General features: G+C 41.0%; 1 protein-coding gene across 1 annotated transcript; it reads left to right on the forward strand.

The window, feature by feature from the left end:
• Positions 1–28,311: 28,311 nt before the first annotated feature.
• LOC123450528 lies at positions 28,312–43,829 on the forward strand. The gene is made up of 3 exons (XM_045127725.1): positions 28,312–28,345; positions 42,646–42,896; positions 43,319–43,829. The coding sequence occupies exons 1-3, from the start codon at positions 28,312–28,314 to the stop codon at positions 43,514–43,516; spliced, it is 483 nt and encodes a 160-aa protein (XP_044983660.1). The 3' UTR covers positions 43,517–43,829.
• The last annotated feature ends 28,260 nt before the right edge of the window (positions 43,830–72,089 follow it).

Raw genomic sequence — 72,089 nt, forward strand, 5'->3', positions numbered from 1 at the left:
GAGCTTTGTCGTCCGCCTTGCGCGGGCAGACGGCAAAGAAGGTCCTATGTCGTTGTAGGCTGACGCATAAATTTTGCCGGCCGTGACAATCTTTGCCGTCTGTGGTATTGTCTTTCCCGTCAGGGATATTGTCTTTCCCGTCTGTGATGGCAGACGGCAAAGAAGGTGGTTCCTGTAGTGTCCTTCGATGATGCACGAGTATTTCATATCAGACTTGTGGGTCCGTAAGCAGTAGCTAGATGGATTCATCTCTCGTCTTGTTTCTCAATACAATGGTCTCTTGGAGATCCATATGATATAACTCTTTCTTTTGCGTTGGCTTTGTTGGGATCCGGTAAATTGTGAGTTTATAATCAGACCTATGAAAACATATTCATGCTTGATTATTGTAGCCTCAGATTTCTTCTCCGATATTAGGTTTTTGTCTCGCTAACTTGATCCTTTATCTTGCAATGGGAAGAGGTGCTTTGTGATGGGTTCAACCTTGCGGTGCTCAATCTCAGTGACAGAAAGAGACATGAGACGCATGTATCATTGCTATGAAGGATAAAACAATGGGGTCTATTCCTACATGAATAGATCTTGTCTACATCATGTCAGCATTCTTAAGGCATTATTCCGTTTCTCCATGAACTCAATACACTAGATGCATGCTGGATAGCGGTCGATGTGTGGAGTAATAGAAGTAGATCTAGGCAGAAGTCGGTCTACTTATCTTGGACGTGATACCTATATACATGATCATTGTCTTGAATATCGTCAAAAATATTTGCTCTTCTATCAATTTCCCAACAGTAATTTGTCTACCCATCGCTTGCTATTCTCTCAAGAGAAGCGACTAGTGAAACCTACTACACCCGGGTCTACTTCACATCATCTATTTGCAATTTGTACTTTACTATTTGTGTTTATACTTTATTTGCTCTTTTCTTTTCAGATATGTATTATCAAAAATCCCAAAAATACCTTGCTACGTTCTATTTTCTATAACTCTTATTTGCATCTATCAACCTATCCTTACTTCACCCATGATGGATTGACAACCCCTCTAAGCGTTGGGTTGCAAGGATTTGCTATTTGTGTGCACGTGCTACTTACATACTCTTGTGGATCTTCCTACTGGATTGATACCTTGGTTTCTTAACTCAGGGAATACTACTCGTCGCTGTTCTACATCACTCTATAAGCTTGCATGGAGAACCAACGCTCCTGCAAGGAGTCACAGGGCACCAGAAAAGGGGTCCAGATGGGCACTCATGACCAACAAGTATAGGGGATCAATCATAGTCCTTTTGATAAGTGAGATTGTCGAATCGAACAAGGATCAGAAGGAAATGACAAGCGGTTTTCAGCAAGGTAATTTCTACAAGCACTGAAATTGCGTAACAAGTTGTTTGATAGCAAGATAATTGTAACAAATAACGAGTAGCAATAGTAACAATAAGTGTAGTAGGTAGCTGATACATCTCCAATGTATCTATAAATTTTTGATTGTTCCATGCTATTATATTATCTGTTTTGGATGTTCTATATGCATTTATATGGTATTTTATATTATTTTGGGACTAATCTATTAATCTAGAGCCTAGTGCCAGTTTCTGTTTTTCCATGTTTTTGAGTATTGCAGATAAGGAACATTAAACGGAGTCCAAACGGAATAAAATCTTTGGAATGATTTTTCTCGGACAAGAAGCAACCTAGAAAACTTGGAGATGAAGGCAGGAGAGCCACCATATGGCGACAAGCCACAGGGGCACGCCCTAGGGGGAGGGGATGGCTTCTGGCCCCACGACAGCCCTCCTAACCCTATTCTTCGCCCTATAAATTCCTAAATATTCCCTGGATACCAAAGGGAGCCACGAAAATACTTTTCCGCCCCCGAAAGCCTCTGTTCCCGTGAGATCCAATCTTGGAGCCTTTTTTGGTAATCTGTCGGAGGGGGAATCAATCACGGAGGGCATCTACATCAACTTCATTGCCACTCTGATGATGCATGAGTAGTTAACCACAGAACTTTGGGTCCATAAATAGTAGCTAGATGGCTTCTTCTCTCTCTTTGTTCTTCATTACCATGTTCTTCATGATCTTCATGGAGATCTATCTGATGTAATACTCGTAGGGTGAGTTTGTCGAGATCTGATGAATTGTGGGTTTATGCTCAGGTTATCTATGAATATTATTTGAGACTTTTCTAAATTCTTATATGCATGATTTCATATATTTGCAAGTCTCTTCGAGTTATTGGTTTGGTTTGGCCAGCTAGATTGGTAATTCTTGCAATGGGAGAAGTGCTTAGTTTTGGGTTCAATCTTGCGGTGTCCTCATCCAGTGACAAAGTAGGGGTAGCGAGGCACGCATTTGTATTGTTGCCATCAAGGATAAAAATATGGGATTTTCCCCATATTGCTTGAGTTTATCCCTCCACATCATGTGATCTTACCTAATGCGTTACTCTGTTCTTCATGAACTTAATACTCTAGATGCAGGCAGGAGTCAGTCGATGTGTGGACTAATAGTAGTATATGCAGAATCGTTTCGGTCTACTTGACACGAACGTGACTCCTATATGCATAATCTTTGCCTTGGATGTCTTCATAATTATTCACTTTCTATCAATTGCTCCACAGTAATTTGTTCCCCACCTTATTATTTTCCTACGTGAGAGAAGCCTCTAGTGAAACCTATCGTCCCCGGGTCTATTTTACATATTATACTTTCAGATCTATAAAGCAAAAAAACCAAAAATATCGTGCTGCAATTTATTTACTTTTTGTTTCAGCAATATTTTGTATATATCTCTATGAGATCTCATCCTTGCAAGTAACCGTGAAGGGATTGACAACCCCTTTTTAGCGTTGGGTGCAAGTGTTTGGTTGTTTGTGTAGGTGCGAAGATGGGGGCCTTGCTTGTTCCTCCTACTAGATTCATACCTTGGTTATCAACAAACTGAGGGAAATACTTATCTAGTTTGCTCCATCACCCTTTCCTCTTCAACGGAAAACCAACGCAAGCTCAAGAACTAGCAAGAAGGATATCTTCATAATTATTCCCTTTTCTATCAACTGCTCGACAGGAATTTTTTCACCCACCGTATTATTCTCCTTTATGAGAGAAGCCTCTAGTGAAACCTATGCCCCCCGGGTCTATTTTCCATATTATATTTTCATATCTATAAACCAAAAATACCAAAAAATACTTTGCTCCAATTTAATTACTTTTGTTTCCGCAATCTTTTATATCTTTCTCTATCAGATCTCATCTTTGCAAATAACTCTGAAGGGATTGACAACCCCTTTATAGTCTTGGGTGCAAGTGTTTGATTATTTGTGTAGGTACTACTATTCGAGCCTTGCTTAACCCTCCTACTAGATTAATACCTTGGTTCTCAACAAACTCAGGGAAATACTTATCTACTTTGCTGCATCATCCTTTCCTCTTCAAGGGAAAACCAACGCAAGCTCAAGAGGTAGCAAGAAGGATTTCTGGCGTCGTTGCCGGGGAGGATACATAGCAAGATCAAGCCTACCAAGTACCCATCACAAACTCATTGCTATCATTTACATTATTTGCCTTTTTCCTCTCGTTTTCCTCTCCCTAGCTTCTAAAAAGATTTTCAGAATATACCAAAAATATTTGCCTTTTTATTTTCCCTTCTCCCGCTTGTCTTTTTTCGTTTGTTTTTCGTTTGTTTGTTTCCATGGCTCAACCCAAAATTTTTGATCTGTATCTTAGGAAGTTGGAAGATATTGAGAATAATGCTAAGGGATTCATGTCGCTCCAATTTGACCATAATAGTTTCTTTTGGAACGAGCTTAAAGAACAAAGGTTTATGCTAGAATACATGAATAAAGAACTTGGTGATATGACTAAGGAATTTTGTGGTTTGAAATCTCAGTTTGCTTACCTTGAAAATTTAGTAGGCCAAATTTCTGATAAACAAGCTACCTTAGTTAATAAAATGGCTGCGAAGCCTGAATCTTTAAATAATAATGAAGATCTTAAAGTGATTGTCGTGACTCCTATTGAATCTTTGTTTTCTAATATAAATCTTGAAAAAGATGGGACTAGAGATAAGTCAACTTTAGTTAAAAGGCGTCCCAATGATTCAGAGTTTATAGATCTTAATGCTAAGATTGATAAAAGTGGGATTGAAGAGGTCAAAACTTTAAATAGCAATGAACCCACTCTCTTGGATTTCAAGGACTTTAATTATGATAGTTGTTCTTTTATTTATTGTGTTTCCTTTATGCAATCTATGTTGAATTCTTCGCATGCTTATAATCAAAATAAATCTTTTACTAAACATATTGTGGATGCCATGATGAAATCTTTTGAAGAAAAACTTGAGTTGGAAGTTTCTATACCTAGAAAGCTTTATGATGAGTGGGAACCTACTATTAAGATTAAAATTAATGTTTATGAGTGCCATGCTTTGTGTGATTTGGGTGCTAGCGTTTCCACGATTCCAAAAACTTTATGTGATGTGCTAGTTTTCTGTGAATTTTATGATTGTTCTTTAAATTTGCATCTAGCGGATTCCACCATTAAGAAACCTATGGGAAGGATTAACTATGTTCTTATTGTTGCAAATAGGAATTATGTGCCCGTATATTTCATTGTTCTTGATATAGATTGCAATCCTACATGTCCTATTATTCTTGGTGGACCTTTCCGTAGAACGATTGGTGCAATTATTGATATGAAGGAAGGAAATATTAGATTCCAATTTACATTATGGAAAGGCATGGAGCACTTTACTAGAAATTAAATAAAATTACCTTATGAATCTATTATGAGAGCTACTTATGGATTGCATACCAAAGATGGCAATACCTAGATCTATTGCGTTATGCCTAGCTAGGGACGTTAAACTAGAGCTTGTTCGGAGGCAACCCAATTATACTTTTATGCTTTTGTTTTTTATTCTTTTTTCAGTGCAGCACACATTATTACCTCTGTAGTAATTGTGTTTTCTTGTTTTAATTAGTGTTTGAGCCAAGTAAGACCTTTGGGATAGTCTACGGTGTTTGTGAGTTGTTTTTTCTGAAAAACAGAAACTTTTGCTCTTAGTCCAGGAATTTTGTAAATTAACATGAAAGCTACTTTGATCTGAAATTTTTACAAAATATTTATATACAAATTTCCCTGATTGTCCTAATTGTTTAGAAGTTTTGGAGTTACTTAAGTATTCTAAGTCTATAGATTTCTACAGACCGTTCTGTTTTTGACATATTCTGTTTTTTCGTGGTGTTTGCTTATTTTGATGTATCTATGGATTGTATCGGGGGTATCAACCATGGAGAAGTTGGAATACAATAAATATTACACCAACATAAATAAATAATGAGTTCACAACAGTACCTAAAGTTGTGATTTATTTTTCTTATACTAACGGATCTCATGAGTTTTCTGTTGAGTTTTGTATTGTGAAGTTTTCAAGTTTTGGGTAAAGATTTGATGGGCTATGGAATGAGGAGTGGCAAGAGCCTAAGCTTGGGGATTCCCAAGGCACCCCAAGACATATTCAAGGATACCAAATAGCCTAAGCTTGGGGATGCCCCAGAAGGCATCCCCTCTTTCGTCTTCAATCCATCGGTAAATTTACTTGAGGCTATATTTTTATTTTCCACATGATATGTATTTTGCTTGGAGTGTCTTGTGTGATATGAGTCTTTGCTTTTTAGTTTTCCACAATTATCCTTGGTTCACATATCTTTTAAGAGAGACACGCTGAATCGTGAAATTATTACAATAGTCTATGTGCTTCACTTATATCTTTTGAGCTAGGCAATGTTGCTCTAGTACTTCACTTATATCTTTTTAGAGTACAGTGGTGTTTTATTTTGAACTCCCGTACCTCACTTATATTATTTTGAGAGTCTTTAAACAGCATGGTAATTGGTTTAGGTTATGAATTTAGTTCTAATATAATGGGCATCCAAGAGGGATATAATAAAAACTTTCATATAAAGTGCATTGAATACGATGAGAAGTTTGATTCCTTGCATATAGTTTTGAGATATGAAGATGGTAATAGAGAGTCATGCTAGTGAGAAATTGTGAATTGGAAGAAATACTTGTGTTAAAGTAATTGATTGTCGTAGCATGCACGTATGGTGAACCATTATGTAACGAAGTCGGAGCATGATTTGTTTAATGATTGTCAACATTTATGTGGAGGTCAAGATCGCGCAATGGTTAAATCCTACCAACCCTTCCTCTAGGAGCGTGCGTCTAATACTTTGCTTCGATAACTAATAGGATTTTGCAACAAGTATGTGAGTTCTTTATGACTAATGTTGAGTCCATGGATTATACGCACTCTCACCCTTCCACCTTCGCTAGCCTCTCTAGTACCGCTTTACTTTCGCCGGTGCGTTGAACCCACCTTCCTCAAAACAGCCACCATATAATTTCCTCAAAACAACCACCATATCTACCTATTATGGCATTTCCATATCCATTCTGAGATATATTGCCATACAACTTCCACCGTTCCTTTTTTATGAAACACACCATCACTTCCATATTGCATATAGAGTCATATTTTGTTCTAGGTATCGAGTTGTAATTTTTGAGTTGTAAGTAAATAAAAGTGTGATGATTTCCATTATTAGAGCATTGTCCCATGAGAGAAAAGAATGATGGAATCTATGACTCCCTCACAAGTTGGGATGAGTCTCCAGACTTTACAAAAAATAAAACAGGCCAGCGAAGCCTAAATAAACAAAGAGGCCAAAGATGCCCACCAAAATAAAAAAACTGAGAGAAAGATAGAAGGTACAATGCTACTATCTTTTTCCACACTTGTGCTTCAAAGTAGCACCATGATCTTCCTGATAGAGAGTCTCCTATTTTGATACTTTCATATAACTAGTGTAATTTTTCTTCTTATGCACAAACACTTAGTTTTATTTTTGAGTTTTCATACACTTATAACTCTAGTGCACTCGTTGCATGGCAATCCCTACTCACTCACATTAATGTCTATTGATGGGCATCTCCATAGCCCATTGATACGCCTAGTTTATGTGAGACTATCTTCTCCTTTTTCCTTGCAACCTCCACGATATTCTATTCCACCTATAGTGCTATATCCATGGCTCACGCTCATTTATTGCGTGAGAGTTGAAAAGGTTTGAGAACGTAAAAGGTGTGAACCAATTGCTTGACTTGTCATCGGGGTTGTGCATGATTTAGATACTTTGTGTGGAGCAGACGGAGCATAGCCAAACCATATGATTTTGTAGGGATAACTTTCTAAGGCCATGTTATTTTGAAAGGACGCAATTGCCTTGTTAGTATGCTTGAAGTATTACTGTTTCATGTCAATATTAAACTTTTGTTTTGAATCTTATGGATCCGTATATTCATGCCACAATAAAGAACATTACATGGATAATTAGGTTAGCTAGCATTCCACATCAAAAATTCTGTTTTTCTCATTTACCTACTCGAGGACGAGGAGGAATTAAGCTTGGGGATGCTTGATACGTCTCTAACGTGTCTATAAGTTTTGATTGTTCCATGCTATGATATTATTTGTTTTGAAAGTGTTACATGCATTAATATGCTATTTTATATTATTTTTGGGACTAACCTATTAATCTAGAGCCTAGTGCCAGTTTCTGTTTTCCCATGTTTTTTAGTATTGCAAATAAAGGAATATTAAAAGGAGTCCAAACGGAATAAAATCTTCGGAATGATTTTTCTTGGACCAGAAGCAACTCGGAAAACTTGGAGGTGAAGCGAGGAGAGCCTCCGTGCGGCGACAAGCCATAGGGGCGCGCCCTAGGGGGGCGCCCGCTCGCTTGTGGCCCCACGGCAGCCCTCCTAACCAAATTCATAGGCCTATAAATTCCCAAATATTCCCTAGATACCAAAGGGGGCCACGAAAATACTTTTCTGCCGCCGGAAGCCTCTGTTCCCATGAGATCCAATCTTGGAGCTTTTTCACGTAATCTGCCGGAGGGGGAACCAATCACGAAGGGCATCTACATCAACTCCATTGCCCCTCCGATGATGCGTGAGTAGTTCACTGATACGTCTTCAACGTATCTACAATTTTTTATTGTTCCATGCTATTATATTATCTGTTTTGGATGGTTTACATGCATTAATATGTTGTTTTATATTATATTTGGGACAAACCTATTAATCTAGAGCCTAGTGCCAGTGTGTGTGTTTTCCATGTTTTTCAGTATTGCTGATAAGGAATATTAAACGGAGTCCAAACGGAACAGAATCTCCGGAAAGATTTTTCTTGGACAAGAAGACACCTAGGAGACTTGGAGTAGGGGGCAGGGCACCTGCCGGGAGGCCAGAAGCCTGCAGGGCGCGCCCTAGGGGGTGGCCGCGCCCCTGGCTTGTGGGTCCCCCGCAGGCCTCTTAACCCTATTATTTGGCCTATAAATTCCCAAATATTCCCGTATCGCCAAAAAGAGCCACACAAATACATTTCCACCGCCGGGAGCCTCTGTTCCCGTGAGATCCAATCTGGGAGCTTTTTTCGGTCATCTGCCAGAGAGGGAATTGATCACGCACGGCATCCACATCAACTCCATTGCCCCTCCAATGAAACGTGAGTAGTTCACAACAGACCTACGGGTCCATAGCTAGTAGCTAAATGACTTCTTCTCTCTCTTTTATCTTCAATACCATGTTCTTCATGATATTCATGTTGATCAATCCGATGTAATACTCTTTTGCGGTGTGTGTTTTAGGCACCACAACTTCCAGAGCCATGAATTCCAATCTAGATCCCGTTCTGGAGAGGAACACAGTCATGGAGGGGTTCACCATCATCATTGGTGCTCCTTCGATGATGCATGAGTATTTCATATCAGACCTGCGGGTCCGTAAGCAGTAGCTAGATGGATCTATATCTCGTTTTGTTTCTCAATACAATGGTCTCTTGGAGATCCATATGATGTAACTCTTTCTTTTGCGTTGTGTTTGTTGGGATTCGATGTATTGTGATTACATATTCATGCTTCATTAATGTAGCCTCATATTTGTTCTCCGGTATTTGGTTTTTGTCTAGACAACTTGATCTTTTATGTTGCAACGGGAAGAGGTGCTTTGTGATGGGTTCAATCTTGCGGTGCTCAATATCAGTGACACAAGAGACATGACACGCTTGTATCATTGCTATCAAGGATAAAACGATGGGGTCTATTCCTACAAGAATAGATCTTGTCTACATCATGTCAGCATTCTTAAGGCATTACTTTGTTTCTCCATGAACTCAGTACACTAGATGCATGCTGGATAGCGGTCGATGTGTGGAGTAATAGAAGTAGAACTAGGAAGAAGTCGGTCTACTGATCTTGGACGTGATGCCTATATACATGATCATTGTCTTGAATATCATCATAATTATTTTCTCTTCTATCAATTTCCCAACAGTAATTTGTCTACCCATCGCTTGCTATTCTCTCAAAGAAGCCACTAGTGAAACCTACTGCACCCGGGTCTACTTCACATCATCTATTTGCAATTTGTACTTTACTATTTGTGTTTCTACTTTATTTGCTCTTTTCTTTTCAGATATGTATTATCAAAAATCCCAAAAATACCTTGCTATGTTCTATTTTCTATCACTCTTATTTGCATCTATCAACCTATCCTTACTTCACCCATGAGGGATTGACAACCCCTCTACGCGTTGGGTTGCGAGGATTTGCTATTTGTGTGCAGGTGTTGCTTGCATAGTCTTGTGGATCTTCCTATTGGATTGATACCTTGGTTTCTTAAATGAGGGAATACTTGTCATCGTTGTGCTACATCACTTTATAAGCTTGGAAGGAGAACCAATTCACCTGCAAGGAGTCACATGGCACCAGAAAAGGGATCCAGATGGGCACTCATGGCCCACAAGTATAGGGGATCAATCGTAGTTCTTTTGATAAGTGAGAGTGTCGAACCCAACGAGGAGCATAAGGAAATGACAAGCGGTTTTCAGTAAGGTAATTTCTGCAAGCACTAAAATTGCGGTAAAAAGTTGTTTGATAGCAAGATAATTGTAACAAGTAACGAGTAGCAATAGTAACAATTAGTGCAGAAAGTAGTTGATACGTCTCCAATGTATCTATAATTTTTGATTGTTCCATGCTATTATATTATCTTTTTTGGATGTTTTATATGCATTAATATGATATTTTACATTTTTTTTGGGACTAACCTATTAATCTAGAGCCTAGTGCCAGTTTTTGTTTTTTCCTTGTTTTTGAGTATTGCAGATAAGTAATATTAAACGGAGTCCAAACCAAATAAAATCTTCGGAATGATTTTTCTTGGACCAGAAGCAACCCGGAAAACTTGGAGATGAAGGAAGGAGAGCGACCATATGGCGACAAGCCACAGGGGCACGCCCTAGGGGGCGGGGGGCCGGCTACTGGCCCCACGACAACCCGCCTAACCCAATTCTTCCCCCTATAAATTCCCAAATATTCCCTGGATACCAAAGGGATCCACGAAAATACTTTTCCTCCACCAAAAGCCTCTGTTCCCGTGAGATCCAATCTTGGAGCCTTTTTCGGTAATCTGTCGGAGGGGGAATCTACCACGAAGGACATCTACATCAACTCCATTGCCCCTCCGACGATGCATGAGTAGTTCACCACAAACCTTCGGGTTCATAGCTAGTAGCTAGATGGCTTCTTCTCTCTCTTTGTTCTTCAATACCATGTTCTTCATGATCTTCATGGAGATTTATCCGATGTAATACTCTTGCAGTGTGTTTGTCGAGATCTGATGAATTGTGTGTTTATTCTCAAATTATCTATGAATATTATTTGAGACGTTTCTGAATTCTTATATGCATGATTTCATATCTTTGCAAGTCTGTTCGAGTTATTGGTTTGGTTTGGCCAGCTATATTGGTAATTCTGGCAATGGGAGAAGTGCTTAGTTTGGGTTCAATCTTGCGGTGTCCTCACCCGGTGACAAAGTAGGGGTAGCGAGGCACGTATTTGTATTGTTGCCATCAAGGATAAAAATATGGGGTTTTCATCATATTGCTTGAGTTTATCCCTCTACATCATGCCAACTTACCTAATGCGTTACTTTGTTCTTCATGAACTTAATACCATAGATGCAGGCAGGAGTCCGTCGATGTGTGGAGTAATAGTAGTAGATGCAGAATCGTTTCGGTCTACTTGACACGGACGTGATGCCAACATGAATAATCATTCCCTTAGATATCTTCATAATTATTCGCTTTTCTATCAGTTTTTGGACAGTAATTTGTTCACCCACCGTATTATTTTCCTTCATGAGAGAAGCCCCTAGTGAAACCTATAGCCCCAGGGTCTATTTTCCATATTATATTTTTAGATCTATAAACCAAAAATACCCAAAATACTTTGCTTCAATTTAATTACTTTTGTTTCCTCAATCTTTTATATCTATCTCTATCAGATCTCGTCTTTGCAAATAACTGTGAAGGGATTGACAACCCCTTTATAGCGTTGGGTGCAAGTGTTTGATTATCTGTGTAGGTACTACTATTGGAGCCTTTCTTGTTCCTCCTACTGGATTGATACCTTGGTTCTCAACAAACTGAGGGAAATACTTATCTACTTCATTGCATCACCCTTTCCTCTTCAAGAGAAAACCAACGCAAGCTCAAGAGGTAGCATTCACCACAGACCTTTGGGTCCATAGCTAGTAGCTAGATGGCTTCTTCTCTCTCTTTGTTCTTCAATACCATGTTCTTCATGGTCTTCATGAATATCTATCCGATGTAATACTCTTGGGGTGTGCTTATCGAGATCCAATGAATTGTGTGTTTATGCTCAAATTATCTATGAATATTTGATGAGTCTTTTCTGAATTCTTATATGCATGATTTCATATCTTTGCAAGTCTCTTTGAGTTATTGGTTTGGTTTGTCCAACTAGATTGGTAATTCTTGCAATGGGAGACGTGCTTAGTTTTGGGTTCAATCTTGTGGTGTCCTCACCCAGTGAAAAAATAGGGGTAGCGAGGGACGTATTTGTATTGTTGCCATCGAGGATAAAAAGATGGGGTTTTCATCATATTGCTTGAGTTTATCCCTCTACATCATGTCATCTTACCTAATGCGTTACTCTCTCCTTCATGAACTTAATACTCTAGACGCTGGAAGGAGTCGGTCGATATGTGGAGTAATAGTAGTAGATGAAGAATCATTTCGGTATACTTGACAGGGACGTGATGCCTATATGCATCATTGCTTTGGATATCTTCATAATTATTCGCTTTTCTATAAATTTGTTCACCCACCGTATTATTTTCGTTCATGAGAGAAGCCTCTCGTGAAACCTATGGCCTCGGGGTCTATTTTCCATATTATACTTTCATATCTATAAACAAAAAATACCAAAAATATCTTGATGCAACTTATTTACTTTTCATTTCTGCAATCTTTTATATTTATCTCTATCAGATCTCATCCTTGCAAGTAACCGTGAAGGGATTGACAACCCCTTTTTAGCGTTGGGTGCAAGTGTTTGAGTATTTGTGTAGGTGCGAAGATTGGTGATTGGTTGTTCCTCCTACTAGATTGATACCTTGGTTCTCAACAAACTAAGGGGATACTTATCTACTTTGCTGCATCACCCTTTCCTCTTCAAGAAAAAACAACGCAAGATCAAGAAGTAGTAGTAGCCCAATCCTTTTGTGGCAAAGGATAGGCCGAAACGGTTTCTTATAATAGGCAAAGCATTCTTGAGGGCACACGGGAATTTGATCTAGTCACTTTTGTCATGTCGGGTTAATTCGCGTTCGATACTTTGATAATTGATATGCGGGTGGACCGGTGCTTGGGTACTGTTCTTAATTAGCAAGCCTCCTCTTATGATTAACCCTCCCTAAATCATCTGCAACTACAAGAAAAGTATTAATAACAAATTCTAACCATAACATTAAACATAGGGATCCAAATCAGCCCCCTACGGAATAGCGCATAAACTAGGGTTTAAGTTTCTGTCACTCTCGCAACCCATCATCTAATAACTACTCAACAATGCATTCCCTTAGGCCCAAAGATGGTGAAGTGTCATGTAGTTGACGTTCACATAACACCACTATAGGAATCACAACATTCATACCATCAAAATATCGAACGAATATCAACTTCACATGACTACTTGCAACATGACTTCTCCTGTGGCCTCAATAACAAAAGTAATTACTCACAAGTGACGAACATGCTCATGATCAAATGGGTATTAAATAGCATATGATCTTCCACCAAATGAACTACCAAGCAACAAGTACAAGACGTAATCAACAATACTAGTCACCCCCCACGTACCAATCTGAGGTTTCTGTACAAGATTGACCACAAGAAATGAACTAAGGTTTTTAGAGGAGATGGTGATGTTGAAGATGTTGATGAAGATTGGCCTCCCCCAGATGAGAGGGTTGTTGGTGATGACAATGGCCTCGATTTCCCCCTCCGGGAGGGAAGTTCCCCCGGGGGAATTCCTCCGCCGGAGAGCAAAAGTGCTCCTGCCCATGTTCCGCCTCGAGAAGGCGGCGCTCCATCCCCAAAGTCATCTCCTTATTTTCTTTAGATCAAACGTGAATATATACCAGAAGATGGTCGCCAAAAGTGGGCCAGGTGGGCCTCTACCCACGAGGACAAGCCAGGGGGGTTGGCGCGCCCTGGTGCCCAGTGGCCACCTGGCAGCCCCCCTCTGGTACTTCTTTCGTCGAGTATTTTTTATTTATTCCATAGAAAATCTCCGTGAAGTTTCAGCCCATTTGGAGATGTGCAGAATAGGTATCTCTGACATAGCTTTTTTATGTCCACAATTCCATTTGTCGGCATTCTCCCTCTTGATGTAAACATTGCATATTATGAGAGAAATGCATTAGAATTACTCCATAAAGTGGTATAATCCATAAAACACTATAAATAACATTAGAAATACATGCTGTAAAATGGATGTATCAACTCCCCAAGCTTAGACCTCGCTTATCCTCAAGAGAAAACCAATAACGAAAATCATGACCACGTGCTTTGAGAGAGAGGTGTCGATAAAAACAAAATGCGGGTATAGTAGCATCATGCTCATCTTCTATTATATACCAAAAGGAAAATAGGGATGAAAAATAAAGGAATCAGCTAGAAAATCCCACTTTAATTAGGAACATCTGACGGTCAATTTGGTATCTCATAAAACCACAACCATTAGATCTTAAAAAAAGGCAATAACATTGTAGTTGAAAGATATTACCCACCTATGCCACCAGCCAATACCCTCTCATCCCCAAAACGTAATTAAACAAATCTCTCACCCGTATCCGTCTAAAAAAATCTCTCACATGTTCCTCACAAAACTAATCTCGCATGTAATCAGAGAAAACTATTCTCTCACATGCACACCTGATCTCTCTCATGGTGCGCACGTGCACTCCCGACGGCCGGCGATCTACTCCCTCATGGTGCATATGTATCCTCGGTCCTGCGGCCTCAGTCCGGCGGCCAGTGGTCTATCTGTGTCTGCTACATATGCGTTCTCTCATGTTGCGTACATGAACTCATCCCGGCAGCCGGCGACCTACTCGCGCATGGCACGTATGTGTAATCAGCCTTCGGTCAGATCATCTACGTACTCACTTATGTTGCGTACATGTACCCAACCCGACGACCAGCGCCGAAGGTCGGCGATCTACTCGCGTATCTATGCAAGACGATGTCTACAATGACTTATGTTTAGCTCATGCCGGCAAACTACATCTACATTACGTATGTTTGGTCAGCGGCAGGAGCCAGGTTCACTTGGTACGTCGCTCCGTTCACTCGGTATGTCATTCCGTTGATAACCATCACATAATGAAACCATCCACTTTAGCTTTTTATGAGCGGATCGTCCATCAAATCACATTGATATGCTCTAATCCTTCATGCATGTTAGCATTGCCATCACCGTTTTCCAGGTGAACAAAGATACGCCGGTGCCCACTATCACGTCGGCAACATCAGACAAGATGACTTGCAGTTTGCACGCGCTGAGCTTTTTGCAGCCACAATACATAGCTAGCTACCCCCATGTCTCCATCATGATTGGAGGTATAAATCCATGTAGCACTTTATTTGGTACGTGATGTTCTTGAAGGATCTCAGCATGCACCAGAAAAACCTCATCAACCCTAATAGTATAGCTACTACAGATGATATATTAACACATCAGTACGGTGGTTCTAGACAAGCACGTATACATGTATCATGTTATCTAGCACCTTCATGTTATCTTTGTTTTCTAGTCTCAGTCTATATTTCTCAAAAAATATCCCACATGTTCTTCTGATATTATGTTTTGTACATTATATTTGAGAATGAGACAACAGATGATCTATCTTTGGTAAATCACCGGACCATCGATGAGCAGCGCATGCATGCGGGTTTCGTACAAAAGGTTGATCAAGACTCATGATCCATGTGTTCGAAAATAGATACATCTATAGATAACAGATTGGAAGTTTTACCATGTGGACGCATGCATAAACATTAAATGGCGAGGTAGAGTTCACTGGTGAAGCTTATATTCTATCTTATCTGGTTCACAATTACCACTTAATCACACGAATCTGCTACTAATACATGTCTTTGAAATGTCTCCGCAATTTTTTCCCGGATTTGTTACTTACATTGCATTGTGGCCAATGAAGAACAAATAATATGGTGATGGTCTACGCTCGATGAGTTATCAGCTTTGTAAATGATGTCAACAAAGAAATTACTAGGTAAAAAATTGTATTTACAGAGTTTCTTTAACTGAAATTGTTCTTTGAAAGACGTATCTCTATATATTGTTACCAGGAGCTACATAAGGCCAATTTTCAATAATTATTAAATATTTTAATTTGCATTCGTCTTCCAAACTGCTTACATATTTTTGGATATGACTAACTGAGTCCTATGGGCCACTACGAGGAAACAAAATGTATCGATCACTCATCATGTTTGTTCAACAATAATTCAAGACATTGTCATGTAGGCCCTATGTAAACATCATGGACGTTTGTCACTCAAGAACATCATCCATGTAGTACAACAATGTTGTCCAGAATCCAAAATTTAATTCTAAACATATTTAAAATGCATTCCAAGTACCTAATAAAATCCATCATTTCTAAGGTCTTGCCGTCATGCTCACCATAAGTTCTCTATAAGTTTGGGTGTTATTTGTAATCCAAATGTAAAAAGTGGCCTCTGTTTCATTCCAACCTATATGTTATAGTGGTCCTTTGCTTCTCAATTCACTTGAATAAGATGAATTATGTTGTAACAAACTTTTTCCTCTTCGCAGTTAATTCTAAGAATATATATGAAGTGCAAAGCATAGCAAGTATCTTATACACCTACTCTCTGAGGGTAAGATACTTTACAAGAAGGATAGTTTTTTTGCTTGACAATGAGACAATAGGTCTAGATTTGGTAAATCATCGAACAATCGATGAATAAGGCATGCATGCACGTTGCATACATAAGGTTGATCATTACCCATGATCCATGTCTTCGAAAATAGGTACATCTAGACAACTAATTGGAAGTTTTACCATGGACGCATGCATTAGCATTATATGGCGAGGTAGAGTTAACCAACGAGGGGCTTGCCGAGCTGAGTTTTTTAAGCTTTCATATATTCTATCTTATTAGACTCACAATTACCACTTCAACACACATATTTGCTACTAATTTATGTCTTTGAAATGTCTCTGCAATTTTTTCCCGAAGTTGTTACTTACATCCGTCGTTGCCAAGGAAGAACACATAACATGATCATGATCTACAATCTATGAGTTATTGTGTTTTTAAATAATGTGAGATAGGTAAATTACTAGGAAAACATGCAAGAATGATAATTGTTTGCCCTTGAGGAGAAAATATATCTTTTATCAAGGCCACTTAGCTAGTTATTATAACAGCAAATAAACTTTATAAAATACATCATCACATCATTTTAATCATATAACTTTCACCATAAAAACTTCTCATAAACAAGTAACAATTAATCACAACATCAAAGTATGAAGCATAAACTCTGTTGAAAACTAACAAACTATGTTTTCAGTCAACTTTGCAAGAAAATTCATCACATTTTCACTAAGGCCACATATCGGAGCTTTTAAGCAAGTCTACATACTCAACCATCATTTAGTCTTCTATGATTGCTAACACTTACCGCATACATAGGAGCAAACGGTTTCAACCGGATACATAGAAAGATAGGGGCTGAAAGTGTCGCCTCCCAACATATTCACCTTAAGGGTGATGTCAACAATAATAACTCATGACCACCCACATTCAACTGGATATATATGACTAGATCTTTCCCCGACACATGATGCTTGCAAAAGATAAGAAAAAAAAGGAGTAGAGAAGAATACTTTGACTCTTGCATAAACATAAATACATAAAAGTAAAAGATAAGTCCTTCGCTGAGGAAAGTAGAGGTTGTCATGCGCTTTTTGGTTGTATGCAAAATCCCTTAGTGCAAAAGAACGTTACATTATATTGTTCATTATGATAGAAATATTTATTATGCTTTTTATCGCTTTTATTACCACCATCACCAGTTCATACAATGCTTAATTTCCCTTACACTAAATGATCAAATACGTTTAGAAGCAATTTTTATTGCCTTTTGCATCAATGAAACATACTTGAAGGAACTTACTCAATCCATAGGCAAGTATGGTGGACTCTTAAAGCATGGATTTGGGTTTAAGGTTTTAAATGCACAAGTACTCCCTCCGTTCCTAAATATAAGTCTTTTTAGAGGTTTCACTAATGGACTACATACGGTTGTATATAGACATGTTTTAGATTATAGATTCACTTATTTTGCTTCGTACGTAGACTTCTAGTGAAATCTCTTAAAAGACTTATATTTAGGAACGGAGGGAGTAGTATCTATACTTAGAGCGGAGTTTTGGCTAGCAAAGATATTAGGCAAGCACCACATGTTAGAGGATCTATAACAATATAACTTCTATGTGAATGTGAACAAACATAAATCATAACGCTGTCTTCCTTGTCCAACTTCAACAGTTTTGGCATACTATAATTAATGGGGGCTCACAATCACAAAAGATGTCAAGTATATTATATTTTCGTGTAAATCCTCTCTTCCCTTATTAATTCTTTCATGTGTTGCATCACCAACCGATGATGTGTTTATCAACCTTCAACAAAGTTTACCACTTATACTTTTATTTATGTGGTATCACTACTTACTATAAGATTAGGATATGATATTTTTAATTATTTTCCTTTATTTTGATTGCAAAAAGAAAGTAATGAAGCAAAAACTCAAACTAAACTTTATTATATAAATCTCACTTGATTACATGGATAGATATATCACAAAACTAGCACTCAGAAAGATGGATCAAACTAAACTTTTATTTGACTAAATCACAAAATAACTAAAGATATAACTAAGATGGATAAAGATAATAAGGGCGATGGTGTGATACGTCTCCAATGTATCAACTATTTTTTATTTTTCCATGCTATTATATTATCATTCTTTGATGTTTTACGTTAATTTTATAGCAACTTTATATCATTTTTTGGGAATAACCTAATGACATAGTGCCTAGTGCTAGTTGTTGTTTTTTGCTATTTTTTCCTTCAGAGAAAATCCATATCATATGAGTTCGAATTACCACAAAACTTAACAGGGATTTTTTTGAACCAGAAGGAAACTTGGGAACCAAGAATGAGCAGCATACGAGGCCCAGGGAACCCACTAGACATCAAGGCGTGCGAGAGGCACCTGGCACGACCTGGTGTCTAATGGGGCCCTCGGGCACCTCCTCCACCTCCTCTGAGCTCTATAAAGACCCCAATCTTCAGAAAACCATAGGGAGTCCACGAAAAATCGTTTTAACCGCTGCAAGTTCCACAACCATGAAATCCAATCTAGAGCCGATCATGGAGGGGTTCACCATCCTCATTCGTGCTCCTCTGATGATGCGTGAGTAGTTCATATCGGACCTATGGGTAGGCAGTAGCTAGATGTATTTATCTCTCGTTTTATTTCCCAATACAATGGTGTCTTGGAGATCCAGGTGATGTAACTCTTTCTTTTGCGGTGTGTTTGTTGGGATCCGCACTACTAGGGAAAACCCTAGTAGTAGCGCTGGAAATATGTGTAGCAGTAGCGCTGGGCCAAGCACTACTGCTATCGCGCTACAGCTAATCCCTGGTAGTAGCGTGGTATGGGCAGCACTACTGGCAAGTAGTATTAGGAGTAGCGCTTCCCTACCCAACGCTACTTCTAACTATAGTAGTAGCGCTTTCCCATACAGCGCTACTGGTAAGTACTTACGAGCGCTACTGCTAACTTTTACTGCTTTCACATATTTGCACCCTCTACGTATTTTTGATGTATTTATACCGATTCTATACAATAGTTTCATCACATCATATTAAACATACACCATTCTCACATATCATAGACATACAATAGTCTCGTCATACCATCATCATCATCATCATTCAACACAAAATATTATCACATAATCCCAAAAATAGAGATACATAAGTGCGATCATGTCATGTCTCGAATAAGTGCAACTTCATGGTCATGGCACACCCACAAGTTTCATCATCTCTATCTACAACATGATGTAGAAGAGAAGAGCGATCAGCATGAGTAAAAGCGCGACTCTGTTGTACCGGCAGTCCCACCCCTGCTCATGCTGGAGTGTCCACCTCAAGTAACTACTTTCCGCTTCAGCTCTGGTGTCTAACCCTCTGTGGCTAGCACCCGGGTACCAGTGCACCTGGGACTGAGCGGCTCGCCAGTGGTCGTAGACTCTTGGAACCCTCCCAACATACACGGCGTAGTAGTCCTTCGCCATCTCTGATCTAGGTACCTGCATCGTGAGTTGTTGATTTGAACGATAATATGCAACATAATGTACTTAAGAAAACAAAGAGGCATGATTAGAAAAATAAAAACAACCAATAGTAAACATAAATGACGAAGTTCCTCATACCCAAACTAATTAATTAGAGCGATCTAGGCTAGTTAAGGACCACGGTTTAGTTACATCACATAGTTTCGCCGTGCATAATTTCAAAGTTTTGCCATAGAAAGACAGTAGTGATAAGGCACGCTAGTTCAGGACCACAGTTTAATTACATCACATTGTCATTGACAATCAGTCGTCCAGCTCGCCGTTCCAATCTTCATAGTCAGGGAGGATGCTCCCGAGCTTCGTGAAAGGCTTCAGGTCCAGACGCTGAGCGACTAGCAGTGCTCGGACATCAACCCGCGTGATTGGCCCATGGTAGAACATCCCCGTTGGTTCGAGCACTTGCTTCATGATCACTTGGGCTAGTTCACACTGTACGTGATAAAACTCAACTCGAATTCGATGATCCGGTGTCTTTCCTATGCTTGTGGCCTAGCTGACAATCTCGGCATCTTCGGTAGTAGCTGACATGCGAAGGCGTTGATTATCCCTTTTGAACTCCATTAGGTGATGCATGAGGTAGAATCCATCAGCCGTACTGTTGTGCGGTTTCTGGATGCAGCAGAAGTCAGTCTTATGACCGAAAGCCGGTGCTTTATTCCTGTACTTTTTCACCTTGATATATCCACCAGCCAGGTTGAAGGTCCACACGGCAGAGTCGAGAACACTCTTTACGTGCGTGTAATCCTTTTTCTTGAGGTTCTTTGACGAGTCCAAGTACATAGCATGGGAGTATTCCGGGTACAAAATGATGAGGACGGCGCTGCCTCCGCTGCGCAAATTAAGTAAACATCTTAAATTAGCCTCCATTCTTGCAAAGGAATGATTAACATGTACGAAAGGATATGCGCGGATGACTTACAAGGGATGAAAAGGCACGAGAATCGCTTCCTTGTCCTTATTAGCGATCATGAATTCGCCGAGGTACTTGCTCGCATAGTCACGGTGCTCTTTACAAACTGCCAAGAAGCTCTCGTGCATATAGTATGGGTCCGCGACGCAAATATATTTGATGCTCTCCATACTGATGATGCAATTGAGATACAACGCATAAATGCGGATGAATACGAAATCCAGCTTGGTCATGTGGAACATATTGTAGATGTAGTGAAATCGCAGGAGGAACTGATTCGCGAGCCAGGTATCGACGTACAACTTCCCACCCGGCACATGAGTCGCGTAAAGCGGGTATCCTGGATGTTTCACGACCAGAAGGTTTTTCTCTCTGTCCAGCACATCTTCATGGAGTCCCTTTAGATCATTGTTTAGTATGTGATCTAGCGCTTTGGCGGGTAGGATCGGCTCGCCGGCGATGTGGAAACGCCGCTTACCTTCGACGGGTATTATGTCTACCACCAGGGGTTTCAGAGGCGGCTGGCTGCTTGAAGCAGCTATGGCGCCTTTAGGGCCTTTCTTGGCCGGTCTCTTCCTTTTCTTCTTGGCGGGTGGCGGTAGTGAGCCCACCATACCTTCCCTAACCACCACCCCAGTGTCTTCGGGCTAAACAGTGGAAGGGCCTCGGGGGGTTGCTGGGTAGAGGTGACATCTAGAGGCATCTCCTGTGAGGATGGCTTGAAGAGAGAATTTTTGCATTCCGCCTTAGGACGTTCCGGCTCCGGCAAATGAGGCAGCATCAAGTCATCATCTCCATGGTCATAGCCTGAGTCTTCGGCGTCCTGAGCCATCAATCCATCATAGGCGGTATTGAAATACTGGTTTGGGTCCTCATCATCGTCCTCCATGTCATCATCAATATTTTCTTCTTTGAGAGAGGGGGCGACATGATCTAGCACTAATTGAGGCTCTCCCTCGCGTCGTACGCTACCATCATCCGCCACGACACGTGCAGGTAATTTGGTAGGTGGGGTGGTGTTCATACCTTCTTGAGAAGTTGGCGTTAGCATGATACTAGGCTCCTCGAGACAAAGAAGAGAATTCAGCCAAGTCAAGAACCAGTTCTTGCATGCGCCAATCGTCTTAGGGGTCTCGTTGTCACCGACTGGTATCGGAGGAGGCAAATGCTCGAAGCCCGCTAATACACTGGCGATGTTAACCTTGAAGACGCCATCGGGCATCTGTCGGTTGTGGAAGATGCGGTCCTTCGGCTTCACGATGGTTGCCTTTCCCATAGCCACCTTCTGGCCCTTGATGTCGTAGAGTAGGGTGCACGGGGTGTCATCGGCCAACGAAGGAGACATGTCTGCGACATCAAACATCTGAATGGCAACTAAAAGGAAGACTATAGACATGCTGGTGAAAAGGGTATGTGTCACATCCCTAGAATTCCTATTGGCGTTTAGCAAGATTGTCCCTCATGTTTTATTTTTGCATTAAAATTGAAGTGGGGATTGAAGAAACCCTAGCATCTCACTTATTCAACCCAATTCAAATAATGTGAAAATTTAATGAACCCAAAATGGTCTTTAAAAATGTTCATCTTTTCTGTTAAATATTGGAAAAAATATTAGAGTGGTGGATATTGTTTTAAAAACACTTTTGGCATTTTAATTAATCAACAAAAGCCATTGATAATACCCCAAACAATTAGTTATAAACATTTTAGGATGTTATAAAATGTTGAAACATTTTGTGGAGCTTGGTAATAATCCAAATAGGCCCCACAAATATATTCACTATTTTTAGGGAATAGTTTGGAGCCAAAAATAAATAACAGAAATGTCAGAATTGTAAAACAGAAAAGAAATAAAAATAAAATGGGAGAAAGAGCTTTCCTGTCGCCCAGGCACAGCCCAACTCCCTCCTGTCGTCTTCCACCTCTGCTAGTAGGCCGAGGAGGAGGTGGTCGCCGCTTCCCCTCATCGCAGCACGCAGCTGCGTGCTTGCTTGCCTCCCTCGTCGTGCTCGCGCAGGGGATATGTTTCCCACGAAGCCGTCCCCATCGCTCTCTACTCGCCATTCTCTCTCTCTCCCTTTCTCCCTCTCTGCCGCCATGGCCGCCGTGCAATCTCACCGTCGCCAGCTCGCTCCGACCATCCGTCCCTGCCTCTGCGCCGCGAAGAAGCTCCGCCGACACGTCCCAAGCTCCCCAGCAAGCCACACAACGCCGAGAGATCCCGAGATGCCAGACCGCCGTCGTCTTCAACCTTCGGCCACCAAGCTCACCGTCGTCGATTCGTCGTCTCCAGGCCGTCCCCGAGCCAGCTCTCGTCGCCTCTGCCCTCTTTGTCAGCTGAGGAACCCATTCCCGTGCTTTCCCCCTCGTTCCCCAGCTCTAGCCCCGATTCCACCGGAGCCTGACGAGATCCGCCGCGGTATCTCATCGCCGGTGACGCTCCTGTGATCGGTTGGTCCTTCTGAGGCAACCATCAGCTTCAGCTCGTCGAGTAGGTGTCGTAGGAGCCCACCCCCGCACGATTTGTGCCCTGGTTCGATGCCCTTGATGAGGCCCGAGCTTCGGCCGCCGCCAAGCTCATCGCTGGCGCCGATTCCGGCCACCCCAGCCCCTGGGACTGGTTCCATTGAACGTGCCATTGAGTGGTCGTCCTTCGAGTGCCCTCCGCCGCTCGAATGGTCACCGTAGACGCGTTTCCGACGCTCTCCACCGTTCCTGCTGCTGCCGGAGGCTCACCGCCGGCGAGATCGACCTCGTCGCCGGTGGGTTCAACCCCCCCGAGCCTATGACAGGTGGGGCCAACCTCTAATTAATTATGTTTAACCTAAACAGAAATAATTAATTTATTAATTGTTAATCAGACATTGACATGTGGGCCAGTCACTGCTAATTAGCTAATTAACCTAATTCTATTTTGATTCTAAGCCAGAGACACGCACCAGTGGGTCCCACTGGTCAGGTTTGACTTTCAACGGCCAAATTGACCTGCTGATGTCATGTTAATGCAGTAATTACAATTTTTTAAAACAATTCTAGAGTAAGTTTAAAACTTCAAAAATTCATAGAAAATAATCTGTAACTCAAATTAAAATAATTTATATATGAAAAATGATCAGTAAAATCCAAAGTATCCAATGGTGCTATTTTGATGCAGGATAGAACAAGTTATACGAAGCATCAGGTCAAATCAACTAAAATAAGTTTATGGAAATGATTATTTGAAGTGACATTTGAAACCATGTTTGAAACCAGCTTCAAACCAAATCATTTGCAGATGCATTAGCTCATCCATCATGCTCTTGTCATGCCATGATCATGCATCATATTGCCGCACTTGTTGTGTATTAACTTCTACTGTTTGATTCGGTAGGCTCCGCTCCACAGGATACCCAGGAGTATCCATCTAAAGGAGTGTATCCTTCCGCTGATCTTCAAGGCAAGCACCATTTTTGATCATCTTGATAAATCCCATGATCTTGCTTCTGCTCTCACTTATTGCATTAGGACAAAATCTTTCAAATGCTTTTACTTCGGTAGCTGAACCCATTCCTTTGCATGACCTGTCATTGTCATAGTAAATAGCTAAACCTTGCAACCTAGCATACCTGGTAGTTGCTTGAGCCCTGATGTGTCTTATCCTGCTATGCTTGCTATGCTTAGAGTTGTGTCAGGTCTGTTTCATCTGGGTGATGAACATGAATGGAAGAATGATTTCTAGTGACAAAGAATAAGTGTAGAACCTGATTTAGTAAAGGTGCCGATGAAAGGATATGTAGGAGTACATGGCGGGTTGTTTCATTGGAACCGTCCTTAGGAACTGAATTCCGTGTATGTAACCCAAGACTAGCTACTACCATACATTAGGCCAGAAACCAATGGACCCTCTTGACTTATTAATCACCCAGTACTCGGTCCAGGAGTTGCAAGTAGTTTCTCGTGTTTGTAGTCATGCTGGAGGTCGTGCATAGTACTGACCTTAGAGGTGGGCTTTGACACGGTAGGCAGTGGCATGGTGTACTAGGTGGCACCCGGATGGTGGGTTTGGGAACCCTGTGCACATCGTTTGGGGCTGTAGATGAAACTTCGGCCGGACTTCCGTGCGGGTTCACTCTCAAATAGGCGATAATCCTAGACTAGGTATTAGTGTGGTTAACGGTCGTGGCCGACTCCCTCGGTGGGCTTCCGCTTGAAGGTTGCGGAGGTGCGTAAAGTGCACATGGCGATAAGTGGCGAAAGCATGTGTGAAGAAGTACACCCCTGCAGGGTTATGATCTATTCGAATAGTCCCGTCTGTGGATATGGACTACTTGGAGAAATATGTTGTTCATAGATAACTCTAATGGCTACTCATAGAAGTATCAACATAAGTGTGAGTATCATGTATGGCATTTCCGTAGGGGAACGGGAAGGAATCCATGATAGTGTATTGTTGTGGTGGTAGTGGACTCGTGTACGACTTATCAAAGTTTGTTCAAAGATAATTAAATTTGTAGTATAGGCAAGCCAAGAGTCAAAGTTGGCTTGCTGCATGAAACCCCACAACCCCCTCTATTGATACATGTGCATGAGTAGTTAGATATGTTCTAAAGTCTTGCTGAGTACCTTTGTACTCATGTTTGCTTAATAAATGTTGCAGAAGACACCCGCGAGCCATCAGGTGGGTTCTACCTAGACGTCGATGATGACGAGTAGCTGGTGTCCCATCTACGACCTGGCCCCTTTCAGAAGGGATCTATAGATAGTGAGGCTTTCTGCCTTTTCCTTTCGTCTGTCTGTACTCAGACAGCTTTAATGCTTCCGCATGGCTTGTATGACTTTGTTTGTATGACTTGAGTGTCGGGTCATGTGACCCCTACCTGTATCAGCTTATTATGCAAGGCTCTTCCAAGTCTTCTAAATAAATGTTGTGATGTTGTATGGTTATGTTGTGACGCCATTGTTGTATCTATGCATATTGAGTATGTCATGCGTATGTGTGATGTGCTATGATATGTATGGGGTTCGACACCTAGTCGTATGCCCTTAGTAGCTCTCTTTACAGAGAAATGCCCCTTTGTGCTTCCACCGAGCGTTGGTAGCTCGCTACTGCTCCGGACACATTGGTTGGCTGGCATGTATCCTTCTGAGTTGTTGTGTCTATACCTACGGGGAAATGCCACGCGGTGTAACGGAGTCCTTGTAGCTTGCTACAACTCATCTACACTCATTTATGACCGGCACCTGCTTTGCTGGGTTATGTATGCCTGTCTCTGTACATTTGAGCCACTTGAGTTTCTGACTAGTTATGTCGACCCGGGTTCTTTGACATTGGAATTCTAGCGACACTATTGAATATGTGAGTCAAAAGGCGCAAACGTCCCGACTAAGGTAAGGTGGCAGCCGTGGGGTTAATGTGCGTGAGACCGCAAAGGGATGCAATGTGTTATAGGCTGGATTCCTATGGCTTAGGATCGGGGTCCCAACAGTATGACGCGTAATTACCATGAGGGCGTCGAGCTCAGCCAGCGAGGAAGGCCCGCCGAGCATGCCAGAGACGGAGGTCGGGCTGCTATGAACAGGAACGGGACCTTTTGCAGTTGCTTGGGCAGGTGTTGGTGTTGTGGTGTTCGCCGAGTTGCTCCCGACAAAGCTGGGAATTGGACAGTCCTCCGACCATGCATTTGGGTTGCTCTTCGACCAAGTCAAAATTGACGGAATCAAGCTGGCCACCGCGTCAGTGACCAACCCACTGACTACCCCGACCAACTCTTCTTTGGTCTCAGCTTTGGTCTTATTGACCACAATCACGACCTTCTCGTCGATGTTGCTCTCCTGAGTGACAATCAACCGTCTCTTCCTTATTTCCTCTGGCTCCTCAGGGTAGCACGTCTTCCACGAGGCGCCATCTCCGACGCCGTGCACACGTCAATAGGTCGGCGGCTTGTCCACCGGGACCTTTTTCAGTATGTTTAGAGCCCGGTTGAATGGGGTGTCCCACTTGGGCCTCGCCGACAACTGTGACGACTCGTCGCTTTCGGCTGCCTTTTGGTGTTGCTCTTTGTGCAAAACGAACGTGGATGGTTTACTAATGTGACAAAACTTGCAGTCAAATTGATTGGAAGCAAATATAATAATGTGGTAATATAACAATTGCCAGAAGTCTCATGAACTCCCTCGTGTTCGGGTCAGTGTAAAAGATCTTTTTGACTTTGTCCAACTTGTACCGGGCCCTGATCCAGTCATGCTCCAGTCGGTCGGTGAACTCCGCCAAGGGGTCTGGGATCCCGAGACTTTCATGTTTGGCGTCCTCCTTGGCCCATATGTGCCTCTTCCCCTCGTAACCATGGCTTCCGAGGCGGTGGGGAGGCCTGTTCCTGGCCTACAGCGCCTTCATTTTCTCCGACTTTGCCTTGACTTCTTCTTTATCGCAATTCTCCAGGAATTTTGCAAAGTCCTCTTCCGTTATTGTCGGATTATCAGCATGAATCTTGGACCACGGTTCATTCTTCTGAATCGCTTTTTTCACCCAAACTTTCCAGGAGGACAAGTCATTGGTGAACGTCACCATCGCCTTCTCGTTTATCTTTGTCATGGCGGGGTCGTCCCACGGCTCTTTATATTCCTTTTCATCCCGGCCGGGGAACATGAACCTATTGTGCAACTTCTTTAGGAGCATGTGCTCCATATGTGGTATCTACTTCAACCTCTCGTCGTTGATGTTGGCGGTTTCCCTGAGGATGCATCCAAGTTGACTGCCCCAGCACTTGCGCGCTTCCTCTAGCGTCGTTGGCTCTTACTTCAAGGGGTGAATCTCCATGGCCACAATTTGTCCGATGCCAAGATCGTTTGGTTTTCATGTCCTCTTCTTCTTCGGTGCTTTACCGGCTACGACAGCATCGTTGCTGGTCTCTGGGGCGGTGTTGGTGCCGGTGCTAGTGCTGGTGCCGGTGTCGGCGCCGGGGTCGGGGTTGGGACCACTGCCACCACCATGCAACCCCATCTGGTCTTCTTCCAGGTAATCATAATAGTGATTTGCTACCTCCATGGGGTCTACAGAGCGAGCATAACCACCCTTGACTTCAGCGTTGGTAGACATGTTTCCTATGCAACAATTCTAAATAAAAGATATAATGAAGAGAAAAAAGCCTATATTTGGTCGGAATGTTGATTCATTCCCCTTTCGGCAAATCCCGGGTACTCCATATGTCCTATTTTCTAGCACAAGTCGTGCCGAAAATTTTGGCATGACCTTTGCTAAAGAGTGGACATATGGAGCGCGTGAAATTTGTCGGAACGGAAATGAATCAACATTCTGGCAAAACATAGGCCACTCGGACATTCCGGCAAAACATCAATGACAAGAAGGGATACCATGAGGATAATAAATGGAATTCTCTTGACACCATCACAAGATTAATTATACAAATATAAACAGAAAATAATAAGTACTATGGACACCATGAGGATATAATAAGTACTAGCAAAGGGATGCAATGACTTACGCCGAATCTGAGAAAGGCAAAAACTGTATGTAACAATACCACTATTGTAAACACAGATCCCCTATCAAGCTCGAAGACAAAGCAAATTGTTTCACTAGGGAAAAATATTTTCTTGCCACATTTTTTGTTTTTGAGGACCATCCTCGATTTTGGAAAATCTTCTCATGGAACACTCTAAGTTCTGGTGGAAGGAACAAAACATTTCTTTGGCAAGCTACACAAAACATCTAACCATTTCATATTTCTTTTTTCAAAGGAGCTCTAGGTGCCTTACGATTTTGACCTCAAATAAATTACCCCAGCTAGTCCTTAGTACCCAGAACCTAGCTACCCAAAAACTTTCTGCCCACTAGATCAAATATTTCAAATTTTGTTTGAGTGGACTTTGGACCAGATTTGATTTTTTTGATGAAACGAAAAAAATTCCATCAAGCACTATCTACACTAGTTCAAAATTAGTGTATCAAACGAAAAAAAATATGCCCACTAGTTCAAAATTAGTGTATCAAACTACGGTTTCTACCAATTGTAGTATAAATTGCATTAAGTAGTAGTATTATTTGCACAATAGCTAACACACACTCCTCCCCTGCTCATATTTCCACATGCTGATTATGAATTCCATGTCTAAATCACAATCCCGATCTAATCCACGAACAAACCCTAGGCAAAGGACACTAGGAGGCGGACAAGGACTAGGGTATCATCGGAGGGGGGGAAACCAATCACACCTTGTGAAGGGGTGCGTCGGCGCCTGTATGGGGAGGCGGTGCCTAGAGGTGGCGATGTGAGGTCGAGGGAGCGCCTAGTGGGGCCGATGCACCGGCGTCGGGAGGGGTGCGGCGACGCCTGAAGGGGTGCGGCGGCGCCTGGAGGGGTGAGGCGGCGGCTGGAGGGGGAGGCCGGGAGGGGTGCGGCAGTGCCTAGAGGGGTGCGGCGGCGCTTGGAGCTCTCAGGCGGGCGGTGGCGGCAAAACTGCAGGAGCGTTGGAGAGGGGGGTCGAGGGGGAGTGGGGGGAGAAGGGGAGTTAGGAAAATTTTGAGCCGGGTTAACTAAACATAGTAGTAGCGCTGGATTAGTACCAACGCTACTGCTAACTGCTATAGTAGTAGCGCTGGTTTAGTACGAGCGCTACCAATCCGGCGCTACTCATAACTTTCTTTACTTTATTTTATTTATTACTTTATTTTTATTATTTTTCTTTATTATTTTATTTTTATTAATTTTATTTTCTTTTTATTATTTTTCTTTCCTTTTATGTTTACTTTACTTTTCTTTTTATTATTATTTTTCTCCCGACTAGGATGGTGTCTCCCTCTCCCCCAATGCGTGAATATAACCAGAACCATGCATGTGGTAAGATATCAGTTGACCGATAATGGTTACTTAAGTGCATACACAAAATTGATACAAATATATAAATGTAGGTTTCTCATCAGCTGCGTCGACGATGTTTCACATTGAGCTTCTTCCCTTTCTTGTTCGTTGCGGAGTAATTGAGCCCCACCTTGTGACTTTTCCGGAGCCGTGGAGTACGGTCTTTCCGCCACCATGTAGTCTTGATTCTTCTTTTCTCGTATGCTTCATCGTCATCGTTATCTTCCTTCATCGGGTTGCCGTATTGATCGTAGTCTTCCTCGTTGGCGACTCCATCCATTCCGACGATGCTCCTTTTGGATCTCCTCACGACAACACGGCTGGAATTGGCCGGGTCGGTTATGAAGAAGCATTGTGTCACGTGCTTAGCGTGTACCCATGGCTCATTTTTGGGGATGGTGTTAACATTCACGGGAGTGCTCTTCACGTCGGGTATAGACATGGTGGTGAAATACTTGTTTTCTCTTACGACGTCCTTGGCTCATCTGACATGGAACATCGTCGCATCGTGCCTTCCAGCATAGTCAAGCTCCCAGATCTCTTCGACCCTTCCGTAGAATCTTTCAGTTGTGCCGTTGGCGTCGGTCACGCATTGAATTGTCACCCCGGAGTTCTGGTAATCACTGTCCATGTCTTTGGCCTCCGTGTAGAACGTGTACCCATTGATATCGTAGGACTGATAGGTCGCGAGCTTGGGCGCATGGCCATGTGCTAAGGCGTGTATGAGCAATCCGTCCGATCTTCCCTCTTCTGGGGGATTTTCAAGAACTTGCTCTTTGAACCAACGCAAGAAAGTAGCGTTGTGCTCTACCGTAACTTCATCGTCCGTATTATGCATCCCCTTATCATGGTACTTCTTTGCGATGCTTTCTTTGTGTCGTGCCACATAATCATCTACCACATCTTGGTGTTGTAGCACTACTAAGTTAGCCCTGTCAAACTCGTTCGGTCGATCAGAGTAGTCCACGTGCAATTCCCTCCGGCCGTTGTTGTGACCATCTCCTTCGAGCTTCCCATCGTGCTTCTAGATAGGCAAACCAACAACAGGGTCTCCGACGCTTATATAATTCTCGCAAAAGGAGACGCACTCATGCGTCAGATACCCTTGGACGATGCTCCCTTCGGGACGGGACTTGTTATGAACGAATCCTTTGATGACCCCATTCATCCTCTCGAACGGCATCATGCTGTGAAGTTATGTCGGCCCGAGGTCGATGATGTCGTCCACGATGTGGACACACAGATGCACCATGACGTCAAAGAACACGGGCGGGAAGTACATCTCAAGCTCACATAGTATCACAACAATCTCTTCATGTAGCCTTTGGAGCCGCTTCACACTAATGGACTTTCGAGAGATAACGTTGAAGAAGTTGCAAAAACCAATAAGCGTGTCATGGACGTGTTTGTCCATTATCCCTCTAATGGCAACCGGGAGTATCTGCGTCATCATCACGTGACAGTCATGAGACATCATCCCGCTGAACCTTTTCTTCTTGGGGTCTAGAAATCTGCTTATCTTACCACAGTAATAGGAACTGACTTTGATTCCCATAAGGCACTTGATGAATTGATCGATCTCCTTCGGACTTAATGTGAAGAAAGAAGGGGGCAATAACTCTCCTCCTTCTTGTTGACTTTTCTGCCCCTCTCCCCCTCCTTTGTCTCGGTCTCCGTCTCCTCCATCAACTTTTTATGGTGGATGTGTTTCCTGATCTTCAAATCTTCCAAGTCTTTCCTTGCCTTCGACCCATACTTGGTCTTCTCCAGCATGTTCATCAGTGTGCCAAGCAAGCTCTCGAGGACATTCTTAGTGATATGCATTTGATCAAGGCAATGAGGCATGTCGTGATTGGACCAGTACTCCAAGTCCCAGAAAACAGACCTCGTTTTCCATACGTTCAGCAGCGGCTCTGGCACCTTTTTGATCTTTCACGACGCACGACATTGTTCCTAGTTTCTCAACAACTCGTTGATTTCGGCGCCGCTCCTCTTACGTGGAGGTCCTCGGAGCTCAGCCAACCCATTGAATTGATCTCCACGCTTTCTCCACGGGTCATCCTTCTCGAGCCATCTACGATGCCCCATGTACACGATTTTCCCAGACCCGCCATTCTTTCATTGACGTAAGTTGCTTAGATGTTGTATCATCCATGCACCTCGTGCATCCGTAGTATCCGTGGCACACCTGGCCTGAGGTGTACCCGTAACCGAGATAGTCATGCACCGTCGTCATCAGCGCGGCTCTCATATGGAAGTACTCTCCTTTGTTGGCGTCCCATGTCCATGCCGGTGATTTCCATAATGTGTCTAGCTCCTCTTGCAGAAGCCCCATATACAGGTTAATACTATTTCCCGGTTGATTCGGCCCTTGAATCAGCATGCACATTTCTATGTACTTTGTCTTCATGAACTTCCATGGGGGGAGGTTGTACATCCATACAAACACGTGCCATGTGCTGTGGTTGGTGTTCTGGTTTCCAAACGGATTCATGCCATCGATACACGCACCAAGAACGATGTTCCTTGGATCTTCTTTAGCAAATCCATATACGGTGTTGAATGCTCTCCACTGGCTACCATCTACGAGGTGTCTCAGCCTCGGATCATCTCCATCGTCAGGCTTCTTTCTCTCCGCGTGCCAGCGCATGAGCTTTGCATCCATAGGATCTACAAAATACCGCTGCAGACGGGGAGTCATCGAAAAGTACCATACAACTTTCTGAGGAGCTTTCTTTCCTGCCTTATTGTATCGAGAAGCATTGCACACTGGACAGTTGGTTTTTTCCGTGTGCTCCCCCCGATAAATGATGCAATCGTTGATGCATGCGTGGTACCTAATGTGCGGAAAATCAAAAGGGCAAACTATTTTCTTGGCCTCCTCGACACTACTACGACACAGGTTCCCTACGGGAAGAACTTTATTATGTAGATACTTCAAATGGTCATCGAGGCTTTTGTCTGTCCAGTTGTTTTTGGCCTTCGTCTTTAGAAGTTTGAGCATGAAACTCAAGCGGGTCACCTCACGATCGCAACCGTCATACAATGGAGTCCTCGAGTCCACTTCAAGTTGAGCCAGCTTGGCCTCCTCTCTAGAAGCAGCTCTTTCGCTGGTCGTACTCTTGCGAAGGAGGTCTTGAAATGAGGGTCTTGCACGACTTTAGTTAGTAGCGTCGAAGACTGTGGCGTGACCACCACCTCTTCTCCGCCATGTCCGGACTCTTCGTCGCCGTGTCCGGAATCTTCTCCTCCGCCGTCATTTCCGGACTCTTCCCCGCTGCCATGTCCGGCACCATCGTCTTTGTGTCCATCGGTCATTTCTTCGTCTAGCCCCATGTCGTTATTCCCTGCCATATGGACGTCCTCCTCATCATCATATTCTTCACTTACACATCGAGTATAGCCATCCATGAAACCATTCATCAGTAGGTGCGCCTTAAAAGTGTCACGATCAAAAGGGTCCAAAAGGACTCCTTCCTTGCATCTTGCACACGGACATCTAATCCTACTCTGATTATTTGCATGCATGTCCATCACCGCGGATTGCATGTACCGCTCCACCTTCCATCCACTCACATTCATGACCGACTACACAGTATAACAAGAAAAAGGGTTATAAAATAAATAATGCATGCATGATTCAAAGTCATATAAATTTTTGGCATGACCTTGCCTAAAAATAGTACATATTGAGTTTGCTTGTAATTCACCGAAATAGAAATAAATCGACATTTCGGTAAAACATAAGAAACTCGATCAGAGGGCATTTCACACTCGCACAAATATATATATATATATATATATATATATATATATATATATATATATATATATATATATATATCCCAAACACACATATTCTCATTCACACACATATTCCCATTCTTTTAATGAACAACTTTTTACTCACCTATATATTTCCCGAGAGAGACCGATCGAAAGAGCACGCGTGGATGGCTAAATAGCTAGCTAGATCTAGTTGTTGGGGAGGAGAGGTGAATCTAGCTATCTAACTAATGGAGAGAGAGTTATGGTGGAGGGGGATTAATATAATGGGGAGAGGAAGATGGGTACGACAAAGAGAGATGTGAGAGAAGCCATTTATGAAGGAGAGTTATTGTCGAGGGGGGCATTAATGAGGAGAGAAGAGAGGTAGGTGGAAGAGAGAAAAAGAGCAACAATGGTTTGGAGAGTGTGAAGAGGGGAGAGGAGGGGGAGAGAGGTCAAAGTGGGGGAGAGGAGGGGGAGGGGGGTAAAAAGGTGGCAGCCCCAACTAGCATTGCTGCTATGCTATTAGTAGTAGTGCCGCGTACCAGCGAGCGCTACTACTAAGTGGGGCCAACTAGCAGCAGCGGTGTTGCAAAACAAAGCGCTACTGCTAAACACTTAGGAGTAGCGCTCGGTTTCGGGGAACGCTGCTACTATAGCTACCGTCGGTGGCATCGTCTGGTCCCACATAGTAGTAGCGCGTTTTTAATAAGCAGTGCTACTGCTAAGGTGTTAGTAGTAGCGCTTAACTAGATCAGCGATACTGCTAATTAGCAGGAGTGTTTTATTTTTTTCAGTGCTACTACTGAGGTCCTGCCTATAAGGTTTTTCCTAGTAGTGCCGATGAATTCTGATTTTATCATCGAACCTATTAAAACATATTCATGCTTTCTTATTGTAGCCTCATATTTGTTCTCCCATAGTTGGTTCTTGTTTGGCCAACTTGATCTTTTATCTTGCAATGGGAAGAGGTACTTTGTGATGGGTTCAATCTTGTTGTGCTCAATCTCAGTGACAGAAAAGAGACATGACACGCATGTATCGTTGCTATCAAGGATAAAATGATGGGGTCTATTTTTACATGAGTAGATCTTGTCTACATCATGTCATCATTCTTAAGGTATTACTCCATTTCTCCATGAACTCAATACACTAGATGCATGTTGGATAGCGGTCGATGTGTGGAGTAATAGAAGTAGATCAACGCAGAAGTCGGTGTACTTATCTTGGACGTGATGCCTATATACATGATCATTGTCTTGAATATCGTCAAAATTATTTGCTCTTCTATCAATTGCCCAACAGTAATTTGTCTACCCACCATTTTCTATTCCTCGAGAGAAGCCACTAGTGAAACCTACGGCCCCCGGGTCTACTTCACATCATCCATTTGCAATCTCTACTTTGCTATTAGTGTTTCTACTTTATTTTCTCTTTTGTTTTTCAGATATATTTTATCAAAAAACCCAAAAAAACCTTGTTGTGTTCTATTTTATATAACTATCATTTGCATCTATCAACCTATCCTTACTTTACCCACAAGGGATTGACAACCCCTCCACGCATTGGGTTGCGAGGATTTGCTATTTGTGTGCAGGTGTTTCTTACATAGTCTTGTGGATCTTCCTACTGGATTGATACCATGTTTTCTTAACTTAGGGGAATACTTGTCGTCGCTGTGCTACATCACCCTTTAAGCTTGGAGGGAAACCCAACACATAAGCAAGACTAAGCATGGTGATACGATACCGGGGCACCTCCCCCAAGTTTGGCACAAGCCAAGGGGAGTGCCCATACCCGTGTACTCAAGTATCCTTTTTTGGTGAGGAAGATGAAGGTGGTGGTGGTTTAGATGATGAGGTAGTAGGAAACTTGTCCTCCAGCTTCCATGGCAGTGGCTCACCATCATAAGAGGAATCATGAGTCTCCATAGTCCCGCAACTCGCAGCTAAACTCATACCTTTAAATCTTGCTTCATACTCAAGGATTTGGTTTTCAAGATCGAAGATTTTGCCTTGCAGAAAATTGATTTTCTTATTGAGGGTGAAGTCGATATCCTTCCAGGACCTTCCATCCACCTTTTGATCACGGGTGAGTTCTGTGATTATGCGTCCACACTCCACCAAGCCTTGGCACCTCAAGATCTCCCGCTCCACCGCCTCGAGCTTGGCCTCCATAGTTCTCGTCTTCTTGGGACCTTGAAAATCCTGGATGTGGAGCACCCTCTCATGAATCTCAATGGCTTTAGGGTGCTTCATCACCTCCGACAAGTAGGGGTTGATGACCCTCTCGAAGAACTTGTCCTTAGAGGAGCTTGATGAAGCCATGGTGATCTAGATCTGTGAGAAAAACTGCAGGAAACAAGAACATGGTATTTCTCCATGCTAGAGAGGTCAAATCATTGGGAGATATATATAAATAATTTTTATACAGGGAAATACATGTCCTACAAAAAAATGGAGGCAGGAAGGTGCCTAAGGGCCCACTATCCACCAGGGCGTGCAAGGTGGGGCTGGTGCACCCTAGTGCCTAATGGGCACATGGGTTGCCTTCCCGTGTGTTTATCAATTTCCTAATTTTTGTAATATTCCAAAACTAACAAAAAATATTTTTGCGGATTTTCCAGAGTCCGTTTACTTACCGTATCACATACCTCTTCCTTTTAAGGCTTCTGAAGTGTTCTAGAAGGTATCCTTCATGTAATCCTCCAGTGTCATGGTTCGAATAACGTTCGTTTCAACATTAATAGGTGTACCTCAAATATAGTGCTTTATTTTTTGTCCATTGACCACCTTCGAGTTAGTTCCTTTGGGATTATTGATCTTAATGGCTCCACATCGATAACCTTCTTCGATGATATATGGTCCTTCCTATTTGGAAATAAGTTTCTTACAAAAAATCTAAGACAAGAATTGTACAACAGAACATGTTTACCAACTTCGAATTCTCGTTTTGGATTCTTTTGTCATGCCATCTTTTAACTTTTTCTTTGAATACTTTGGCATTTTCATAAGCTTGGGGTTCTCCATTCATCTAATGATCTGATATCGAGTAACCTCTTTTAACCAGCAAGTTTGAAATCATAGTTGAGTTCTTTAATTTCCCAATAAGCTTTATGTTCTAACTCAACAGGTAAATGACATGCTTTTCCATAAACCATTATGTAAGGAGACATACCAACAGGATTTTTATAAGCTGCTCTGTAGGCCCACAATGCATCATCTAATTCTTAGACCAATTCTTTCGGGACCTATTGACAGTCTTTTGCAATATTAATTTTATTTCTCTATTGGTTAATTCTACTTGACCACTAGATTGAGTATGATAGGGAGATGCAATTCTATGGTTAACATGATATCTAGCAAGCAACTTACGAAAAGAACCATGAATAAAATGTGAACCACCATTAGTCGTTAAATATGTAGGGACTCCAAAATATGGGAAAATAACTTCCTTAAGCATTTTAATAGAGGTGTTATGATCAGCACTACTAGTTGGAATAGCTTCTACCCACTTAGTGAAATAATCAACAACAACCAAAATATATGTATACCCATTAGAGGAAGGAAAAGGTCCCATATAATCAAATCCCCAAACATCAAATGGTTCGATAACAAGTGAATAATCCATAGGCATTTCTTGATGTCTACTAATATTACCAATTCTTTGACATTCATCATAGGAGAGGACAAACTTACGAGCAACTTTGAAAAGAGTAAGCCAATAAAATCCTAACTATAATACCTTGTGTGTAGTTCTTTCTGTCGCATGGTGTCCTCCATAAGCCTCGGAGTGACACTTATAAAGGATTTGTTCCAGTTCATTCTCACATATAGAACGTCTAATAAGACCATCTACTCCCACTTTATAAAGATGCGGGTCATCCCAAAAATAATGTCTTAAATCAAAGAAGATTTTTTTTTGTTTTGCTGATAGGTGAAACTCGATGGTATGTATTTAGCAATAATGTAATTAGCATAATCATCAAACCATGGTGTGTTATGAGAAACATTGGCCACATCTAGTTGTTCATGTGGGAAGCTATCATCAATAGGTACTGGGTCATCAAGAATATTTTCTAACCTAGACAAGTTATCAGCTACGGGGTTCTCAGCTCCTTTCCTGCCAATGACATGCAAATCAAATTCTTGTAGCAAAAGAACACACCTAATAAGTCTAGGCTTAGCATCTTTATTTCCCATAATATATATATAATAGCAGCATGATGAGTGTGAACAATTACTTTAATGTAACATCTGAATTTATCACAAGCAAATAAAACTGCTAAGAATTCTTTTTCAGTGGTAGCATAATTTCTCTAGGAACTCTCTAGAGTTTTACTAGCATAATGGATAAAATTTAATTTCTTATCAACTCTTTTCCTAGAATATCACCAACATCATAATCACTAGCGTCACACATAATTTCAAAAGGCAAGTTCCAATCACGTGGTTGAACAATAGGTGCAGAAGTTAAGGCTTTCTTAAGTGTTTCAAAGGCTTCTATACAATTATCATCAAAGAAGAAAGGAACATCCTTATGTAATAAAATGGTAAGAGGTCTAGAATTTCTTTAGAATTCTTTAATAAACCTTCTATAGAAACTAGGAGGACCAAGGAAACTACGGATACCTTTAATATCTTTAGGACATGGCATCTTCTCAATTGCATCAACTTTAGGATTATCCACCTCAATACCTCGTTCAGAAATTTTATGACCGAAGATAATACCTTCATTTACCATAAAGTGTCACTTCATTCAATTCAAGACAAGGTTAGTTTGCTCACACCTATGCAAAACTCGATCAAGGTTGCTTAAGCAATCATCATAAGAAGTTCCATAAACGAAAAAATCATCCAGGAAAACCTGAACAATCTTTTCAAAAAAAAATCAGAGAATATAGCAGTCATACATCTTTGAAGGTAGCATGTGCATTGCATAATCTAAAAGGTATACTCTATAAGCATAGGTTCCAAAAGGACAAGTAAAGGTGATTTTCTCTTGATCAGGTTGTGACATCGCGTATTTGAGATAAACCATAATAACTATTTAGAAAGCAAAAATGTGTGTGCTTCAATAATCTTTCTTGCATTTGGTCCATGAATGGTAAAGGATAATCATCTTTTGTAGTAGCTTTGTTTAATTTTCTAAAATCATTTACCATTCTATAGCTAGTCACAATTCTTTGAGGAATGAGTTCATTTTTATCATTAAGAACAACAGTAATACCTCATTTCTTAGGAACACAAAGAATGGGACTTAACCATCTTCTATTAGCTATGGGATAAATTATACTTGCTTCCAAAAGCTTTAATATTTCATTTCTTACCACTTCTTTCATTTTGGGATTGAGTCTTTGTTGGTGATCAACAATAGGTTTGGCATCTTGTTCCATATTAATCTTGTGCTGACAGAGAGTGGGACTAATGCCCTTAAGATTATCAAGAGTATACCCAATAGCAGCTCAATGCTTCCTTAAAGTTTTTAACATTCTTTTTTCTTCATGCTCTATAAGGTTAGCACCGATAATAACATGATATATCTTCTTTTCATCAAGATAAGCATATTTCAAAGTGTCAGGTAATTGCTTTAATTCAAACACAGGATCACCCTTTGTAGAAGGAGGACCTCCTAGAGTTTCAATGGGCAAATTGTGTTTAAGGATAGGTTGTTGTTCAAAGAACATTTTATCTATTTATTTCTTTCACACATATGAATATAATTTTCATGGTCTAGCAAATACTGTTCCAATGGATCAGTAGGAGGAATGGAAATAGAAGCAAGACCAATTATTTCATCTTTACTATGCAATTATTCATCATGGGGTTACTTATTAAACTTAGGGAAATTAAATTCATGAGACATGCCACCAAGATTAACACTGTCAGTTTCCTTTTTGCAATCTATTTGAGCATTGACATTGTTCAAGAAGGGTCTACCAAATATTATGGGGACAAAAATCATCTTCTGGTGAGCCAAGTACTAGAAAATTAGTATGGTATTTTACTTTTCCACACAAGAATTCAGCATCTCTAACATTGCCAAGTGGTGTGATGGTGTCTCTTTTAGCAAGTTCAGTAGTAACATCTATGTCTTCTATTTCAGCGGGTGCTATCTCATGCATAATTTCTTGATATAAGGTAAAAGGAATAGCACTAACACTAGCACCCATATCACATAAACCATGATAAGAATGATCTCCTATTTTGACTGAGATGACAAGCATGCCAACAACGGGCTTATGTTTATCTTTAGTATTAGGTTTGGCAATTCTATCTTCTTCATCACAGAAATAAATAACATGCCCATCAATATTATCGACCAAAAGATCTTTAACCATAGCAATACTAGGTTCCAACTTGATTTGGTTTGGTTGCTCTAACATAACTTTTGTTAACCATGGTTGAATCTTTAGCATGTTCCTTTATCGTAACATGAAAGGTGGTTTCTTAATATAATCTTTAGCATGTTCTCTAATTGGTTATTCAACTTTTTCTTTAACACGTGGATGATATTTAAACCACTTATCTTTAGGGAGATCAACATGAGTAGCAAAGGTTTCACAAAATGAGGCTACCATCTCAGAGTCAAGTCCATATTTAGTGTTAAAATCATTGAAAGCATCTGTATTCATAAAACATTTAACACAATCAAACTCAAGTTTCATACCTGACACAATCAAACATTTAACACAACTTAACACAATCCGTATTCATAAATCATTGAAAGATCTTTACCTTCATGAGTTACCAATCTTCAGAGTTGCATTTAATTCTTTCCAAAAGATCCCACCTAAATTCAATAGTCTTCTTCATAAAAGAATCAGAACAGGTAATATCCAGCATGGTTTGATCATTACGAGAAAACCGAGCATACAAATTCTGAATAATAATTTCTCTCGACAGCTTATGATTGGGGAATGAATATAACATTGACTTAATCCTCCCCCACGCTAGAGCGATAATTTCTCCTTCCCGAGGCCAAAAATCATAGATAAAATTCCGATCATGATGAACAAGAGGCATAGGATAAATTTTGGTGAAACTCCAATTGCAATCGATTCCAGTTCCAAGATCTTGCATCATCACATAGCCTATACCATGTCAATGCTTTCCCCCCAAAGATAAAGGGAAAACCTTCTTCTGGACTTCATCTCCGGATGAACCTGCAAGTTTAAATAATCCACATACTTAATCCACATAGATTAGGTGCATATTGGGATGTTTTGTTCCATCTCCTGCATAGGGATTAGCTAGCAGCTTCTCTATCATACCCGAAAAAATTTCATAATAAATATTTTCAGTAGGTTCACTAGGTTGAGGGGCAACTCTTTGTGTTTACGGTCGAGGTGAAGATACCTCGAACAAACTTCTCAAAGGGTTATTTTCCATAGTGACAAATGACAGTAAATTTGAGCATGTAATATAAATTTTCCCTTACCAAAGGCTCTTCGCTCCCCGGCAACGGTGCCAGAAAAGAGTGTGGATGACCCATAAATATACGGTATCAATCGTACTCCTTTTGATAAGTAAGAGTGTTGAACCCAACGAGGAGTAGAAGGAAATGGCAAGCGGTTTTCAATAAGGTAATTTCTACCAGCACTGAAATAGAGGAAACAAGTTGTTTGATAGCAAGATAATTGTAACAAGTAACGAGTAGCAATAGTAACAATAAGTGCAGCAAGGTATCCCAATCCTTTTGTGGAAAAGTATAGGCCAGAACAAAGCGTTCTTGAGGGCACATGGGAATTTCAACTAGTCACTTTTGTCATGCCAGGTTAATTCACGTTCGGTACTTTTATCATTTGATATGTGGGTGGACCGGTGCTTGGGTGCTCTTTTTTACTTCACAAAGCCTCTGACTTATGATTAACCCTCCCGCAAGCATCCGCAACAATGAGAAAAGTATTAAGAATAAATTCTAACAATAGCATTAAACATAGGGATCCAAATCAGCCCCTTACGGAATAGCGCATAAACTGGGGTTTAAGTTTTTGTCACTCTCGCAACCTATCATATAATAACTACTCCACAATGCATTCACTTAGGTCCAAAGATGGTGAAGTGTCATGTAGTCGATGTTCACATAACACCACTAGGGTAATCACAACATTCATACCATCAAAGTATCAAACGAATATCAACTTCACATGACTACACACAACATGACTTCCCACATGGCCTCAAGAACAAAAGTAACTACTCACAAGTGATGAACATGGTCATGATCAGAGGGGTATTAAATAGCATATTGGATGTGAACATATGATCTTCCACCAAATAAACCACAAAGCAACAACTACAAGATGTAATCAACACTACTAGTCACCCCACGTACCAATCTGAGGTTCCAATACAAGATTGAGCACAAGACATGAACTAGGGTTTTGAGAGGAGATGGTGTTTTTGAAGATGCTGATGAAGATTGGACTCCCCAAGATGAGAGGGTTGTTGGTGATGACGATGGCCTTGATTTCCCCCTCTGGGAGGGAAGTTCCCTCTAACAACACGAGACCGACACTCTAGAGGATTCCCCTTTTATTCCGTTGCCGCCGTGTGATTAGAATGTTTGGTGCACTCATCATCTCATTATTTGCATCATCCGCGTTGCATCGATACTCCGTTGTCGTCAATTTCGAAACTTGCATCCGTTAGTAGTTGCCGGTTCTCTCCGTTTTTCTCGTTGACCGTTTCGAGACCAACCACACATGCATACGCCCGCGGCATCGTTAAAAAGAGTGTGTATAAAATATTCTCGGTTTGGACTGAAAGTTGGCGTGCGGTCTTAATATAGTGTAGGAAGGCCGCGTGTCAAATTTCGTCGCAATCGGAATTTGTTTGATAATTCAACCATTAAACCTATAGCGGCACTATAGCCTGTCATTTCGTAGGACGTTTTCGTTTATAAACCTCTATTGCCGGGTTGCCCGTTTTCCCTCTCATCTTCGCCTAGCCCCTCTCCACAATGCACCGACCTACACACAGCTAAGTCGGAAAAACTCCCGAAACCTAAATCATACGCTCGTGACCGTTGGGTGTGGATCAATCCCGTTTTACTACAAACTGTCATCGGTTTGTCGATTGGAACCCTAACCTATTTTTTCCAACCGTCCGATCTAAATCGGAGGGTCCTACCCCTAACAAAATTAGCTATAAATATTTAGAACCTACTCTAAATCAGACAAAACCCTAGGATTTAGGAGGTTTGTCCCTCCGCCGCCGCCAGCCACGTCTTCCTCGGGATCTCCTCCCGATCCAGCCGCCTCCTACCTCGAATTCCCATGCCAACCAACCTCAGCCGCCAGCCTCCCACCTGCACTCGCGCCCAAGACCCTATCGGTGCATCCCTGTCGTCCCAAATCAGCAGCAGTTGCCAAGGAGTTGCTCGACCCCGAGCTCGCCGGACCGGCCGTCGGTGGCAACAACAAGCAGGTCGTCCCCCGCGCCCTTCTCTCTCCCTCCTCTTTCTCTTCTTCCTATCATCTCACCTCTCCGTCTCTTCTTTCTACCGCACGAAAAGGACCATGGCGCCCGAGGTTCCAAGAGGCCCATCACAGCCGACCCTCGTCTTCAGCTAGATTCGACCGGAATGGGTCCGGACCGGCCGAATTCGTGCCGCCCCTCGCCTCCAGCTCGCCTCTCCGCTGTCCATGCCTCGCATTGGAGCTCTCCTTGGCCAAACGCCGGAGGAGCCGCTGCCTCGTCTGTTGTCATGGTCGTCCCGAAGTTCCCCAACTCGTCGGAGCACCTGCATGTCCACGACCCTGTGTCGCCCCTCTACTTCCTCCCATCTCCCTCTCTCTCTTCTCGCAGTCTCTCTCTCCCCCGTGACATTTTTTCCTCTCGTGGAACAGCTGCAGGAGACAGCCATGGCTGGCCAGGAGCTCAATCCCCGCCATGGCCTCACCCGATCTGCTCCAAGCCCAGCCGCCCGTGATGAGCTTAGCGTGTGCCCGGATCTACCTCCCCAAGCTTGTTTCAGGCACTGTCGACCATTGTCATCGTCCTGCACCTCGCCTGTGCACCGGCGTCCTGTTGTTTCCGCGCTATAAGCAGCCCGTCATGCCTGAAATTCAGACTTTTCCTAGATTCGTTCTCGCAAGTGTAGGTTGTTTAGAATTGGTACTAGTTTCATGTACAAGCATACATCTAGTTGAGTTGGTTAGTGCAGCAGTCGTGCTTTGCGTAGGCCGCGGGATCAAATCCCCACCGCTACACTTCTTCTTCTGCATTTTGTGATGTTTTCAAAGTATTAGGTCTATCTGTGTTTCATGTTTGACAACGACCCTGTTTGTTCACACACCAGAAGCTAGCCGCGAGCTGGTTTGCGCTCTATATTCAGTCTAGGAGGTCATGTGTTTGATACCCCAGCGCTCCAATTTATGTCATTCTTTCTTTTTCATTTTGCACACACACACACACTCAATTCTTTGGGACGATATCAGCCCTGGACCGCCTACACTATGTTGCAATTCGGCCTATGTTTATTTCTTTCCTCCTGTGATTTGTTCAATAACCTAGACATACATTGTTGTGTGAGATGCGATGTTGTTCGTTTTGTAGATGCCATGTTAGTTGCAGTTACCCCATATGCATGCCTCCGGCACATCGGAACCCGGTAACTGGTATCACCCCATCATTCTTTGGCATGACACGCTCGCAATTCGTTGGCACCGGTATCTCATCGAATTATCCGAACCGGAACGAGTCATGGCTCTCATTTGCATGCATATTTGCATTCATGACATAATATCTTGTGTTGCTCGTATATTTTAGACCATAACACCGTAGCAGACGAGCTATATATGTAAATCGACTAGAATGGCGTGTAGTTTCACATGCTTCACTTTGTTTTGCCGTTTAACAAACTTAAAATGTGGGTCGGACAAATCTGGACAGATTACAAAGTTAATGCGCGGGGTCATTTTGGAGATGCTATATGTTGTTTCCGACCTCATTTAAAATGCCTAGGTAGGTAGTTGATGACCCACAAGTATATGGGGTCAATTGTAGCCTTTTCGATAAGTAAGAGTGTCGAACCCAACGAGGAGCAGAAGGAAGTGACAAGTGGTTTTCAGCAAGGTAAGTAGCGGAGTAGTTTGATAGCAAGATCATTTGTAACGAGCAAGTAATGATAGTAGTAACAAAAGTGCATCAAGGTAGCCCAATCCTTTTGAGGCAAAGGACATGCCAAAACGGTCTCTTATGATAAGCAAAGTGTTCTTGATGGTACACGGGAATTTCGTCTAGTGATTTTCATCATGTTGGCTTAATTCGTGTTCGCTCCTTTGATGATTTGGTATGTGGGTGGACCGGTGCTTAGGTGTTGTTCTTACTTGAACAAACCTCCTACTTATGATTAACCCTCTCGCAAGCATCCGCAACTATGAGAGAAGTATTAAGAATAAATTCTAACCATAGCATTAAACTTTTGGATCCAATCGGTCCCTTACGGAATAGCGCATAAACTAGGGTTTTAGCTTCTGTCACTCTCACAACCCATCATCTAAGAACTATTCCACTATGCATTCCCTTAGGCCCAAATATGGTAAAGTGTCATGTAGTCGATGTTCACATGACACCACTAAGGGAATCACATCATACATATCATCAAAATATCGAACACATATCAAGTTCACATGATTACTTGCAACATGATTTCTCTCGTGACCTCAAGAACAAAAGTAACTACTCACAAATGATAATCATGCTCAAGATCAGAGGGGTATTAAATAGCATAATGGATCTGAACGTATAATCTTTCACCAAATAAACCATATAGTAATGATGTAATCAACACCATTAGTCACCCACAAGCACCAATCTATAGTTCCGGTACAAAGATTGAACACAAGAGATGAACTAGGGTTTGAGAGGGCTTTGTGTTGTTGAAGATGTTGATGAAGATAGCCCTCTCCAAGATGGGAGAGTTGTTGGTGAAGATGATGACGATGATTTCCCCCTCCGAGAGGGAAGTTCCCCCGGCGGAATCGCTCCATCGGAGGGCAAAATTGCTCCTGCCCAAGTTCCGCCTCGACACTACGGCGCTTCGTCCTGAAAGTCCTCTCTTCCTTTTTTTCTAGATTAAAATGACTTATATACCATAAGAGGGGCACCAGAGGTGGGCGTGGGTGAGCACAACCCACCGGGGCGCGTCAGTCTCCCTGGCTCACCCAGGTGGGTTGTGCCCACCTAGTGGGCCCCTTATGGTACTTATTTGCTTCAATATTCATCAAATATTCCATACAAATTCCTCGTAAAGTTTTAGCTCATTTGGAGTTGTGCAGAATAGGTAGCCTGATGTAGCTTTTTCAGGTCCTGATTTCCAGCTGCCACAATTCTCCCCCTTTGGGTATACCTTGCATATTATGAGAGAAAGGACATTATAATTACTCCTAAAAGCATTATTATACAATCAAACAACATAAATAGCAGTAGGTAAACATGATGCAAAATGGACGTATCAACTCCTCCAAGCTTAGTCCTCGCTTGTCCTCAAGCGAAAACCGAAATCGAGAAACATGTATACATGCTTAGAGAGAGAGGTGTCGATAAAAACAAAAATACAGACATAGCAGCATCGTGTAACTTATCATAACAACAACATACTTTAACATAAAACTTTTATCATAGGCTTCTGTTTTATCATAGAACTTTTATCATATGCTTCTCATGAACAAGTGACAATTCATCACAACATCGGAGTATAAAGCATAAACTCTATTGAAAACCAACAAACTATGTTCTCACTCAACTTTGCAACTATAATTTATCATCTTTTCAGGAAGGGTCACATAGGGGAGCCTTTAGGCAAGTCCACATACTCAACCATCATTTAGTCTTCTATGATTGCTAACACTCACCGTGTACACATGAGCAAAACGTTTCAACCGGACACATAGAAAGATAGGGGCTTATAGTTTCGCCTCCCAACGAATTCACCTCGAGGGTGATGTCAACAATAATAACTCATGGTACCCATATTCAACTGGATATATGTGCCTAGATCTTTCCTCACCACATGATTCTTGCCAAGGGAGAAAATAAAAAGGAATAGAGAGAAAAACTTTGACTCTTGCATGAAAGTAAATACATAAAAGTAAAAGATGGGCCCTTCGCAGAGGGAAGCATAGGTTGCCATGTGCTTTTTGTTTGTATGCTCAAGCCCTTAGTGCACGAGAACGTCACGTTATATTGCCCCTTGTGATGGCAACCTTTATTATGCAGTCTGTCGCTTTTATTCTTCACCATCACAAGTTCGTACAACACTCAATTTTCCCTTACGCTAAATGATCTTACACTTTTAGAAGCAATTTTTATTGCCCTTTTTGCACCGATGACAACTTACTTGAATGATCTTACTCAATCCATAGGTAGGTATGGTGGACTCTCAAACAAGATTTGGGTTTATAGTTTTTGGATGCACAAGTAGTATCTCTACTTAGTGCGGGGTTTTTGGATAGCAAAGATAGGGGTAAGCACCACATGTTGAAGGATCCATCACAATATAAGTTCTTTGTGAATATGAACAAACATAATTCATTGCGTTGTCTTCCTTGTCCAACGTCAACAATTTTGGCATATAATATTTTGATGGGTTCTCACAATCACAAAAGATTTCCAGGATAGTGTATTTGCATGTGAATCTTCTCTTCCCTTATTAATTCTTTCATGAGTTGCATCATTGACCAATGTTATGTTTGTCAATCTACAATAAAATTTTATACTTATACTTTTCCTTGTGTAATTGCATCACTTACCATAAGATTAGCATATGATCTTTTTCATTTATTTCCTTCCTTTTTATTGAAGCAAGAAAGTAAAGAAGGTAAAACTCAAACTAAAGTTTATTATATATCTCGCACACGATTGCATAGATTGATCACTAAGCAAACTCTTGGAAAGAAAGGATCAAACTAAACTTTTATTCATATAAAGCAAAAGATAACCATGGATCGAACTAAGAAAAGTAAAGGCGAAAGATAGTGGAGATGATACTATACCGGGGCACCTCCCCCAAGCTTGGCGAAAGCCAAGGGGAGTGCCCATACCCGATACTCATTTTTCTTTTGGTGATGAACAAGGAGGTGGTGGTGATGAAGTAGAAGCGGTCCGGTCCTTAAGGACTAAGAGACTCTCCAATCTTCGAATGACGCTCCAGAGGGAGGCGATGTGCTCCAGATGCAGAATATTTTCACGAGTGAGATACTTATTTTGTATACGAACCGTTTCAATGATCCTGAAGGCTGCAATCTTAGTGGGGGTAAGATGAGCATAATAAGGTTTAAGGATATCTTCCTCTTCCTCATCGACAGGCAAGGCTTGCTCGACCATTGGCACTTGATCTCCGGTGGCCTCCTTGCTCTTGTCCTCCTTGGCTGCGCCAACGCGATCCTCCCTCTTCAGCTCGATCTTCATCAACCAAGCATCCTCTTCCAAATGATCAGGGGGAGAAGAAGACATGATGCCTCGCTCAACTGTTCTGACAGAAAACAGCGAGAAAATAAAACAGGAGATTTCTTCGCGATATGGAGGTCAATAGGTTCGGGAGGTATATAAAGATTTTTTATCTTGGTGAACAAGCAGAACGGAAGAAAAACGGAGTGCAGAATGTACCCGAGGTGGGCACAACCCACCAGGGCGCGCCTTGGTGTATCGTGCCCACCAGGGTCACTTTCCTCGAAGTTTCTTATTTCCTACTTTTTTAAATATTCCAAAACTGACAAAAAATATTTTTGTGGATTTTTTGGAGTCCATTTACTTACAGTATCATGTACCTCCCTTTTTTCATTATTCTAGAGTGTTCCGAAAGGTTTCTTTTATGTGTTCTACCGGTGCCATAGTTTGGATAATATTGCTTTCAACATTATTGGGCATACGTTCGATATAATGTTTTATTCGTTTCCCATTAACAACCTTTGAGTTAGTACTTTCGGCATTATTTATTTTGATAGCTCCGGATCGATAGACCTCCTCGATAACATAGTGTCCTTCCCATTTGGAGAGGAGTTTTCCTGGAAAGAATCTGAAACGAGAGTTGTTTAAAAGAACACATTCTCCAACTTTGAACTCACACTTTTGGAATCTTTTGTCATGCCATCTATTAACTTTGTCTTTAAATAACTTTACATTTTCATAAGCTTGGGTTCGCCATTCATGTAATGAGCTAATATCAAATAACCTCTTTTCACGAGCAAGTTTGAAATCATAGTTGATTTCTTTGATTGCCCAATATGCTTTATGTTCTAACTCAAAAGGCAAATGACAAGCTTTTCCATAAACCATTTTATAAGGAGACATACCCATAGGATTTTTATATGTTGTTCTATAAGCCCAAAGTGCATCATCTAATGTCTTAGACAAGTTCTTCCGGGACCTATTGACAGTCTTTTGTAAGATTAGTTTTATTTTTTTATTGCGAAGTTCAACTTGACCACTAGACTGAGGATGATAAGGTGATGCAATTCTATGGTTAACATCATACTTAGCAAGCATTTTACGGAAAGCACCATGAATAAAGTGTGAACCACCATCAGTCATTAAATGTCTACGGACTCCAAACCTTGGGAAAATAACTTCCTTAACCATTTTAATAGAGGTGTTGTGATCAACACTACTAGTTGGAATAGCTTCTACCGACCTAGTAACATAATCAGCAACAACCAAAATATGTGTATACCAATTAGAGGAAGGAAAATGTCCCATTAAATCAAATCCCCAAACATAAAATGGTTTGACAGCAAGTGAATAATTCATAGGCATTACTTGATGCTTACCGATATAACCTATTCTTCGACATTCATCACAAGATGAGACAAACTTACGGGCATCCTTGAAGAGAGTAGGCCAATAAAAACTAGATTGCAATACCTTATGAGCGGTTCTGTCTCCCGCGTGATGCCCTCCATAAGCTTCGGAGTAACATCTCCGTAGGATTTTTTCCTGTTCATGCGCAGGTACACAACATCTAATAATACCATCTACTTCTTCTTTATAAAGATGTGGGTCATCCCAAAAGTAATGTCTTAACTCATAGAAGATATTTTTCTTTTGTTGGTATGTGAAGCTAGGTGGTATGTATTTAGCACCAATATAATTAGCATAATCAGCATACGAAAGTGTACTATTAGAAACATTTATTGCAGGTAATTATTCATCAGGAAAGCTATCATTAATAGATTGTGGGTCATCAAGAATATTTTCAAGCCTGGACAAGTTATCAACTACGGGGTTCTCTGCTCCTTTCCTATCAGTGATATGAAAATCAAATTCTTTGAACAAAAGAACCCACCTAATAAGTCTAGGTTTAGCATCTTTCTTTTCCATAAGATATTTAATAGGAGCATGATCGATGTGAACAATAACTTTAGAATCAACAATGTAAAATCTGAATTTATCACAAGCAAACACTACTACTAAGAATTCTTTTTTAGTAGTAGCATAATTTCATTGAGAACTGTCCGTACTTTTACTAGCATAATGGATAACATTCATTTTCTTATCAACTCTTTGTCCTAGAACAGCACCAACAACATAATCACTAGCATCACACATAATCTTAAAAGGCAAGTTCCAATCAGGTGGTTGAACAACAGGTGTAGAAATTAAGGTTTTCTTTAGTGTTTCGAAGGCTTCCAAACAATCATCATCAAACACAAAAGGAATATCCTTTTGCAAAAGATTTGTAAGAGGGCTAGAAATTTTAGAAAAGTTTTTGATAAACCTCCTATAGAAACCAGCATGACCATGGAAACTACGAATACCTTTGATATCTTTAGGACATGGCATTTTCTCAATTGCATCAACCTTGGCTTTTTCCACCTCAATGCCTTTTTCAGAAATTTTATGGCCCAAAACAATACCTTCGTTAAGCATAAAGTGGCACTTCTCCCAATTTAAGACAACATTTGTTTATTCATATCTCTACAAAAATCGATCAAGATTGCTTAAACAATCATCAAAAGACTTCCCATAAACACAAAAGTGATCCATGAAAACCTCAACAATCTTTTCACACAAATCAGAGAATATAGCAGTGATACAACTTTGAAAGGTAGTAGGTGCATTACATAAACCAAAAGGCATACGTCTATAAGCATAAGTTCCAAAAGGACAAGTAAAAGTGGTCTTTTATTGATCAGGTTGTGAAACACGTATTTGTGAAAAAACAGAATATCCATCAACAAAGCAAAAAATGTGTGTGCTTAGATAGTCTTTCTAACATTTTATCAATAAAAGGCAGAGGGTAATGATCTTTTCTAGTTGATTTGTTTCATTTTCTAAAATCAATCACCATTCTATAGCGTGTGACAATTCTTTGTGGAGTAAGTTCATTCTTATCATTAGGAACAATAGTAATACCTTCCTTCTTAGGGACACAATGAACAGGACTTACCCATCTACTATCAGCTATAGGATAGATTATACATGCTTCCAGAAGTTTCAATATTTCCGTTCTTACCACTTCTTTCATCTTCGGATTTAACCGACGTTGGTGATCAACAACGGGTTTAGCATCAGGTTCCATATTAATCTTGTGGTGACATAGAGTGTGACTAATGCCCTTAAGATCATCAACAGTATAACCAATAGCAGCTCGGTGCTTCCTTAGAACTTTCAATAATCTTTCTTATTCATGTTTTGAAAGGTGAGCACTAATAATAACAGGATATATCCTTTTCTCATCAAGATAAGCATATTTCATAGTGTCTGGCAATTGTTTTAATTCAAACACATGATCACCTTTAGGTGGAGAGGGACCTCCTAGAGTTTCAATAGGCAAATTGTGTTTAAGCACAGGTTGTTGTTCGAAAAAGATTATATCTATTTCATTTCTTTCACGCATATGCACATCATTTTCATGGTCTAGCAAATATTGTTCTAAAGGATTAGTAGGAGGTACAACAATAGAAGCAAGACCAATAATTTCATCCTTACTAGGCAAATCTTTCTTTTGCGGTTGTCTACTACACTTGGAAAACTTAAATTCATGAGATTCATCACCAAAGCTAACACCGACAGTTTGTTCCTTACAATCTATTTTGGCACTGACGGTGTTCAAGAATGGTCTACCAAAAATAATGGGACAAAAGTCATCTTATGGGGAGCCAAGAACAAGAAAATCAGTAGGGTATTTCAACATTTCTGTGAGTCCCAATTGGTGATATAGTATCTCTATTTGCAATTTTAATAGTAACCTCTATGTCTTCTATTTCAGCAAGTGCAATTTCATTCTTAATTTATTCATATAAGTAAAGAGGAATATCACTCACACTAGCACCTAGGTCACTTAACTAAGACAACAGGCATGCCAACAACTGGTCCATGTTTATCTTTTTTATCCGGTTTGGCAATTCTAGAAGCTTCATCACAGAGGTAAATAACATGCCCATCGATATTATCGACCAAGAGATCTTTAATCATATAAACACTAGGTTCAACTCTGATTTGTTCAGCTGGTTTGGGTGTTCTAACATAACTTTTGTTAATCACAGTTGAAGCTTTAGTATGTTCCTTCATCCTAACAGGGAAAGGTGGTTTTTCAATATAAGCAGTGGGAACAACTCGATCAACGTTGTAAATGATAGTTTCTTCTTTAGCTTTTACTGGTTCTTTAATTTCTTCTTTAATAGCTAGGTGATATTTAAACCACTTCTCCTTAGGGAGATCAACATGAGTATCAAAAGATTCACAAAAGGAAGCTACTATCTGAGAGTCAAGTCCATATTTAGTGCTAAACTTTTGAAAAGCATCGGTATTCATAAAAGATTTAACGCAATAAAACTTAGGTTCAATACATGACTCTTTATCTTCGTCGAGTTCCCAACGTCAGAGTTGTGTTTAATTCTTTCTAAAAGACCCCCAAGAATTTAATAGTCTTGTTCATAAAAGAACCAGTACAAGAAGTATCGACATGGATTGATCATTACGAGAAAATCGAGCATAAAATTCTGAATAATAATTTGTCTTGAGAGCTCATGATTGCGGCATGAATATAACATTGAATTAAGACTCCCCAAGCTAGAGCTATACTTTCTCCTTCACAAGGCCATAAATTATATATATAATCTCCATCACGATGAACTAGATGCATAGGACAAATTTGTTGATGGAATTCCAATTTCAACCGATTCCAGTTCCAAGATCCAATATCATCACATAGCCTATACCATGTCAATGCTTTTCCCTTCAAACATAAAGGGAAAACCTTGTTCTTAGCTTCATCACCTGGTAAACCTGCAAGCTTAAACAATCCACAAATTTCATCCACATATATCAAGTGTATATTAGGATGTTCGGTTCCATCTCCTGCATCAGGAATAGCTAGCAGTTGCTCTACCATACCCGGAGGAATTTCATATTCAATATTTTCAATAGGTGCAGTAGGTTGAGGGGCAACTAATTGTGGTTCCGGTCGAGGTGAAGATACCCCGAAAAAACACCTTAAAGGATTGTTTTCCATAGTAGCAACTGACAATAAATTTCAGCATGTACTAAAAATGTTTCCTTACCAATTTCCACTTACCAAGAGCACTTCACTCCTCGGCAATGGCGCCAGAAAATAGCCTTGATGACCCACAAATATATGGGGTCAATTGTAGCCTTTTATATAAGTAATAGTGTCGAAGAGGAGCAGAAGAAAGTGACAAGTAGTTTTCAGCAAGGTAATGTGTGCAAGTGCTAAAATTGTAAGTAGCGAAGTAGTTTGATAGTAAGATAATTTGTAACGAGCAAGTAACGATAGTAGTAAAAAAAGTGCAGCATGGTAGCCCAATCCTTTTGAGGCAAAGGACAGGCCAAAACGGCCTCTTATGATAAGCAAACTGTTCTCGAGGGTACACGGGAATTTCATCTAGTCACTTTCATCATGTTGGCTTAATTCGTGCTCGCTACTTTGATGATTTGGTGTGTGGGTGGACCGGTGCTTAGGTGTTGTTCTTGCTTGAACAAACCTCCTACTTATTATTAACCCTCTCGCAAGCATACGCAACTACGAGAAAAGTATTAAGAATAATTTCTAACCATAGCATTAAACTTTTGGATCCAATAGGTCCCCTACTGAATAGCGCATAAACTAGGGTTTAAGCTTCTGTCACTCTCGCAACCCGTCATCTAATAAATACTCCACAATGCATTCCCTTAGGCCCAAATATGTGAAGTGTCATGTGGTCAACGTTCACGTGACACCACTAAGGGAATCATAACATACATATCATCAAAATATCGAACACATATCAAGTTCACATGATTACTTGCAACAAGATTTCTCCCGTGACCTCAAGAACAAAAGTAACTACTCACAAATAATAATCATCCTCAAGATCAGAGGGTCATTAAATAGCATAATGGATATGGACGTATAATATGCCACCAAATAAACCATATAGTAATCAAATACAAGATGTAATCAACACCATTAGTCACCCACAAGCACCAATCTATAGTTCCGGTACAAAGATTGAACACAAGAGATGAACTAGGGTATGAGAGGATTTGGTGATGTTGATGATGTTGATGAAGATAGCGCTCCCCAAGATGGGAGAGTTGTTGGTGAAGATGATGACGATGATTTCCCCCTCCGGGAGGGAAGTTCCCCCGGCGGAATCGCTCCGCCGGAGGAAAAAATTGCTCCTGCCCAAGTTCTACCTCGAGACGGCAGTGCTTCGTCTCATAAGTCCTCTCTTCCTTTTTTCTAGGTCAAAATGACTTATATACCAGAAGAGGGGGCACCAGAGGTGGGCCTGGGCGAGCACAACCGACTGTGGCGCGCTTGGGCTCCCTAGCTTGCCCAGGTGGGTGGTGCCCACCTGGTGGGCCCCCTCTGTTACTTATTTGCTCCAATATTCCTCAAATATTCCACAAAATTCATCGTGAAGTTTCAGCTCATTTGGAGTTGTGCAGAATAGGTAGCCTGACGTAGCTTGTTCAGGTCCAGATTTCCAGCTGCCACAATTCTTCCCCTTTGTGTATACCTTGCATATTATGAGAGAAAGGGCATTAGAATTACTCCAAAAAGCATTATTATACAATAAAACTACATAAATAACAATAGTTAAACATGATGCAAAATGGACGTATCAGTGGTTTAATTACGCTTCACCCCTTGCCATGGTAAAACAACATTTAATATTGTCGGGTACCTAAACAGGAGTGAACTAAATATTTGAATGTGAGTTCCATTAATATGCAACTCGTTGCATGTTGAGCTTCACTTAATGTTTAGTATCTGTTTGTGTGAATTGTCATGCCACGCCTTGCATAATTGAATGGACATGCATCATATTAGGTTGTGCATCATATCATGCATGTGTTGTGGTGAATCTTGCGTGTTGCTTCTTGTTTCCCATTTGCTTCTTCTCGATAGAGTTCCGCAAGCATGTTGGAATGTGAGGATCCGTTTGACTATGTCGGTTCGCCTGCTTCATGGATTCGTTTTTATTTCAAGCAGGATCACAGGGAAGATGACCATTTCCCTAGATACCATTACTATCAATGCCATGCTAGTTGTCTCGTTTCTTTCGTTATGTCTCGCTGCCTACCACCTGTTTAATAAGCCTCCCAACTTTGCCATGAAAACCTTCAACTGTTCTACAACCTAGCAAACCACTGATTGGCTATGTTACCGCTTGCTTAACCATGTGTTAGCGTTGCTTGTCGCAGGTGAAGTTGCTTCCATGTGAAAAAACATGGGTTCCTTGTTATATCACCATATTATTGCTAATTAATTTAATGGGCCTATATACTTGGTAAAAGGTGGAAAGGTCGGCTTTCTAGCCTGGTATTTTGTTCCATCTTTGCGGCCTTAGTTTCGGCTACCGGTGTTATATTCAATAATTGAGCGCTCCTAACACGATTGGGGTTGTTATGGGGACCCCCTTGATAATTCATTTTAGACTAAAACTGGTCTCGCAAGGCCCAACATTGGTACTACATTTGCCTAATAATAAATAAAAAGCATAGGGACCCGCCGGCACCCGTGGAGTAATTAATCACCTCCTGGGCCAGTGCTCCTCATGAGTGTTGGTCCAAACTAAGCGTTGTACGGCTCCCCCTGGTCACCTGGAGTTTTAGCCAACCCGAGGTCTAGATCATCCGGTCGTGCCCTGAGAACAAGATACGCGGCTTCTATCGGGTCTGTCGGCATGCCAGGCGGCCTTGCTGGATTAGTTTTACCTTTTACGAAATATCTTGTGCATCAGGATTCCGGTGATGCTTTGGGCTATCTTAGAGTTGATGTTTTCCACTAACGAATCCGAGGAGATCACGAGTTTCTTGATTGAGGCTTTCTATGCGGATTGTGGTAATTTGTGATGGACTAGTTGGACCACCCCTGCAGGGTTAAATCTTTCGAAAAGTCGTGCCCGCGGTTGTGTGGCAACGTGGGAACTTTGTTTAACATCTGGTTCTAGATAACTTGAAGTAAACTGAATTTAAACTTGCCAACTAAGTGCATAACCGTGACTGTCTCTTTCTTGAGCTCCTTCTCCGACAGAGGACATAGTGGGTTATGTATGACGTAAGTAGATGTTTAGGATCATTCCTTTGATCATCATTAGTTCAAGTGCGATTATTCGTAGATCATCCCCCTCTTATTCTGGTACTCGTAAGTTAGCCACGTCAAATAAATGCTTAGCCGCTTGATGTAGCCTCACCACTTAACCATACCTCACCCATTAAGGTTTGTTAGTCTTGATACCTTTTGAAATGAGATTGCTGAGTCCCTCTGGCTCACAGATTACTACAACACCAGTTGTAGGTACAGGCAAAGAGTTACTCTGACGTGAGTGTGATGATTGTTCTATTTGGAGTTTCTTCTTCTTCTTCTTCAATCTAGGATGGGTTCTAGGCCGGAAGCCTGGGATAGCAAGGATGGACGTCGTTCTTTTATCATAGTCGGACTCTGGTCTTCTTCATGATGACTATATATTGTTGTATTGATGTGAACTTGATGTAGCTTGTGGTGAGTGTAAGCCAATTCCATATACTCATCTTCTCAGTACAAGTACTTATAACGATATCCATTCTTGCGAAACGACGAGATGCACTTCTATCCCTGTCGAGGCCTTCGCGCCAAAATAATTATAGGACCGCATCTTGGGTGCTAAATCCACCCCCCCCCCCCCCCCGCTGAATCGCAAATGCGTTTGTGCCCAAGTTCCGCCTTGATAAGACGATGCTCTGTCCCGAAAGTCCTCTTCTTATTTTTTCTAGATCAAATGTGAATATATACGAGAAGATGCTCGCAGAAGTGGTTCGGGTGGCCCACTACCCACCAGAGGGGCTGGCACGCCGTCGTGCTTAGTGGCCACCTGGCAGCCCCCCTCTGCTACTTCTTGGTTCTAGTATTTTTTTATTCAAAAAAAATTCTCCATGAAGTTTCAGCCCATTTGGAGATGTGAAGAATAGGTATCTCTGATGTAGCTTTTTCATGTCCAGAATTCCACCTACCGACATTCTTCCTCTTGGTGTAAACCTTGCATATTTTGAGAGAAAAGGTATTAGAATTACTCGATCAAGTGGTATAATGCATAAAACACTATAAATAACGGTAGAATATCATGATACAAAATGGATGTACCAGGCACACAATAGGACGGAGACTTGCGGCGGCGGACAAAGTGTTTCAGGATGCTCCTTAGAGTTTTTTGGATTTTTTAGAATTTATAGAACGAAGAGTGACGTCAGGCGGAACCACGGGGACCCACCACACAACAGTTGCGACCACCCCCGTGGGTGCGCCCTTATGTGTCTTGGCCTCCTCGTGTGGCCTCAGGTCTCCTCCCAAAGCTTCCAGGTCTTCTTTTGGTCCAAAAATCATCAAAAAGTTTCACGGAAATTGGACTTGATTTGCTACTATAAACTTGAAAAGCCAAAAACATGCAGAAAAAACAAGTCGCACTAGGCACTCGGTTAATAAGTTAGTGCTCAAAAATAATACAAATCAGTAAATAAATACCCAAAAAGTATCCTAGAATGATAATATATTAGCATGAAGCAATCAAAAATTATAGATACGTTGTAGACGTATCATCATGCATTAACCATTTAAATGTCGAGCTATTGTTTGCCATATGTGCTTTCTATGTTGTGTGCTTGCGAGTACATTCAAAGTACTCGCCTGGCTTATCATGGTAGTGTTGGAAATATGCCCTAGAGGCAATAATAAATTAGTTATTATTATATTTCTTCGTTCATGATAATCGTTTATTATCCATGCTATAATTGTATTGATTGTAAACACAAATACATTTGTGGATACATAGACAAAACACTGTCCCTAGTAAGCCTCTAGTTGACTAGCTCGTTGATCAAAGATGGTTAAGGTTTCCTACCATAGACAAGTGTTTTCACTTGAAAACGGGATCACATCATTAGGAGAATGATGTGATGGACAAGACCCAAACTATAAACGTACGTAGCGTAATGTGACTAAGGAGTTAGTTATGGGATCTTGTATTATGGAACAAGTAAAGAGACTTGCCGGTAACAAGATTGAACTAGGTATGGAGATACCGACAATCGAATCTCGGGCAAGTAACATACCGAAGGACAAAGGGAACAACAGACGGGATTAACTGAATCCTTGACATAGAGGTTCAACCGATAGAGATCTTCGTAGAATATGTGGGAGCCAATATGGACATCCAGGTCGCGCTATTGGATATTGACGAGAGAGTGTCTCAGGTCATGTCTGCATAGTTCTCGAACCCGCAGGGTCGGCACACTTAAAGTTCGGTGAAGTTTCGGTATAGTTGAGTTATATGTGTCGGTGACCTAAGTTTTATTCGGAGTCCCGGATGAGATCCCGGACGTCACGAGGTGTTCGGGAATGGTCTGGAAATAAATATTGATATATAGGAAATTGGTGTTTGGATTTCGGAAGGTTTTCGGGCATTGTCGGCACTGTACCGGGAGTGACGAATGGGTTCTGGGGGCCCACTGGGTGGGCCCACCATGCCCCAAGGGGTCCACATGGGTTTATTGGATGTGCAATAAGGCATAATGGGCTGACAAAGTCATCCAAGGAAATCCTATGAGGAAAAAGTGGAAAATCCAAAAGAGGTGGGAAATTTAGGAAGGAGTCCTAATCCAATTGGGATTGGAGTAGGACTCCTCCCTCCTCCACTTCGGCCGACGCCCTAGAGGCTCCCTTGAGCCTCAAGGCTAGCCCCTCCCCTCCTCCTATATATACTAGAGGTTTTAGGGTTTTTGAGACACAACTTTGCCATGTGCAACCCTAAGCCTCTACTTCGTAGTTCTTCCTCTAGATCGGTTTTCTGCGGAGCTCGCGCGGAGCCCTGCAGGAATAGATCACCACCACCACCGGCATGCCGTCACACTGTCGGAGAACTCATCTACTTCCCCGTCTCTCTTGCTGGATCAAGAAGGCGGAGATCGTCATCGAGCTGTACGTGTGCTAACCGCGGAGGTGTCGTACGTTCAGTGCTAGATCAGGACGGATCGTGGGACGATAGTGATTTGAATCACAAAGCTGTTCCACTACATCAACCGTGTTTCTTAAACGCTTCACGCTTAGCAATCTACAAGGGTATGTGGATCCGATCTCCCTCTCGTAGATGAACATCACCATGATAGGTCCTCGTGTGCGTAGGAAATTTTTTGTTTCCCATGCAACGTTCCCCAGCAGGTAGATGCAGGAGAAGTCGTGCAAGGCATTGATGCCGATCGGTTTGACGCTACATAGGATCGTGTCCCAGTAGTGTCCTTGTGGAGTGGAGTTCTGCTACTTCGTTGTTACGCTGCTGCGTAGTTGCTTGCCTTATCATCGAGGCCCCTAAGATATCTACTAAATACTGTACATAAGTGCAGACGCACCATGTGTGCCACTTGGCCTCGCTCATCATGTATTATTTGAACCTTTTCAACCACAATATATTAATAAAGTGGTTGTTTTTGGTACCAAGGTGTCGCGTGTTCGCAGAAGACTTGATCTCTAGCACTAGTAGAAAACAGACCTTCCATACCGAGCTTTAGTCCCGGTCGGGTTTGGGCCCGGGACTAATCTGAGCACTAGTCCCAGTTCCAACGGCTAGTGGCGGACGGAGGCCACGACGAGGATTGATCTCGGTTCAAATGGGACTTCTAGTGCCGGTTGGTGATACCAACCTACACTAAAGGGGTCGTGGCAGGTTGGGGCCCCTGCGAGCCCCTTTAGACCCCGTAGGTATCACCAACCGGGACTAAAGATAGACCTTTAGTCTCGGTTGGTAGATCCAACAGGGACTAAAGTCTTCCATATATAAAGTTGCGTCGTCCAACCCGAGTCCAAGCTTCCTCTCCTCTCTCTTTCCTTCCCCAAGCTCGAGTCGATCCGACATTTTCCAAGATTTGTCAAGATTGGTGGCACCCCATCTATCCAAAGATTCTAAAAGGTTAGCAACTTCATCCTTTCATCTCTCATTGCTAGTTTAGCTCTTTTCATACTCTATAAGTATAGTGATTGGTGGGTTTAAGTTTTCGAGTAATTATGTTAGAGATTTAATTGATTTATGTGCGATTTGAGCTCAAATTAACTTTTTAGTTTGCATACAGATAAATCTCCAACATATCTATAAATTTTTATTGTTCCATGCTATTATATATTTTGGATGTTTTATATGTTGTTTTATATTATTTTGCGACTAACTTATTAATCTAGCGCCTAGTGCCAGTTTCTGTTTTTTCCATGTTTTTTAATATTGCAGATAAGCAATATTAAATGGAGTCCAAACGGAATAAAATCTCCGGAAAGATTTTTCTTGGACCAGAAGACACGCAACACACTTGGAGTAGGGGGCAAGGCAATTGCCGGGAGGCCACAAGCCTACAGAGCACGCCCTGGGGGTGGCCGCGCCCCTGGCTTGTGGCCCCCCCCTGCAGGTCTCCTAACCCTAATTATTGGCCTATAAAATTCCAAATATTTTCGTATCACCGAAAAGAGGAGTGAAAATAATTTTCCGCCGCTGGGAGCCTCTGTTCCCATGAGATCCAATCTGGGAACCTTTTCCGGTAATCTTCCAGAGAGGGAATTGATCACGGAGAGCATCTCATCACCTCCATTGCCCCTCTGATGAAGCGTGAGTAGTTCACCATAGACCTATGGTTCCATAGCTAGTAGCTAGATGGCTTCTTCTCTCTCTTTGATCTTCAATACCATGTTCTTCATGATATTCATGGAGATCTATCCGATGTAATACTCTTTTGCGGTGTGTTTGTCCAGATCCGATGAATTGTGAGTTTATGTTCAGATTATCTATGAATATTATTTGAGTCGCCTATGAATTCTTATATGCATGATTTCATATCTTTGCAAGTATCTTCGAATTATTTGTTTGGTTGGGCCAACTAGATTGGTAATTCTTGCAATGGGAGAAGTGCTTAGTTTTGGGTTCAATCTTGCAGTGTCATCACAGTGATAGTAGGGGTAGCGAGGAACGTATTGTATTGTTCCCATCAAGGATAAAAAGATGGGGTTTTCATCATATTGCTTGAGTTTATCCCTCTACATCATGTCATCTTACTTAATGTGTTATTCTGTTCTTCGTGAACTTGATACTCTAGATGCAGGTAGGAGTCAGTCTATGTGTGGAGTAATAGTAGTACATATAGAATCGTTTCGGTCTAATTGATATGGATGTGATGTCTATATGCATAATCATTCCCTTACATATCTTCGTGATTATTCGATTTTCTATCAATTGCTCGACAGTAATTTGTTCACCCACCGTATTATTTTATGTTATGAGAGAAGCCTCTAGTGAAACCTATGGCCCCCGGGTCTATTTTCCATATTATATTTTTAGATCTATAATCCAAAAATACAAAAAAATACTTTGCTGCAATTTATTTATTTTAGTTTTACTTTCAGATCATCAATGTTTTATATCTATCTCTATCAGATCTCATCCTTGCAAATAACTCTGAAGGGATGGACAACCCCTTTATAGCGTTGAGTGCAAGTGTTTGATTATTTGTGTAGGTACTACTATTGTAGCCTTGTTCATTCCTCGTACTGGATTGATACCTTGGTTCTCAACAAACTGAGAGAAATACTTATCTACTTCGTTGCATCACCCTTTCCTCTTCAAGAGAAAACCAACGCAAGCTCAAAAGGTAGCACATATGTGTAGGTGTGGTTTACTTAGTGCCTTCCCGCCCCCGTCCTCACCATCGTCAATCGTCCGTGACGTCCCGTCACCGGCACCATGTAGGTGAGCCTCTTGTTCTTATTCTTTTTAAAAAGAATCTTATTTGTATGATTTAGATAGTTACTTGTATAATTTTCATACATGTATGATTGTTTGCTATATATAAATAGTGCCATGGTTTTGATATCCGTGCCCGTCGGCTCTCGTCCGGTTTATGATTCGGATAGGGTATACTATCTTTTATAACTATTTGTTTCATTTCGTGTTTATGACAATTATGCACATCAAGTTGACGTAGATATTTCTATCTTGGAGGTATGTGAACCGGATATTGCAACCGACCCTCTTGTCAAGAAGTTAAATTTAGTTGAAAAATTAAATGATTATTTGAATGAAAAACTGAAAAGAATTAAAGAAGAGAAGATGAAATTGGAGTTGTATGTTGCCGATGTCGTCGATGATCACAAGAACAAGATGGATGCAATGCGCTTGAAGATTAGAAAGATTAGAAAATATGCCACTAATAAAGAGGCTTGGTATAATTATGTTGTTGGATCAATTATTACCTTAGTTGTAATTTTGATTGCATTTTTTGTTGCATTTAAATGCCTTCGATAATTTTTTGTTGTTTTATGAGAAGTATGTATGAACTTGATGTACATATTTTTGGAGTCATAACATTTGGCCACTACTCTACTTTGGTTTTAATGTGATGAACTTGTATTAATTTGGTCAGTTCGATGTTGTGTAATGAAGATGAGAAGGCAATGGATGTAGGATGGCCGATGCTCTCCCAAGTTCATTAATGGCATGCAAAATTTTATACGTGTGGCCAAGAAAACAAGCAGAATGGTTTTATGTGTTGTCCATGTGGTTTATGTAAGAATAATAAGGATTATTGTACCAGAAAAACCCTTCACGGCCACTTGCTTTAGTACGGTTAGCACGGAGAAAGAGGGGTTATAATGGAAAACAATGAAGAGGTAGAGGATGATGACAACTATCCTAGGTTCCCTGAATACGATGATACTACAATGGGCGAAGCTGAAGAATAGGCGTCAAATGAGCCCACTAATGATTGATACGCTCATTTTGTATCTTGAATTACCATTGATATTTGTGTTTATCCTGCCCATTATCCCTTATTATCATACAAATCTTATACTCTTTCTCCCTGAATATGCAAGGTACATCACTGAGAGGGAAATATTTGGAAACTAGAATTGTGGACCGGGAAACCGAGAAAAAGGCAGAAAAAACAACTTGCACCAAATGACCTGAAACTTTAGGGAAAGTTTTTTATAATATTTGAGAATTTCTGGGCCAAAAATATACCGTAGAGTGGCCACCAGCTGGGCACAAGCCAACATGGCACCCTCCCCCCATGGTCACGCCCTTATGGCTTGTGGGGCCCCAGCTCGCCCTTTGGTGACCATCTTCTCCTATATGGTGTGTTTTACCCTAGAAAAAAATCATAAGTCATACTTTGGGACGAAGTGCCTTCGTCTCGAGGCGGAAACCTGGGGAAAGGCCCTTTTGCTGTACGACAAAGAGATTCTACTGGGGAAACTCCCCCCCCCCCCCCGGGAGGGGGAAATCGAAGCCATCATCATCACAAACACTTCCTCCTTCATGGGTGGACCAATCTTCATTACCATCTTCACCAACACCATCTCATATCCAACCATAGTTCATCACGTGTATTCATTCTTTGTCTCAAAACCTTAGATTGGTACCTGTGGGTTACTAGTTGTGTTGATTACATCTTATAGTTCGTGCTTGTTGGATTACTTGGTGGAAGATATTATGTTCAGATCCTTAGTTATTATTATTACACCTCTCATCTTGAACATGTCGATGATGTGTGAGTAGTAATTGTTTTTCCCGAGTACATGGGAGAAGTCTTGTTATAAGTAATCATATAAAGTTGGTATTCGTTTGATATATTGATGATATGGATGTTGTTACTTCTCTTAGTGGTGTCATGTGACAGTGACAACATGACACTTCACCATGTTATGGGCCTAAGGAAAGTCATTGTGGAGTAACAAATAGATGATGGGTTGAGAGAGTGACACAAGCTTAAACCCTAGTTTATGTGTTGCTTCATGAGGGGCTGATTTGGATCCACATGTTTCATGCTATGTTTAGAGTTATCTTAATTCTTCTTTCATAGTTCTGGATGCTTGTGAGCGGATTAATCGTAAGTATGTTTTTAGTTCAAGTAAGAACAACACCTTAGCATCGGCCCACCCACTTATCCGATCATAAAAGTAGAAAACATGAATCAACTTAATATGATGAACATGACTAGATAGAAATTCCTATGTGTCCTCATCATCACTTGCTTTATATAAGAGAACTTTTAGGCATGTCCTTTGCTATAAAAAGGATTGGGCTACCTTTCTGGACCTTTGTTACTATTGTTACTAGTCACTTGTTAGGAATTATCTTGCTACAAAACTATCTATTGCTGTTACTTATAACACTTGAAGAGAATTCCTTGTTGAAAACTGCTTATCATTTCCTTCTGGTCCTCGTTGGGTTCGACACTCATATGATGTAAAGGACAACGATTTATCCCCTATACTTGTGGTTCATCAAGAATATTTTTTGGCGCCATTGTCGGGGTATCAAGCACCTTTGGTAAGTGGAAATTTGTAAGGAAACACTTTTGGTACATGGTGAAATTTACTGTTGCTTATCACTATGAACGGCTTTGAGTGGCTGGTTCGGGGCATCTTCGCCTCGAACAGAAGTTGAGGAAATTATTCCTCAACCTTTTGAACTTACTGAAAATATTTATTATGAGATTCCTTTAGGTATGTTAGAGAAACTGCTGGCTAATACTTATAACGGTTTAACTCATCCCGATTAACATTTGATATATGTCGATGAGATCTGTGGATGTTAAACTTTCAAGTCTACCTGGAGACGATGTTAAGAAGAAATGTTTCGCTTTATCTTTGGAGAGAAAAGAACTACTGTGGTACAGGATATTGTATGATATTGGATCATGGGATTGGAATCGTTTGAAGCTGGAATTTCATGAGAAGTTTTATCCTATGGAACTAATTCATCATGATCAGAATTTTATTTATAATTGATGGTCTCGTGAAGGAGAAAGCATCGCTCAATCTTGGGGGAGTCTTAAATATATAGTGCACACTTACCCCAACCATGAGCTCTCAAAGGAATTGATTATACATAATTTTTATGCTCGACTTTCTCATGATGATCAAACATTACTCGAGGACTCTGAGGTCGGTTCCTATGTGAAGGAGACTATTGAATTCAGATGGGATCTTTTGGAAAAGATTAAACGCAACACAGAAGATTGGGAACTCATTACAGGAATATGAGACTTTGTCGTCTGCCATGGCTAACGGCAAAGGGGGGAACCCCGGACGGCAAAGGCTTTGTCGTCCGTGAGCTGACGACAAACTAGACGACAAAAAATATATCTCGTTAAGAGGTTATTTGTGGTCTACTTTTGGAAGGCGGACGACAAAGAATCTTTGCCATGGGGGGGAGGGGGCAGACGGCAAATAAAATGGGACGGCAGATCCGCAAACGCTCTCGTTAAGTGCTAAAGGCAGGCTGCTGCGCCCACCTTTTCTTTGTCGTCTACCCTCCCACCTTTGTCGTCAGCCATGTTTGAGGCCGACGGCAAAGGGGGGCACCCAGCCACTCTCTCCCTCCACCTTTGCCGTCAGCCCCTCCCCCCTTTGCCGGCAGCCGTGTTTGAGGCCGACGGCAAAGGGGGCACTCCCAGCGTGTTTCAGCCAGGCTGTGGAGCCTTTGTCGTCTGCCGCAATGCCTTTGTCGTCGGTGGGCGGACGACAAAGGCTCAAAACATCCCTTGTTTATTTTATTTTCTATTATATCCAGCAATTTTCACAATAATCAGGATATATATATATATATATATATATATATTTGACAGAAATAATTTTGTTTCCGTACTCATAACCATATTAAAATAACTTTCATCCACAATACATACATATTATGCAAGTTGCATCCGTACCACACCATATATTACACGAGTTTCATCCATGCATACAAAGTTTCATATATATATATCCATATACTACAATAGTTTCAACCCAAGCTTCCGTGAAGCCATGGTAGAAGAAACCATATTCAAGCATTCCATCAATATAATCCAACCTTCCCGTGAAGTGAATGTAATCTGCAAAATGGCAAATAAGAAAGTTAGAAGAAGAAGACTAGATGAAGAAGAGAAGTATAGGTTATTTCGGAGAGAACTTAGATAAGTATAGGCCATTTAATAGCTAAGTTAGGTGGAATAGGTCATCTTGGAGCTACATAGACTTATTATGACATTTAGGAGAGAACTTAGCTAAGTATAGGTCATTCTAGAGCTAACTTGGATAAAATATGTCATTTTGTAGCCAACTATGATTATTAAGCCATTTTGAGCTTATTATGTCATTTTGGAGCTAAATTAGTCATTTTAATGAGATAGCCAAGGTTCTTATGATGTTTTTGCCTATCTAAGCTAATTATGTCATTTTGGAGGATAATTAGCTAAGTATGTCTTTGTTGGGGAAAATAAGCTACGTAGAAGAAGAAAGAGAAGAATCAAGAAGAGAAGAAGAAGGAGAAGAAAAAGAAGAAGAAGGAGGAGGAGGAGGAGGAGAAGGAGAAGGAGAAGGAGAAGGAGAAGGAAGAGGAGAAGAAGAATAAAAGAAGGAGAAGAAGAAGGAGAAGCAGGAGAAGGAGCTTCTCTCCTCCTTCTTCTCCTTCTTCTTCCTCCTTCTCCTTCTTCTTCTCTTCTTCTTCTTCTTCCTTCTTTTCATTTTTCCTCTTTCTTATCCTATTGTCCTCTTGTTCGGGCTATATTAGCTAATTATGCCTTTTTGGAGCTAATTATGTCATTTTGGAGGATAATTAGCTAAGTATAGGTCATTTTTTTATTAAATAGGCCATTTTGGAGCTAACTAAGCTAATTATGTCATTTAGGTGGAAGCCAAGCTAAGTATAGGCCATTCTAGAGCTAACTTGGGTAAAATATGTCATTTTGGAGCTAACTATGATTACTAGTCGTCAACCCGTGCATTCGCACAGGCTAGTTTGGTAACCTACAATGGGATGAAGTTCTCAGACTACCTTTCATTTACTATGAGTATGGAAATGTATCCTAAATTTTGATTGGAACAAATATTCAAGTCTTATCATAGTTCAAATTTAAATGTTCAAATAATTGTATAGCAAATGACGCATACACTCCGATATTCTCTATCAACATAAATGAAATGATTTAATCTCCCCTAATCTTGCTATACAATTCCTTCAACACTTTGAATTTATTTTCTTTTCAAATTGTTCATTCACTTGACAACTATTTGGGCCCGTCCTCTAGAGTCATTAAGAATTTACTTCATATATAAGATTAAAGAGCCTCACGGAATCAACAACAAAAACAATTAGGACCTTTTACAGAGATGAGGAATACATGCACACATGAGAGTTCATTTTTTTTTCTTGTTCCATACTTTTCACACAAAAGACAAAAGGCTAGACTCCAACTAATATAATCATGTACAGAAAAAATAGTCATTGGGTTGAGCTTATGTAGATCTTTCGATGGATGTTCTTTTGGGCATATCCTTTGCTTCAATCATATCCTAACGTATTGATCTAAATATATTCACCTTTATTATATTAGTCATTTACTAAAAGTAAAAGTACTAATATGTTAACACATATGAGTTTTTTGGATGGCAGTTGATGCTCACATTACCAGAATATGGGGTTGACCACCAGCGTCGGTGCCTTTGGCTGGCAGCTAAATTTTTTAACGCGCGCCAAAAAAATGTCGCTAGTTCATTTCCGGTGCCAATGCTAGGGCTGTTCATGGCGGCGAATTTTATCGTCACTGTATTGGCTCACCTGCGATTTTGCGTGGCTGGCCTAGATACCATCCAAATGTTGCCATAGCCAATTTAAACTGTTTGGGACTCTATTTTTATTTCACAAGAACTTTAACTAATATGGTATATACAAAACATTATTGGAATACATACTGTATTTCGGGAAATACAAATACAATATATTATTTACTGAAATACTGATACGATATTGTATTTACCATAATACCCATACAATATTTACCTACAATTGTATTTATCAAATCAAACAAACTAACACACATGCCTCATTATCCATTATCTACCACCCAATATAGGTGTGGCTACAAACTAATATGCACATAATTCCTAAGGTGGTAGTTTGCCGAGTTCTTATTTTCCAGAACTCGAGAAAATGACTATTTAAATGTTTGTCGAGTGCCCGATTATAAGAACTCGGCAAAGTTGATGGTTGTTCACGTCCATCTAGCCAAGTAATGTTTGCCGAGAACAGAACTCGACAAACACAATGCCGAGTTGTTTCTAGGATTTGCCGAGTATTCTGGATACTCGGCAAATTCGGCGATCTGGTTGTTACATGGCATTAACAAAAAATCTTATCACGGTAATGCCCTAGAAAATGAACAGTACAAAATAAGTAAATATCGTTTTGAATATAGATTGTTCTTATGTACATGTTTAGTTTTCTTTCTTCCATGTAAGATTGACCTTTATAACTTAGTAGTTTGGAATTCGGTTCCATCCAATTGGTGTAAGCTTTGTTTGTACGTTTACATAGGTTTGGACTTATGTCTAATAATCTGATTATGCAATAAAATCTCGATCGAAACATGTCTAACATAACCGTCCTCTCTAAACAAACATGCATTTATCATATTTTCAAGAAATATGAACTTACAAAGGTTATAGTTCATGGACTAATGCCACGTCTAATTGTTGCTCATTAACAATAAAAATTGAGTACCCTAACAACCAGAAAAAATAGTTGAGAGAACATAGTCAACTGTAACCTTGGACGCATTAGGCAATGTAAAGTCTTTGCAGACCAGATGAGATATATGATTCATGCATGGCCTATTCTGCAAGGCGGGGTTGTGATAGCTCCGCTCTAATTAAGTCTTGGGCATTCATAAACGGTTAATTAGAATACCGCCAGTACCGCGATCTGAGTGGCTTTTGTTGATAAGGTAAAAAAAATATTTAGATGCAGAGTCTATTGCATGGAACATGAACATTTTCTTTCTTGCATATAATAACCTCTGCCCAACAGTTATGCTACCCTGGGAAATAATTGATTGGTCGTCCTTCACAGAAATTATAGAAAACATAGAGTACATACCTGATTAAAATTGAGTCCCTTGAGAAAATAAAATATGTTGCATATTATGCATGGAACCTGGAAAAAAAGTTGAATCCATTCAAATTCTGATAATACGCATGATATCAGGCCCAAAATCAAATGTGATAACAAAATGCACATATAGGATAGGACGTAAAAAGCATAGTCAAAGTATAAAAGATCACAAAAACAAACTGGATTAAAAGATATGTTTTTTATTTGTACAATGGGCATCGGTAGTTCCTTGATGGAGAACTTTATAAGCAGGATTGAATAATCTTGGATTCAGAGGACTGTATGATCAAGGGAGACACCGATCTTATCAATAGAATTGGATATTTTATGCTATGTGTCAGAGATGACGAATAAGGGAGAGGTTCAAGGGATACTGGTGGTAAAAAATATGAAAAACCGAGACAAAAAAAGAGAGCTCATATGTGCCATAAAAATATGAAACTTGGTCAAAGTATAAAAGATCACAAAAACAAACTGGATTAAAAGATATGTTTTTTATTTGTACTATGGGCATCTGTAGTTCCTTGATGGGGAACTTTATGGGCTGGATTGAATAATCTTGGATTCAGAGGTCCGTATGATCAAGGGAGACACCGATCTTATCAATAGAATTTGATATTTTATGCTATGTGTCAGAGATGACGAATAAGGGAGAGGTTCAAGGGATACTGGTGGTAAAAAATATGAAAAACCGAGACAAAAAAAGAGAGCTCATATGTGCCATAAAATTATGAAACTTGTTTACTTGAGCAAATCTCCATGTTAAATATCATAGAGAGATGCATGTTAAAAAGTTATTGTAATTATATACAGTAAGAATAATATATCATACTACCTCAGATCAAAATCAGACCATTTGCCCCATGCTGAGCTTGTCGCCTCGTCCTTAGCCGCGATGGTGACGCGGCCAAGAAGATCTTCCCATATGTATCATGGTTGTGTAGTCTAGATAGTGCTCGCGTGAACACACTGCATGGAGAGAGGACACATTGTGTTCGTCTAATCAAGAGGCTGGGTAGGGCGATGTTTCAAATATTACCCAGTGCATAATCAAAGGTCCACTTCGTCGCCCAATTTTATATAGTGTGTGGAGGCAGCCAGTTATATAATCAACTGATGATGTTTATCTTGTAAATGCAAATCTGGCTTCCCTATTTGCTGCTGGATATAACACACTGTGATCTCTTCGTCACATGCAAAACACAAAAAGAGGCAGCGGATGATGCCTAATTGCACCGGGAGGAAGAGACCAAGGCCTACCCGTCTTGATCTGGTGATGTGGTGCAGATAGATTCTGTCGGGAGATGTGATTTGCACCTGGATCAAACAGGTCGCCGATGAAAGGAAAGACATGTTACTTGAACATGCCTACCACCTGCCCCCTAAGATTGGCACCAGGTCGCCATGAAAGGGGCGATGGAGGCCTAGTCCAAGAACTCTACATCAGGGATTAACTGGAGACGATCGCTTGAGATGTCAATCTTTTTGGTAAGGTAGGGAAAATAGATGACGACCCTGTTAGTTTTGGAAGAGGCCGATCTGGTTGGTTTTTTTTATGGCTGAGTCTGATGGAAATAATTTATGGTTATAGATTTTTTTCTATGATTCATTGAGGCTTAAGTAACATGGAGACTTTGTTACGTATAGACTCGGTCAGGCTGGCAGTCTTTCCCACCGCAATAGTAATTTTGAAAGAGGCCGGTCCTGGGCGTAATTAACATGCACACTTGGAAATATATATTACGTGTAGGTTGGGTCAGGTTGGCTCAGTTTCCACCGCAATAGTAACCTAGTTTTTTTAGGTTCAATAGTAACATAAGTTGAACGGAAAAAATGACTTATGTTAAGATTGGATCTACACCGTAATAATTCGGTCCCACCAGATGGACGGCTTGTAAAATCTAATTAACGTGGGATTTTTTAGAGAGTCTCTAATTAGTATAAGTATAGATTAAGGCATTTTGGAGCTAAATTGGCTAATTATATCATTTAGGTGGAAGCCAAGCTAAGTATATAATATTCATGAGCTAACCAAGGTTCTTATGCCATTTTGAACTTATTATTTCATTTTGGAGCTAAATTAGTCATTTTAATGAGCTAACCAAGGTTATTATGATGTTTTAACCTAACTAAGCTAATTATGTCATTTTGTAGGATAATTAGCTAAGTATGTATTTGTTGGATGAGTCTAAGCTACGTAGAAGAAGAAAGAGAAGAAGCAAGAAGAGAAGAAGAAGGAGAAGTAAAAGAAGAAGAAGGAGGAGGTGGTGGAGGAGGAGGTGAAGTAGAAGGAGAAGGAGAAGGAAGAGGAGAAGAAGAAGAAAAGAAGAAGGACAAGAAGAAGGATAAGAAGGAGAAGGAGCTTCTCTACTCCTTCTTCTCCTTCTTCTCCTTCTTCTCCTTCTTCTTACTCCTTCTCCTTCTCCTTCTTCTTCTCTTCTTCTTCTCTTCTTTTTCTTCTTCCTTCTTTTTATTTTTCCTCTATCTTCTCCTCTTGTCCTCTTCTTTGAGCTAAATTATCTAATTATGCCTTTTTGGAGCTAATTATGTCATTTTGGAGGAAAATTAGGTAAGTGTAGGTCATTTTTTATTAAATAGGCCATTTTCGAGCTAACTAAGCTAATTATGCCATTTAGGTGGAAGCCAAGCTAAGTATAGGCCATTCTAGAGCTAACGTAGTTAAAATATGTCATTTTGGAGCCAACTATGATTATTAAGGCATTTTCGAGCTAAATTGGTTAATTATGTCATTTTTTAAGGAAAACTGTAAAGGAAACACCCCACAGCGAGTTTTTTTTTTGAAATAATAAGAACCCAAATTCGCGCCCGTGGGGACTTGAACCTGGGTGGCTGGGTTATACATCCACTCCACTAGCCAATTCGCGCCTGTGGGGACTTACAACTCTCCCACAGCTCACTTGGCTAGTGGAGTGGATGTACAACCCAGCCACCCAGGTTCAAGTCCCCACGGACACGAATTTGGGTTCTTATTATTTCAAAAAAAACTCGTTGTGGGGTGTTTACTTTACAGTTTTCCTTCAAAAAAAGAGAGGATCTCGACCCGAGATCTAGGGCTGAAAGAACTCTCGAAATTCAGAACGGAGGTGATCCTCGTGCTCCCAAGTGGCCTCTTTGTCGGAATGATGTGACCAATGCACCTTGAGAAACTTTATTGACTTATTGCGGGTCTTGCGCTGAGTCGCCTCAAGAACTGCAACTGGATGCT

Source organism: Hordeum vulgare, chromosome 4H (assembly GCF_904849725.1).
Source record: "Hordeum vulgare subsp. vulgare chromosome 4H, MorexV3_pseudomolecules_assembly, whole genome shotgun sequence".
Classification (NCBI taxonomy): Eukaryota; Viridiplantae; Streptophyta; class Magnoliopsida; order Poales; family Poaceae; genus Hordeum; species Hordeum vulgare.

Bases quoted from the DNA above. Each gene is read 5' to 3' on its own strand.
- LOC123450528 (XM_045127725.1), top strand. From the start codon at position 28,312: ATGACTTACGCCGAATCTGAGAAAGGCAAAAACT. The intron at 28,346-42,645 runs GTATGTAACAAT...ACTCTAAATCAG, and splicing joins ATCTGAGAAAGGCAAAAACT to ACAAAACCCTAGGATTTAGG. The intron at 42,897-43,318 runs GTCGTCCCCCGC...CTCGTGGAACAG, and splicing joins TCGGTGGCAACAACAAGCAG to CTGCAGGAGACAGCCATGGC.